Source organism: Suncus etruscus, chromosome X (assembly GCF_024139225.1).
Source record: "Suncus etruscus isolate mSunEtr1 chromosome X, mSunEtr1.pri.cur, whole genome shotgun sequence".
NCBI classification, from domain to species: Eukaryota; Metazoa; Chordata; class Mammalia; order Eulipotyphla; family Soricidae; genus Suncus; species Suncus etruscus.
Genome location: NC_064868.1, coordinates 94,713,806 through 94,781,040, shown reverse-complemented (window position 1 = coordinate 94,781,040; position 67,235 = coordinate 94,713,806). Strand labels below are relative to the sequence as shown.

General features: G+C 53.1%; 5 protein-coding genes across 6 annotated transcripts in view; all 5 read right to left on the bottom strand.

The window, feature by feature from the left end:
• Nucleotides 1-10,338, bottom strand: part of PLXNA3 (plexin A3) — an 11,138-nt gene extending 800 nt beyond the window's left edge. The window contains exons 1-32 of the mRNA XM_049767046.1: nt 10,252-10,338; nt 8,643-9,263; nt 7,955-8,494; nt 7,612-7,794; nt 7,134-7,262; nt 6,958-7,058; nt 6,697-6,820; nt 6,474-6,630; nt 6,298-6,397; nt 6,107-6,221; nt 5,817-6,017; nt 5,635-5,731; nt 5,352-5,542; nt 5,128-5,273; nt 4,933-5,053; nt 4,721-4,857; nt 4,465-4,635; nt 4,272-4,365; nt 3,950-4,189; nt 3,724-3,867; nt 3,416-3,650; nt 3,199-3,341; nt 2,868-3,124; nt 2,730-2,796; nt 2,505-2,651; nt 2,270-2,429; nt 2,086-2,189; nt 1,865-1,961; nt 1,564-1,754; nt 1,311-1,480; nt 531-743; nt 296-446 (exon numbers count right to left, since the gene is read on the bottom strand). Coding sequence (XP_049623003.1) covers nt 296-446; nt 531-743; nt 1,311-1,480; nt 1,564-1,754; nt 1,865-1,961; nt 2,086-2,189; nt 2,270-2,429; nt 2,505-2,651; nt 2,730-2,796; nt 2,868-3,124; nt 3,199-3,341; nt 3,416-3,650; nt 3,724-3,867; nt 3,950-4,189; nt 4,272-4,365; nt 4,465-4,635; nt 4,721-4,857; nt 4,933-5,053; nt 5,128-5,273; nt 5,352-5,542; nt 5,635-5,731; nt 5,817-6,017; nt 6,107-6,221; nt 6,298-6,397; nt 6,474-6,630; nt 6,697-6,820; nt 6,958-7,058; nt 7,134-7,262; nt 7,612-7,794; nt 7,955-8,494; nt 8,643-9,248 — 5,532 coding nt within the window. The 5' untranslated portion in view covers nt 9,249-9,263; nt 10,252-10,338. The remainder of the gene's footprint in view (nt 1-295; nt 447-530; nt 744-1,310; nt 1,481-1,563; nt 1,755-1,864; nt 1,962-2,085; nt 2,190-2,269; nt 2,430-2,504; nt 2,652-2,729; nt 2,797-2,867; nt 3,125-3,198; nt 3,342-3,415; nt 3,651-3,723; nt 3,868-3,949; nt 4,190-4,271; nt 4,366-4,464; nt 4,636-4,720; nt 4,858-4,932; nt 5,054-5,127; nt 5,274-5,351; nt 5,543-5,634; nt 5,732-5,816; nt 6,018-6,106; nt 6,222-6,297; nt 6,398-6,473; nt 6,631-6,696; nt 6,821-6,957; nt 7,059-7,133; nt 7,263-7,611; nt 7,795-7,954; nt 8,495-8,642; nt 9,264-10,251) is intronic.
• Nucleotides 10,339-26,798: 16,460 nt separating this feature from the next.
• On the bottom strand, nt 26,799-33,148 carry FAM50A (family with sequence similarity 50 member A). Its single transcript, XM_049767058.1, has 13 exons — nt 32,919-33,148; nt 32,348-32,432; nt 31,960-32,059; nt 31,722-31,867; nt 30,772-30,848; nt 30,572-30,638; nt 30,234-30,295; nt 30,070-30,146; nt 29,941-29,995; nt 29,805-29,853; nt 29,648-29,718; nt 27,184-27,294; nt 26,799-27,089 (listed from the first exon to the last, which is right to left on the bottom strand). Exons 1-13 carry the CDS (start codon nt 33,027-33,029, stop codon nt 27,081-27,083), a joined length of 1,020 nt encoding a protein of 339 aa, XP_049623015.1. The 5' UTR covers nt 33,030-33,148; the 3' UTR covers nt 26,799-27,080.
• Nucleotides 33,149-33,294: 146 nt separating this feature from the next.
• Nucleotides 33,295-37,512, bottom strand: GDI1 (GDP dissociation inhibitor 1). The gene is made up of 11 exons (XM_049767055.1): nt 37,370-37,512; nt 36,372-36,479; nt 36,188-36,287; nt 35,964-36,098; nt 35,583-35,781; nt 35,247-35,378; nt 34,943-35,042; nt 34,675-34,846; nt 34,438-34,582; nt 34,285-34,339; nt 33,295-34,194 (listed from the first exon to the last, which is right to left on the bottom strand). The coding sequence occupies exons 1-11, from the start codon at nt 37,412-37,414 to the stop codon at nt 34,042-34,044; spliced, it is 1,344 nt and encodes a 447-aa protein (XP_049623012.1). The 5' UTR covers nt 37,415-37,512; the 3' UTR covers nt 33,295-34,041.
• Nucleotides 37,513-37,849: 337 nt separating this feature from the next.
• On the bottom strand, nt 37,850-44,035 carry ATP6AP1 (ATPase H+ transporting accessory protein 1). The gene is made up of 10 exons (XM_049767054.1): nt 43,853-44,035; nt 43,481-43,607; nt 41,025-41,099; nt 40,665-40,858; nt 40,453-40,493; nt 39,960-40,045; nt 39,532-39,770; nt 39,092-39,142; nt 38,776-39,007; nt 37,850-38,646 (listed from the first exon to the last, which is right to left on the bottom strand). The coding sequence occupies exons 1-10, from the start codon at nt 43,996-43,998 to the stop codon at nt 38,437-38,439; spliced, it is 1,401 nt and encodes a 466-aa protein (XP_049623011.1). The 5' UTR covers nt 43,999-44,035; the 3' UTR covers nt 37,850-38,436.
• Nucleotides 44,036-53,678: 9,643 nt separating this feature from the next.
• Nucleotides 53,679-66,640, bottom strand: TAFAZZIN (tafazzin, phospholipid-lysophospholipid transacylase). Of its 2 annotated transcripts, XM_049767062.1 has the most exons (10): nt 66,381-66,640; nt 66,186-66,314; nt 65,763-65,808; nt 65,580-65,665; nt 54,761-54,841; nt 54,641-54,682; nt 54,490-54,552; nt 54,345-54,397; nt 54,124-54,201; nt 53,679-54,041 (listed from the first exon to the last, which is right to left on the bottom strand). In XM_049767062.1, the coding sequence occupies exons 1-10, from the start codon at nt 66,487-66,489 to the stop codon at nt 53,940-53,942; spliced, it is 789 nt and encodes a 262-aa protein (XP_049623019.1). In that variant the 5' UTR covers nt 66,490-66,640; the 3' UTR covers nt 53,679-53,939. The 2 variants fall into 2 exon arrangements, with proteins under 2 accessions (XP_049623019.1, XP_049623017.1); XM_049767060.1 differs by having other exon boundaries at nt 53,679-54,201.
• Between the last annotated feature and the right edge of the window lie 595 nt (nt 66,641-67,235).

The window sequence follows — 67,235 nt, the reverse complement described above, 5'->3', positions numbered from 1 at the left end:
GAGTTCAGCAGCACCCCAAGTTGACCAACCCCTGCATCCTTATCTGTCTCTAGGATCTGACACCACCCAGGGTTCTCCCTCTCTGCCATCCCCATGTGGACAGGGTCCCAAGCTCCATGCTCAGAGCTAACCCAGGCCACATCTGGAAGCCCACGTGGCTTACTGACAGCCTCAGCACTTGCAGTCAGAGGTTTTAGGCACTGTCCCCAGCTGCTCACAGGGGAGGAAGGGATGGTCAGTTCCCTGTCTGTCTCCCTGAGAAATAGCAAACCACCCCATCCAACCCCTCACATACCTCCTGGCGGTACTTGGTGACATAGAAGTAGAGTTCACTGAGTGCACTTAGGACGTTGAAGTCACCTGCATGCAGGCGCGACTGCTCCACCAGGTAGGCATCCATGTCCTGCTCGCTGATGGAGGCCATCTTGGCTATGTCTCGGTAGTACCTGTGGTATCCTGTGTAAGTCACATGGCCCGGGCCTAGGGAAGCCTTTGGGAGCCAGGGCCCAGGCTGGGCAGGTCATACCCACCTCTCCACCCAGCTCTTGTAGCTGGGGATGTCCTTAGCATAAAGCAGCTTGTTGGATGGTGAGTCCTTGCCCAGCCGGTGCTCGGATGTAGAGCAGGAGTCCATGAAGGTCTGTGCCACCACAGACAGGCAGGCATCCGTGATGCTACTTTTGTGGATGTCGAACACGAACTGTGGGTTCTTGATCACATTCACCCAGAAGCGCAGTGGCAGGCTGTGCAGAGACATGCCAGTGCCCAGTGAGCAGCTGCCCCCTGCCCAGAGCTGGCCAGAGAGGTAGGTGGCAGGTGTTCATAAGCTCGGAGGAGCTGGTCTTGTCTGGGCCGTGGCTCAGAGTTCAGTGAGGGCTCATATGGAAGAGACCCCATGAGGATCTAAAGTGACATGAATAGACTCAGCCTGTGCCCTCAGTTGCCACCCAGGCAAGGCTAGCAGCAGCTCAGCTGGGATGAGAATAGCCTAACACCTAGGGGCATAAGTAATAGCACAGTGGGGAGGGCATTTGCCTTGCATGCGGCTGACCTGAGTTCAATCCCAGCATTCCATATGGTCCCCCAAGCCTACCAGGAGTGATTCCTGACTATAGAGCCAGGAGTAAGCCCTGAGCACTGCTGGGCAAGGCCCCCTCTCCCCCCAAAAATACAGCCTAGCCCCAATTGTGGCCTGTCCACTAGAGCCCCACTCCAGCACCATGGCCCTACATGCTCAGGGCATCGTCTCTGCCAGACTTCACCCTTGGCTGCCACAACTCTTGCCCCTATGTGTGCCCAGAGGAGAGTACCAGTTGCTCTTCCAGGTATGGCGCACATCAGGGTCACTGATCTGTCGCTGGTCTGCCTGCTCGTCCAGAAAGTCAAACATGTACTTGATGGCCAGTGGGAGGGCTGAACCCCGATGTGCTGTGCTGAACACAGTCTCAAAGAGGTCATCCACGAACTTCTGCAGTGTGCCCTGCCAGTGAGCAGCAAAGGAACAGTGGGAAGGAGGTCCAAGACACCAGGCTGAGGCTAGGGTGGCACAGCACACATCCCCACCTTGGTGGCCAACAGGCGTGTCAGGTAGATCTCGGAGACCATCTTGCTGCCCCGGTCACCCTCCCGCTGGTCTGCATGGTCATGGTTCTTCACCAGGTGCCACAGCTTGGTGCCTGTCTCCTGATCGGGTGTGATCATGGGCGCTCTCGAGCGGAGGCTATCAGGGCTGCTGGCCGTGCGCAGCAAACTCTCTGAGATGGGGAATGGAGGGTGGTGGTACCCATTAGGCCTAGTGGCTGCCCCCACCTGACCCACATGGCCAGATCTCCAGGCAGCAGGGCCTTTGGGCCCAGACACCTACCATAGCGGCTGAGTGAGCGGGTGAAGGTGAATGAGCTGGCCATGTTATAGGCAGACACTTGTTTGGGCACCAGTGCCACCAAGGACCCATCTGTCACCTGTATGCCCAAGAGCAGAGAGGTCAGCACAGGAGGCCAAGAGGAAAAGGGCCCAAGTCCAGCCCTCCTCCAGCTGACAGGCTCACAGCAGGGCTCTGAGGTGACAGGCCCCCTCACCCCTTACCTGGTAGTGGGCCAACGAGTTGACTCGCTTCCAATCACAGTCAACCTTGGTGGTGACATCATCATCTTGCAACATGATGCGGGCCATGCGGCCCTGCCGCCACTCTGCAGGTTACACACGAGCACCCTTTCAGAGCCTGTACCCCATGTGTGGAGACAGAGCCTGAGCAGGAATGGGAACTCACCCAGGTCCATGTCCTCAGCTTTGGGGCGCTGGGAGTAGGGGATGCCCTTGTACACAGCATCCAGCAGCTTGTCTTTGGTCTGGGTGATGCTGTCACAGTTGAGAACCTTCACTGGGACCTGGGCGCTGCCCTCACCCTCGGGGCATATGCAGTGCAGGGTCTGAGAATATGTGCAGCAGAGTGGGTGTTGGGACCCCTTCTGACCCACCACCCACCCATCCCAGTGGCTCCTTACCAGTGTCTTGTAGTCGATCTGTTGCCGAATGAGCTTGTCCTCACTCAGCGAGTAGCGTGCCTCACCCGTGATGGCATCAATGGGGCCCTTCTCCATCTGCTGCTTGATGGCGCAGTAGAGCAGGAAGAGGGGTTCCCCCGCACATTCCTGCAGGCACACAGGCACACTGGCTGCCAGCCCACATGCCTGTCCCACCAGCCAGTGCCTGCACTATGCCCCACCTACCTTCAGGAACTTATGCAGCAGGAACGTGAACCAGTTGGTTAGCATCTTCTCTGCCACTGACTCGGTCCTAGGGAAACAAGCGTGTTGGGCTCACAGCACCATGCTGACCCAGGGCCCCAGCCCTAGGGATGGACATACCTGCGCAGAAGCAGCTTCGGGTGGTTCTTGCTCTCTAAGTTTTTCTCAATGAGGTCGGCCAGCAGCTGCTTGAGCAGCCCTGTGGCATAGTCCAGGCGGCTCTGCAGGGCCACCATGGTGAGCGAGGCCACAGTGCCACGGTCACGCATGGAGAAGCTGCTCTGGGCCTCCAGTGTGTGGATGAAGGTCAGCACAAAGGCACGGCTGTACAGCAGCTGCCCAAAGAGGCGCAGGGCCTTCTCGACATTGGGTGGAGTCTGGGGGGACAGCAAGGCTTGGAGGGCATAGCCCCTGGAGAGGGGACAGACTGGGCAGGTAAGCAGGGGCTGACCTCTAGCTCCTTGAGCACTGGATGGGCCTCAATGCCAGGGAAGAGCACCCGCACGGCGTAGGTTCGGTAGTCCAGGAAGGGGATCTGCACCCCATCCATATGGTTTGTGAGCTCATTGATGTCCGTCTGCAGCTCGGCAAATGCTGTGGAGGGGAAGCTGGTGTGAGCTGTGACCATGGACACCGCCACCCCCGCTCACCACCTCTGCTTTAGGCACCTTCCTTGCACTCCAGAGCCACCCGGGACTCCAGGTTGTCCATCTGTAGCTGAAGCCTCCTGAGTGTGCGGTCTGCATCCTGTGTCTTGCGCTTGTAGGCCACCAGCACAGCCGTGATGGCCAGTAGCAGCAGGGCACCACCCAGTGCCAGCCCCACCATGGCAGGTAGTGGCAACGCCCGCTCGGCCGAGATGTGTAGCGTGCCCAGCCAGAACTCCAGGCCCCCCACCAGCACCTGCAGGCACAGGCCACCATGAGGGACCCCCTTATCTACTTCTGCCTCATCTGGACCTCCCGCCCCCACTGACCATCACAGGCTGCCGGCCCGTCTGGCTGGGTGAGTCGCACAGGAGCTGTGTGTCAGACACAGTGAGTGCACAGGGCTGGCCACCGATGAGTACCGTGTAATTGAGGCGAGAGCTACCCGCAGCCTCAGGGATCAGGTTCTTGCCCTGGTGGGGGCAGATAAACATTCAGCCAGGGAAACCTGCCTCTCCCACCCCCATCCCGCCCCTGAGCTCTGGCTCTCCATACCTTCAACACCACGTGGGAGCCTGGCTTAACATCCAAGACGCCTGAAGGCCCAAGCGGCTCAAAGCTGGGATCAGGGTAGTAGGTGAAGGAGGAGCGGTTGAGGGAACGGGCCGTCTGCACGTGGTCCAGCACAAAGCCAAATTCGTCTGGATGCTCGCCCTGGGCCCGAGGCTGTGGCTGGCCCAGGAAGATGCCTGGAGCCTTACACAGCATGGCAGTGTCATTGATTACCTGGCATGTCTGTGGGGACAAGGACAGGCAACCTGACACAAGGAAAGCAGGGAAGCAGAAGTGGGGGAGGCGATGAGCAACTGGCACTCACATTGGTGGTCTCAATGCCTCGGTACTTGGCCCGAACTCGGGGTTCCTGGACAGTCAGCAGGTGGGTGCCACTCACAGTGATGGCGGTGCTGCCACTAGGGACAGGGTGAAGGGCTGCGGGCTCTCTCCCTCACCCCAGCTGGCTCCAGGGCCAGAACCTGGGGCCTCCTTCCCCACCCCTAGCCCACCCTTACTTGATGATGCTCCATGTAGGCTCAAGGCGTGTGACGGTGGGGTCCTGTGTGTATGTGTAAAGGATTTCAGGGCTGGAGATGTTGGCACGATCTATGGCCAGGGTGATGGAGGCCTGACTTGGGCCCAGGGTGGACACAGGTGAAATACACACGATGGCCTTGGAGTCTCTTCTGCCAATGAGTACAAGAGGACTCTTGACGCTGCTAGTCCCAGGCCAGCCCCTGCCCCTGCCAGCCCTCCCGTGGCCCAGCCCACCTCACAAACTGGCACTCGCCATCTCTCACAGCCACAGTCACCCTGCTGCCAGCGTCCAGTGAGCTCCCAGAGATAGTGAGCCGTGTGCCCCCTGAGGCTGGGCCCCGGCCTGGGCTCACCCGGTGGAAGGTTGGGGTCTATGGGAGAGGAAGGCATGATGGGAGAGTCGGGGCCTTGGAGGAAGCGAGGGTCAGGGCTGGGGCCACACGCACCACAAAGCTGTAGAGCTGTTTGGATTGTGTTCGGAAGTCGGCCGAGCAGTCACCCACACAGAGCTCCACGGGCCCAGGCGGTGGGCTGGGCACCAGTGACTCCTCCATCTCACACACGATCCTAGGGGGCAGAAGGTCAGGGCCAGCTTTCCAGCGGGTAGGAAAGTAGCTGGGCAAACAGAGGCCAGCACTCACCTCTCAGCGCTCACGTACTCGGCGGGCAGGGGGTTACAGCGCACGCCGGCGACCCGCACCCCCAGCTCTCTCGAGGTGAGGCCCAGATTCTCACCCATGATTGTGACCCGGGTGCCTCCCTCTTTGGGGCCCATGAGTGGGTGGACCTGCAGAGCAGAATGGAGGCAAGAGGGTGAGTCCCAACTCAGGTGGCTACAGGTGGCAGCTGTAGAGTGAAGACTGACCTGAGCAATGCGGGGGTGGCTACATCGTGCCCCTTTCTGGCTCAGGTGCATCCAGTTGGCCTTGGGCATGGGGCAATGTGCCTGCAGCTGGCACTTGTGTTCGGAGATGCACCAGCCACAGTTGAAGCGTGGGTCAGCCTTGAGGCAGAGGCCACAGCTGGGCCGCTGAGCCCAACACTTGTACAGGAAGGCTGTAGGCACAAAGGTCAGGGCTGGGAGGCTGACCCGGGCACATCAAGGGACCTGCCATACGGCTCCCCTGCTGCCTGCAGCCGGTGCTCACCTCGGAAGGTAGGAGGCTTGTCAATGGGGAAATCCCCATCCCAGACAACGGAGAAGTCTAGCTCAGTGTCCCCAAACTCCTCACCATCATAGGAGTACTGTGGGAGCAGAGGAGAGTGACAGGAGCCAGGGGACAGGGTTCCCTGGAACCTGAGGAGGCACGGGTGGCAGTGGGGGTCTCACCGAGGCATTCTGGCACTGCACACTGCTGCTGTTAAAGCGGACAGCGGGCACCCGCTGCCTCCGGCCCTGCACCCGCGCCACACACTCATAATTCTTCTGGCCCGACTGTGGCTGCGGCAAGTTCTTGGCACGCAGGGTGAGTGGTTGCATGACACCGACGGGAATCAGGAGGTCCCCACTGGGCAGGATCTCAGGGCAGCCCTGGAGGGTGAAGGCCTGTTAGCCAAGCAGCAGCACCTCTGCCTCCCCGACCCCACTTCCCTAACCCAGCCTGCGACATGATGCCTCACCTCGGGGCTGTGGACCCTGCCTTCCTGGAAAGAGCAATCGCGGGGGTGGCTGGTGCACACGTGGCGGTACTTACACCAATGGCAGGGGTAGGGGCTGCCCACACATGCCATGCACCTGTGGGAAAAGACTAGCTGCTGCCATCTGCTCTCAGGGCCCTGAGGGTGGCCCAGGATCCAGGGGAGGCACTCACGACTGAAGGACGCTACAGTTGTAGAAGACAAAGTCAGTGTCGGCAAACCTCATGCCTGTCTCCTTGGACAGTAGGCGCAGCTGCACCGTGCGGGTGGCTCCTGAAGCGGGACAGGGTGAGCTGGGAGGTGGGTGCCAGAGACGGTCCCCCAGCCCAGGCTGCCCCCCCCCACTCACCATGCCCTCTGGTGAGCATGCGCAGCTCCTGCAGGGATGGTGCTAGGCAGCGCAGCTCCCCTGACGGCAGCAGGACAGCATCGCTCTCTGTCACCTCCTCAAAGGCACAGCTCACACCCACGCTGAGGTCTGGGACGTTACGCACGGCGAGTGTCAGCTAAGGGAGGGCAATGGTTAAAGCCTGCTGAGTTTTCCAACATGCCTGCCCCCCAACACCACTCACCTGTACTCCTGGCGAGGTTACTGAGACGTTGTTGGGCCTCACCCGAACCTGGACACACTTGCTCAGCTCCTCGGCAAAGCCCTGTGGAGCGGCCGCACCAGGACAGGCCCCTTGGCGGCAGCATCTGTGGGGTCAGTCAGAGCAGGGGTGCAGTGAGGGCCTGGCAACATGGAGGCCTGATCCCTGGGGCCCTGGGCTGACCGTGACCCTCTGTGGAAGTTTCCCTCACTAGTGGAAGAGCAGTGTCCTGACATGCCTCACCTGTGCTGCAGCACACACCAGCCGCAGTGCGGGTCTCCTGAACCCAGGCAGGCTGCACAGCTCAAGTACTGCTCGCATGTCTCCACCGGCAACCGGCTCACCTGCACGTAAGGCTGTCAATGCCAGTCTGTGCCCGCCCAGCTACCCACCTGCACCCGCCCACCATGAGGCCCCACCTGCTTCTCACTCAGAAGGTAGATATGGCGGTGGTCGGGGCTGAAGAGCAGGTCCCGCAGGATGGGGCTGCCACCTACCACCGGCACTGTCTCGTACAGGTGGGCATCCTCGGAGCTGTCCACACGCACCTGATATCGAGCCAGGGAGGGTTGGCAGCAACCTGGCATCCCTGTGGCACCCCACAGGTTCCCAACATCCCTGAAGGGGCTGCTATCAGGGAGGGACACAGCATGGACAAGCATGTCGTTGGGTGCAGAAGGAAGGAGGCCTGGCAGGGGCAGTGGTGGTGACCCCATGACCTAGAGCAGAAGGTGGCCTAATGCATAAGAACATGGCATACATGCACCATTCCAGGAAGCCCCAAAACCCCATGAGGGCTGTGTCTGCCTTAGTTCCTCAGTCCAGCCCACATGGATGGAGTTGGGTTGGCTGGGAGCTTTCCCCAGGCCAGACCCTGTCCAGGGTGCCAGGGCCCACCTTCTTGAGGCTGCCGCTGCGTGTACCAATGAAGACCACAGAATGCTGGCGGTATGTATAGGCAGCCACGCTGGCCATGCCATCACTGCCATCAGCCAGCAGGGGCACACCCTCAATCACATGCAGGCCACCCAGGGGCTGGTTGAGCAGTAGCCCACAGAAGTTGCCGTTGATCTGCATGGGCTGGAGAAAGTGGGGAGGGAGTTAGTGGCAGAAAAGTAAGAGTCTAGAACTCACCACCCACCCACCAAGACCCACAGGTAATGGAGTGGAGGCCAAGGAGGGTCAAGGAGGGAAGGGGTAACACTAGTGAGAGGATGGCAGGGCTGCCAGCTAAGCTCACAGTGTTGATGCATGGCAGTTCCTTGTTGAGCAGCCAGGGCAGGGCCAGTGTGCCCTCACCACGGTAGCAGGACTGGATCCGGCGGCGGATATGGGCATTGATGTTGCTGAGGGTAAAGAGGCAGAGAATGGTCTGGCGCGGTGGGCTGGCCCGGTTCTTTTGGCCCTGAGAGAAGACGGTGAATAGGACGTCCTCATCAGCTGGCACGCCCAGGGCCTGAGCCAGCAGCACACCAGGCTTGGCCAGGTGGGCGCTCTGCACCAGGCGATACTCCACGCCATGCCAAGAGCAGCCAATGGGGAACTCTACATAAGAGTAAAACTCTGAGTCCTCTGCACACATGCGCACGATCTTGGATGTGAAGAATTTCTCGCCGGCTGTGTCCAGCAGCGTCTGCTGCGTGTCCAGCTGCAGAGTCAGGAAATACACGAAGGAGGCACTAACGAAGCTGTAGACGTAGTAGATGTCAAAAGCTGGGTACAAGCTCAGCGTGTCGGAGGGGATCTTGATTTGAGAGGAGACGAACTCATCCTGGTACACCTGAGGGGGCACAGAGCACCGGATGAGGGGAACCCCACCTCCCTCACAGCTCCCCAGAAGGATTTCCAGCCAGAAAGGCCCTACAGGGGAGCAGGGACCCAGCCTGTCCACATGGTCACGAGGCTTCCCCAGCGTGTAGGCCACACACCAGGCTAAACATGTCGGCGCTATCCTCGTCGTCAATAAGTTTGCGGGAGCTCAGGGTGGGGAAGTACTCAGACTTGCCATCCACGGCCGTGCCCACAAACAGCTTGCTGGGTCCCTGGCCCTGTTCCACGATCACGCCCGCCATGGAGTCAGGCTCCTGGGCCCCTGACAAATAGTGCTCCTTGCGGTGGTGGGGCTCGCCCAGCTTGAAGAGGTCATCAAGGCGAAGGAACTGGCAGATGCCCTGCCAAATGCTCCCGCAGGCCACCAGACGGCGGGCCGCATAGTCGATGAGCAGCAGCTTGTTCACATTGTCCACGGGTACCAGGTGGTGGGTGCACACGCGCATGCTCGGGGGCGGGTAGCAGCGAGCGTTGTCCGGTACAGGCCCCGTGACATGGGCCCGCAGCTCGGTCAGGTTGGGGGCCAGCTTGAAGACACGGTTCACAGCGCCCACAAACACCTCCCCTGTTACCCGGTGCACGGCCAGGTGAGTAAGTGTGGTGTCTGTTACTGAGAAGGCAGGGAAGGGACCGACGCTCCCCAGGGTCCCCTCCATGGTGAGGAGAATGAGGAAGAGTCGGGAGAGGACACAGCCCAGGAGCATGGCAGGAGGCTGCACCTGGGGATGGGGCAGAGAAAGGGCACAAATGAGCACTGCTTGGGAAGAAGGGAGTGACAGTGTGAGCAAGTGGCAGGGGGCCATCCATCACCCCACCCTTCAGCCCGCTGGAGAAGAGCCAGGCGGCCACACCCAAGGGGGCAGCGCAGCCACAGACAGGAGGGGATGCCCTGCACCAGAAGCCCCCACGCAGGCACCCCACCGCCCACGTGGGGGGAGGGGAGAGGTGGCTGGAGAACAATTGTAGTTGGGTGATGGAGGTGGAGGGCTGGAGGCTGGGGGGTGGGGAACTGAGTTAAGCTGGCCCCAGCCTCAAAAGCCCCCACTCCCGGCCCCAGCTGCCTCCTCTCCCTCAGGGCCGCCGCCACACAAAGCCCAGCCCCGAGGCGCCGGCCCTCACAGGCACGCGCCCAGACAGACGGCAGCAGTCAGAAGCCTTGGAGGGGGAGCCCTTCCCCAAACCCAGCACAGGCCCAGTAGGGGGATGGGGTGGTTAGGTGCAGCTAGGACCGCAGCTGGCCGGGGCTTCAGCCCCTGGCCACACCCAGCTCCCCAGCCCTTCCCTGGCAGCACCCCAGGCAGGGCACAGCGGGCGCCTGTCACTCCCCAAGTGACCAGCTCTTGACTGCGGGAAAGGAGAACGGGGAAGGGGGCGACGCCGCCCAAGAGGAGCTTGCTCCCGCGACGCCCAGACCCAGCAGGAAGCCCCGCATCTCGAACTCTTTTGTCAGACCCACCTCCTGCACCCCCACATCTGGAGCCCGACAAGAAAGGCCAGCGGCTAGCCCCACGCGTCCGGAGCTAGGCGGGACGGGACCCGCAAACGCCGGTTCTGGTCTCCGCTGCAGCTCCAAGCCAATCGCCACCGATGGGCTGAGTGCCCCCGCTGACAGTGCTCCAGACGCGCCACGCACCCCCTCCACCCATTCCCCCCGGGGGACTCGTCGGCGCCCGTCACAATAGGCTCCCCTGCTCTGTCTCGCCTTACCGGTCCGAGCGCCGCTGGCTCCGGGAGGCCCCCCGCCGGCCACGTGGACGCGCCCCCTGCCCCACACTTGCCGGGCGCGCGCGCCGCCGCCGCCCACACACTGGGCCAGCCCGCGGCCGCCAGGCCCTTTTAAACCCGGACCGTACCACCGCGCGGGGCGGGGGCGCTGGGCAGCCCGGCCGGGGGGCGCGCCTACGGGCCCCGCACCGCCCCGTGCCCCCGCCCCGCGCCCCGCCCCGAGCCCCCGCCCGTCGCCGCGCCCCCCTCCGGGCCCCCCGCGCCCCGCGCTCCTTGGCCGCATCCGCGCGCGTGCCCGCCCGCACCGCCCTCCGCGCGCCCGGCCCACCTGCTGCGGATGCCTGCGCCCCAAAATCCCAACCGAAACCCCCACCCTTGGCTCCATCAGCCTGGCCGCCAGTTTCCCAGGTGTCTGGTATCAGGGACCAGGGACCGGAGCCCCTAACTGAAAGCCCTGAACAAGGCCGGGGGAGGAGGAGGCAGTACAGCTCGGAGGGCACTTGCCTGGCACGTGAGTGACCCGGGTTTTATCCCTGGCATCACTGATGCCCCCCAGGGCCGCCAAGAGTGATTCTTGAGGATAGCACAAAGATAAAGTCCTGAGCATCGCTGGGTGTGATCCCCAAACAAACCTAAACCCTTATCTGGGTGCATCAAGTGGTGTCCTGTATACACCAAGGGATACTATGCAACTCAGATGACACCTGAAGAAGAATCAAGGCAAATTTCAGATGACGGCGTTTATTCGTAGTATTTAGAATAACAGGATGAGGGAATGCAAGGATGGGGCATACCTAAATAGGTTACCCTGGGCTCTAGAGTATAGAAATACATAAAGTAGCAAGGTGGGCATTTGTCTTGTACACAGCTGGCCAGAATTCGATCCCTGGCATACCATATGCTCCCCTGATCCTGACAGGAGTCATTTCTGAGCACAGAGCCAGGAGTAACCCCTGAGCACCACGGAGTGGACCAAAAACAAACAAACAAAAAAATAAGTTTGTAGAATATATAAATGGGGCCGGAGAGATAGCATAAAGGTAAAGCATTTGCTTTGCATGCAGAAGGACGGTGGTTTGAATCCCGGCATCCCATATGGTCTCCTGAGCCTGCCAGTAGTGATTTCTGAGCATGGGGCCAGGAGGAACCCCTGAGCACTGCCAGGTGTGACCCAAAAACCAAAAAAAAAGGAATATATAGAGAGTATAGAAGTGAGGACAGGGAAGGAAGGGAAGCAAGTAACTGCGCATATGTGTGTATATCTAAACCACAAGGCCAATGGCACTGCAAACAGGAGATCCCAAATACAAAAGCCAAACTGCAGAGATCAGTACAATGTGTAGGACATAGCTTGTAAGTAGGTAACTCAGGTTTAATCCCTGGCACCACATATGGTCTACCAACAGTGGAGAGCACAGAGCCAGGGGTAAACATGGGCACCAACAGGTGTGGCCCAAATTTAAATAAAGTGCCTGCCAAGGAGGCAGACTGGGGTGGGCAGGATAGAAACTGGGGAAATGATCTAGAGACATTCATGGAGGAAACTGGACACTGGTGCTAGAACTCTACTATGAATAACTTTGAAGCTCATGGTGCCTTAATAACAAATGTTATTGTTGTTGCTGGTTTTGGTTTTTGCACCACACCCAGCAGCATTCAGGGGTTATTCCTGGCTCTATGTTCAGAAATCACTCCTGACAGGCTTGGAATATCATATGGGATGCTGGAAATTAAACCCGGGTCAGCTGTGTGAAAGGAAAGCACCCTACTGGTTGTGCTATCACTCTGACCCAATAACAAATGTCTTTTTTTTTTTTTTTTGGTTTTTGGGTCACACTTCTGCTGCACTCAGGTGTTACTCCTGAGCCTAAGCTCAGAAATCGCTCCTGGCAGGCTCGGGGGACCATATGGGAACACAGGATTTGAACCACCATCTTTCTGCATGTAAGGCAAATGCCTTACCTCCATGCTATCTTTCCGGCCCCCCCCCCCCCCCGATAACAAATGTCTTTTTTTTTTTTTTTTTGGTTTTTGGGTCACACCCGGCATTGCTCTGAGCTGTCTGCTCAGAAATAGCTCCTGGCAGGCACGGGGGACCATATGGGACACCGGGATTCGAACCAATCACCTTTGGTCCTGGATCGGCCGTTTGCAAGGCAAACGCCGCTGTGCTATCTCTCCGGGCCCGATAACAAATGTCTTAAAGAGTTTCAGTGTCTAATATGATCTTTGTTCTGTTTTAAATTAGATTTTTAAGTTTTTATATATTAATTTCTCAAAACACACAACTTGCATATATTTTCCCTTATTCTGAGTACTGTCTCTTCACTTTACAGATGGTGTCCCTGGGTGCATAATATTTTTGTTGTTGTTTGGTTTGGTTTGATTTGGTTTTTGGGCCACACTCAGTGATGCTCAGGGGTTCCTCCTGGCTATGCACTCAGAAATCGCTTCTGGCTTGGGAGACCATATGGGACGCCAGGGATCAAACCGAGTTCCATCCTGGATCAGCCATGTGAAAGGTAAATGCCCTACTGCTGCACTACTGCTCTGGCCCTGGGTACACAATTTTTTTTTTGGTTTTTGGGTCATACCCGGCAGTGTTCAGGGGTTACTCCTGGCTCAATGCTCAGAAAATCGCCCCTGGCAGGCACGGGGGATCATATGGGATGCTGGGATTCAAACCACCGTTCTTCTGTATGAAAGGCAAGTGCCTTACCTCCATGATATCTCTCTGGCCCCCAGGTACACAATTTTTAAGGTGGCTATCTGTAGCTACTCTAGTGGGATCATGCAGTGCTGGAGATCAGACCTGGCCTCCTGCCCTCTGAGCAGTCTTGCCAGCTTGTGTGAGGGGTAAGACCAACAAGCTTGTACACACATTTTGAATGCAATGTCAAATTTGCCTTTTTTCATTCTCCATTGAGCATAGAGCCTGCAGTAAGCCTCATGAATCTCCTAGTATAGCCCCCATCCAAAAAAAAATAAAGAAGTACTAAGCCATTGCTAAATCTAGGGCTAGAATTTCTCACCACTGTATTTTGTTAGAAGAGCTTTATGGGGGCCACAACTATAGCACATTTGCCTTGCATGAAGTTGGCCCAGGTTTGATCCCCAGCATTCCATATGGTCCCCTAAACTTGCCATGAACGATTTCTGAGCACAGAGCCAGGAATAACCCCTGAGGACATCTGCGTGTGCCCCCCCAAGTAAAAGAACTTCATAGTTCTTCCATTTAAGTTTAGGTCTCTTATCATTTTGGGGTTAGTTAGTTTGGTTTGTTTGATTGGCACTCAGATCAACTGCAGGCTCTGTGTTCAGTGATCACTCTTAAGGATCATATGGGGCAGCCACGTGCAAGAGAAGTGTTCTGCCTGCCCCTGCACTCAGGTGAGTTCTTGTATAGGATCTAAGCTAGGAATCCAACTGCATTTGTTTTTCACCAAAGGAGCCACATCTCAGAGGCCTGGGGCCACTCCAGACAGAATATGGACAGGGATGCTTGGGGCCCATGTGAGGGTTGGCTGTGCTCTGCCCTAAGCCTGCTTACCAGCCCCCCAACTTTATTATTTTCCACATGATGACAGTAAAGTTGCCCCCCTCCATTTGTTGATATGATTCTTTACCCCATTGACACCCTCATCCAGAATCACTGAACAAGAACCTGGTTTGTTTCTACACTTGAAGCCAGTTCCATGGGTTTGTATGTGAAAATTCCATGTAGTGTCGCCGTCTCAATCACCAACACTGCTCTGTGGCTATCGGCTGGGGGCTATGCCTAATACTGCTGCTCCAGGGTGAAGCCAGGACCTCTGCTGCTGACCACAGTGTGGACACAGGGGAATAGCATAGCTGCCACGTTTCTTCTCCTGGCTCTAGGATAGTTGGATGGGTGGTTGGATTCTAGCTCTGATCTCTAGCCTGCCATGACTCAGGAATACAGGAGAATTGTAGGATGAAAAATAAATAGGGTTGGCGCCAAAATTCAGTAGGGTATTTTTAGAGGGCCTGGAGACATGTGTAGAACCATGTCAGGTTTCCTCTCACCAGGCATGACTGTGGGAAGCTGTGGCAATTCACTTAATGTTTTCTACATTTCAAGGCTAGAGTCCAATGGATCTGGTCAGAGTCTGGAAGAGGTGTTTCTGAAGGTTTGCTTCAGATGCCACCATTTCTAGGTGTGAGCTGCAATAGAGAAGGTGCTCCGGGATTGTGGTGGGGGGCTTGGGCACTTCATTGAAGTCTTTACACACAGAAATGAAAGTTTCCAGCCATGTAGAAAGTGTTCTTTTATTTCTGTTTTGTTTTGGGTTTATACCCGGTGGTGTTCAGGACTTACTCCTGGCTCTGCACTCAGGAATTTCTCCTGGCAGTGCTCGGGGGACCATATGGGATGCTGGAGATTGACCCAGATCAGCAGCCAACAAGGCAAGTGCCCTCCCCACTGTCCTACCTTGCCAGACCCCAAATAGAAATTCTTAAAAAATAGAACAGAGAAATCCTGCCTGTGTCTCCTGCCCTACAAAGTTGGACTTGCCAAACTGTCTACCCCCACAATCACATGAGCTAATTCCTGAAAATAACTCATGAGTGAGAGAGTGAGAAAGAGAGAGAGAGAGCCCTGTTAAGTTTTTCTCTGATGATTAAAATATGTCTTTCCATAGCAAATGATGGTTACAAAACTGAGCTTATTTAGATAGGGCTTAAAGCACTTGCCTGCAGGCAGCTGACCCAGGTTTGATTCCCCAGTACCTCATAGGTTCCCCCAGACACCATCAGAATTAATCCAGGTGTGCTACCCAAAAAAACTAAGGAGCCAGGGAGATAGTACAGTAGAGAAGGTACTTGCCTTTTGGGTGTAGTCCCCAAAAAAACTCTGAGATGACCAAGCAGTATGGGAGGAGGGAAGGTGTAGTCCCAGGGGACTGAAGAACAAGGTTCTGGAAAGAACGGTGACACAGGAAATAATCCGCACAGGTTGAGGAGATAAAAATAGGTTCAGGGGTCCGGAGAGGTGGTGCTAGAGGTAAGGTGTCTGCCTTGCAAGCGCTGGCCAAGGAAGGACCACGGTTCGATCCCCCGCATCCCATATGGTTCCCCCCAAGCCAGGAGCGATTTCTGAGCGCTTAGCCAGGAGTAACCCCTGAGTATCAAACAGGTGTGGCCAAAAAAGAAACAAAAAATATGTTCAGGAACTTCCACCACAAGCTCTGCAAGCAGGCAAAGGATACCAGCAGGCAGACAGGTTAGCTGTGGGACTGAAACCAGCAGAAGTCTCTCTGACCTGAGGTCTTTACTAGGAAGAGATAGAACTACTCCCATGGATGAAGAACACGTAGAGGTAGGGAGGCCAATCCAGAGGAGCTTTCTGCCCAAGAGAGACAAACACAAGCAAAGAAGAATTATCCTGAATAAAGTAAAAACCAGTTATTCCAACAACAAGGAAGAAAAAGACAAAATAGGGGTGGCAGAGGAACAGAGACGAAGACTCATGGTCCCCTGATCACCATCATGAGTAATTATCTTTCTTTTGGGTCACAACAGCCGAGGCTCAGGGGTTACTTCCTAGTTGTGTGCTCATTAATCACTCCTGGTGGGCTCAGGGGACCCTATGGGATGCCGAGGATTGAATCCAGGTTGGCTGCATGGAGGGCAAGCGCCCTACCAACTATGCTATCACTCTGGCACAACCGTGAGTAATTCTTGAGTTCAGAGCCAGGAGTAAGCCCCAAGCACCACGGGATGTGGCCACACACACATCCTATAAATGGCAACACTATTATAACCATATTACTGAAAGTGAAAGTGAAAAATTAGGGGCCGGGAAGGTGGCGCTAGAAGTAAGGTAGCCTCGCAAGCGCTAGCATAGGACGGACCGCGGTTCGATCCCCCGGTGTCCCATATGGTCCCCCCAAGCCAGGGGCAATTTCTGAGTGCATAGCCAGGAGTAACCCCTGAGCATCAAACGGGTGTGGCCCCCCCCAAAAAAAAAAGAAAAAGAAAAAGAAAGTGAAAAGTTAGTAAAGTTGGTCACAAAGAAGGCTGTATTTCTGGAAAGGGGCTGATTCAAGGGCTGAGCACAAAGGGATTGCCCCCCAGCACCTCCAGGTGTGGTCTCCCAAATACACTAAAAATTCTTTTTTATTTCTCTAGGGAATCTTTCATGCATTCCTTGGCTTGCTGGTTTGAGGGCTATATCCACAGTTCTCAAGAACTACTCCTGGCTCAGTGCTTGAGATTCTCCTGTGAATACATGTGAAGCCCGATGCCAGTACTTTGATCTGGGATGGGGATAGAGAAGAACTGGAGTCCTCTCCAGACCACTCAGTGGATGAAGATCTGGCTCTATCTCTGGTACCATATGGCCCCCCAAGCTCTGAACACAACTAATTGAGACACCAAAACCAAACAAAACTTTTAAAGGACATTTTAAGGACCAGAGAGATAGTTTAGGGGTTAAGATGTTTGGCTTGCACACGGAGATCCTTGGTTCAATGCCCACACTAAACATGGTCCCTCAAACACCACCAGTACTGATCCCTGAGCACAGTACCCAAAACAAACAAAAAACAAAAGAGAGAAAGAGAGAGTACGGGGATAAAGTACTCGACTTGCATGCAGCCATTGCCAGTATGAGTCCCTGAACACTGCGATAGGTCACTCCTGAGCAGAGAGCCAGGAGTGAATCCCAAGCACCTCAGGGTGTGGCCCAGAAACCAAAACCAAAATAAAAGTTGTTAGAAAGAAGAATCTAGGACCGGAGAGATAGCATGGAGGTAGAGCATTTGCCTTCCATTTGAATCCCATATGGCATCCCATATGGTCCCCTGAGCCTGCCAGGAGTGATTTCTGAACACAAAGCTAGGAGTAATCCCTGAGTGCCCTCGGGTGTGACCCCCCCCCCAAAAAAAAGAGTACTCATTTCTCAACAATTTTCAGAGACAAAAAAGAGGAGGGCTGGACGTTACAGCCCACTTCATGAACCTCATCACAAAGAGTGATGAGTCTAGTTAGAGAAATAACTACATTGCGCACTATCCTAACAATGAGAATATATGAGGGAAATAGAAAGCCTGTCTAGAGTACAGGTGGGGGCAGGGAGGAGAGGAAGGATATTTGGGACATTGGTGATGGGAATGTTGCACTGGTGATGGGGGGGGTGTCATCTTATATGACTGAAACCCAACCACAATAATGTTTGTAACCAAAGTGTTTAAATATTTTTATAAATAAAATAAAAATTTAATTTTTTAATATTAAATATTTAATTTAATAAAAATATTTAAAAAAAAAAGAGAGTGGGGCCGGAGAGATAGCATGGAGGTAAGGCGTTTGCTTTTCTTTTTTTTTTTTGGTTTTTGGGCCACACCCTGTGACGCTCAGGGGTTACTCCTGGCTACGCGCTCAGAAGTTGCTCCTGGCTTCTTGGGGGACCATATGGGACGCCGGGGGATCGAACCGCGGTCCGTCCTAGGCTAGCGCAGGCGAGGCAGGCACCTTACCTCCAGCGCCACCGCCCGGCCCCAGGCGTTTGCTTTTCATGCAGAAGGTCATTGGTTAGAATCCCGGAGTCCCATATGGTCCCCCGAGCCTGCCAGTAGCGATTTCTGAGTATGGAGCCAGGAGTAACCCCTGAGCACTGTAGGGTGTGACCCTCCCCCCAAAAAAAAGAGAGAGAGAGAGAGAGTACAGCTTGATTTGTTGCCAGCACAAAAGAATATTTTTTTTACTTTTCTGAGCAATACCCAGCTTTGGTATTGGGGTCACTCCTGGTAATGTGTAAACATAAAAATATAATTTCACGGTTAGGTGAGACCTCCCCAAGCACCATGTTTCTTAGGTGGATGGGTCTGATGAAGCAGGGTAGTAGCAGAAAAATAATACAAAGCCAGTCAGCACAAGATTTATCAGTCAGCTGCTTTTACTTCATGGCCTTTCTCTGTCATGTGCTTTTTCTCCCTGCCATGCACCTTCTCTGGGGCCCAAAGCCAGCCTTCTCTATTTATTCGACCCAATCTCCAATCCCAGGTAGGAGAAGGTCAAATCAAATACAAAAGGAAGGGGCCAGAGAGATAGGAAGGGGCCAGAGAGATAGCATGGAGGTAAGGCGTTTGCCTTTCATGCAGAAGGACAGCAGTTTGAATCCCGGCATCCAGCCTGTGCCTGCCGGGGCAATTTCTGAACATAGAGCCAGGAGTAACCCCTGAGCAGGAGTAACCCCTGAGCGCTGCCGGGTGTGACCCAAAAGCAAATATCCAGTGGGTTTTTACATTTCAAAGGAAGAGGTTAGGGTAAAAGAAAGTTAGTGGAACACTTTTGTTTGGGGTTGATACTAGCTATTACCTTATGGTAATGCTTTGTGGACCTTGCCTGGAAGAAGATGGAACCTGGGCCTCCTGCATACAAAGTTCGGGCTCAACCCTTTGAGATCTCTCTCTCCCTCTCTCTCTTTCTCTCACAAGCTCGCTCGCTCTCGCTCTCGCTCTCTGACTTCTTTTGAGGGGAAGGAGTGCAAGCATGATACTCAAGGCTTACTCATGTCTCTGAGCTCAGAGCTCACTTCTGGTGCTGCCAGGGATCAAACCATGATTAGCCTTGCACAAGGCAAGCCCCTCAACCTCTGTGCTAGCTGCAATTTATATTTCTTGTGTTGATTCTGTCCCTAAATTTGTCTCTTTTCTCTTGCAAAAATTATTTTTATTTGTTTACTTTGGGTCACACCCAGTGGTGCTCAGTCTTTACTCCTGGCTCTGCATTCAGGGATCACTCCTAGAGACCTTGAAGGACCATATGGGGTTCTGGGGACCATACTCAGGTCAATGCATGCAAAGCAAATACTCTACCCACTGTGCTATAGCTCCAGTCCCCAGAATTTCTTTTGTGAGGAGGTCTTCAGGTCTTCCTCCTTACTCTGCACACAGGGAAAATTCTGACAGGCTCAGAGAACCTTATAGAATGCTGGAGATCAAACCAAAGTCACTTGGATACAAGGCAAACTTCCTATCCCCTGAACTATCTCTCCAGCCCACAGAATAGTTTTCTATTTGACAGCTTCGAGCTATCAAAATACAACTGAACTTTGCGTGTTGCTCTCCACCTGTGTGCTGTGGAGATGCATAGCCCAGTGGGCTAAGGTGGTGGGTTACAACTGACAACCAATACAATGCCACCTATAGATGGGGATTGAAGGAGGTTGGGAGGGAAAGAGAAAGATTGCATTTCTTCAGGTCCCACCTAGAAGTCTTTTATTTCCTTTTTTGCTAATTTGTGCTGGTCAGTGTTAAAGGTGGCCAAAGCTGGCCTGGACTCATGTTGGGATTCGGGGTTGGAGATGCCCGAGCCAAGGGAGAGGTCCCAGGGATCGGGAATGCCCAGGGTCCAAGGAAATCCCACTGCTCAATTAAGGAGACACAAACCTTGGATGATGCAATCACATGTGGTTTATTCAATCATGGAGCTCTGTGATTGAATTCCTGACGCAGCAGGAATTTTGGTCTGTAGAGAGACCCCGAGCAATTCCCCACACAGGTTTTTAAGGAGTTTTACATGGTAATTAGCAAACAGGTCAAAGCATTTCATAGGTTGTACAAATCGTACGAGTTTGAATTTTACCAATGACAATCTCAGAAAATGGCACAAATCCTGTACTTTCATGACCTCACACGTGTTCCACCCTGAGCCTGATGTTTTTCCTGATAAAGGTAGTCCTCCCAGGTGGTCCCTAGGTGTGTACTGATTTGTCTTGGTGAATGTCCCTTGCTGGCAGGGTGGAGGTCCCCTGTGCCAGGGTGGAGTTGTCACTCTGGGTTGTAGACTTGACTGTGGGGGAGGTCGTGAAGTTATTTTGTTAAAGAAAAATCTTTTTGTTTTTTGGGCCACACCCGGCAGTGCTCAGGGGTTATTCCTGGCTGTCTGCTCATAAATAGCTCCTGGCAGGCACAGGGGAACATATGGGACACCGGGATTTGAACCAACCACCTTTGGTCCTGGATCGGCTGCTTGCAAGGCAAACACCGCTGTGCTATCTCTCCGGGCTCAAAGAAAAATCTTGTAGCAAGTTAGTGACAATAGCAAATCAGCATTAGTCTTAATTATTCTTATGTTTTCTATATCACCCCATATTTGTTATGCTGTATTTCATAGTGCCTTGATTTCCTTTTGAAACTATTTTATCTCTCTGAGCTGGCTAGCTGGGGAGTAACCCCTGCTAGCAGAGCAGTGATGTCATGTATTTAAAACTTTTTAGCCAGCAAGTGACAAAAGTAAAATTAGCATGTTCTTTTTTTTGGGGGGGGGGTTGGGTCACACCCAGCAGTGCTCAGGGGTTACTCCTGGCTCCATGCTCAGAAATTGCTCCTGGCAGCCACAGGGGACCATATGGGACTCGGGGATTCAAACTGATGACCTTCTGCATGAAAGGCAAATGCCTTACCTCCATGCTATCTCTCCGGCCCCATAAATTAGCATGTTCTTGACTCATAACTACTTTTGACCTGTTTTACTCTTAGTTATTAAGTTATGTTTTTTTTTCAAAGTGCTCAAATGTCTTTTTGATCACTTTTTTTTTTTTGGTTTTGGGGCCACACCGGCGGTGTTCAGGGGTTACTCCTGGCTATCTACTCAGAAATAGCTCCTGGCAGGCTCGGGGGACGGTATGGATTGCTGGGATTCGAACCAACCAACCACCTTAGGTCCTGGGTCGGGAGCTTGCAAGGTAAACGCTGCTGTGCTATTTCTCGGGCCCCTTTTGATCACTTTCTTAAAGATCCGGTTATTTTCTCAATAAGCATCAAGTGAGCAGGAGTAATTCTTATCTTCTTGAGCCAGTAGCCTGGGGGCCCCTAAGCAGTGAGGCTCTGCCTGCCTGTCAGGGGTTCTAAAATAACTTGCTGAGGAAAAAACAACTTTCAGATAAAACACAAGGACCCAGAATTAAACCCAAACTTAATTTCAAGATTCAAGGCCAAACTTTTTCAAAATCAAACATTTCCAAACTCAACAGTTAGACCTGTTCAATGCTGAACTGAGCGGGCAGAGTAGTAGTAGGTAGGGCATTTGCCTTGCAGGCTGCTGACCTGAGTTCAGTCCCTGGCTTTCCATATGTTCCTCCAGCACTTCCAGGAGTGATCCCTGAAAGCAGAGCCAGGACTAAGTCCTGAGCTCTGCTGGGCGTGGCTCCCCCAAAAAGAAAGAAACCTGCTGAATTGAACTCTCTGCTTCCTCTCTCTATCCTTTTTTACCCACTTAGGTCACACACTGATACTATTGTTGCTGAATCTCGCGCACACGCACAGACATCACTCTGATGGGCTCCGGGGACCACATGGAGTCCTGGATCAGCCATGTGCTATTCACTGTATTAATTATAGAGTCGATGTCACCCCACCCTAAGTAAAATGTTAATATTACCTGATGGTCAGACCTGCTCCCATCTGGGAGGGGTCTATAGAAGGTAACAAAAGGGGTTGCCTGAGGGGTGTAAGGGAAATTCGGCAAGAAGGCTAAGCAGAAGTAGGAAGCATGGAGAGATGGCAGATTCAGGATTAAATTCAGGGCAGTTTAAGGGGCTGCTTAAAAGCTTAGCCTAGAAGCCACACATGGTGGTTAAGGCCTTTTATTAATAAATCTTGGTGTCTCCTGAAACTTCATGACTGCTGTGGATCATTTCCTCTCTGCTACCCTGAACCTGCAGACCCACCGGCTGGAATGGGTTACAGGCAACTGGCCCGGGCAGACTGAGAAAGGCCTCACCATTCATCCACCACCATCCAGGACTCTATAATTAATATACATCAGCCAGGAACAGTAACTTGGGGCCCAGGAAATACTCTGGTGGTGGAATGTATGCATGTGACTTTGCACTCTGCTACTGTATGGCCCTGGAGCACCACGAGGCAGAGCATTATGCTGAGTGGTTCTGCTTCTCCTGATCAGAGACCACTTAGTGATTATGCTTCCGATGAGGCCTTGAAATGACCTGTGCTCCCAGAAAGTGCTGCTTGCCCGGGATCGGCACATTTGCCTCTTTCTGCACTTGGCTGGCACTCCTTGCTTGGTGCCATATATGACCTTGGGCACAAGTTGTGGAGCTACTACCCACAGCCTGGGTCCCTGGGTCACACCTTGGTTACTGAAGTCACTCTCTCAGGCTGGCTCCTGGTGCCACACTTATTCCTTTGCTCCCACACCTGACCTTGATTCTCCCCAGTATCCCACACTGTGCTCCTACACTTGGCCTTGATGCTCCCTGGAGCTACACACTTGAATGCTAACCTTGCACACAAAGCATCAGTGCTCCAGTGGCCCACACCCACATTTTCTTTGTTTTTTTGTGTCACACCTGGCAGCGCTCAGGGGTTACTCCTGGCTCTACGCTCAGAAATAGCTCCTGGCAGGCTCAGGGGACCATATGGGATGCTGGGATTCGAACCACCGTCCTTCTGCATGCAAGACAAGTGCCCTGCCTCCATGCTATCTCTCCAGTCCCTGACCCACATTTTCTTCTGTGCCCCAACTCTTGGCCCAATAAACTGTGGTGTTCTACATTTCATCGCCAGGTCCATCCATTCAGCATTGGGTATGCCAAGGCTCTCCTGTACACCAAGCCTGGGCACCCACAAGGCCCCATGCTGCACAGCTGTGCTTGCAGCTACAATCTTGGTGCTCCCAGGACCTCCTGTCTCCCGCTATGCTGCGCACCAACACTAGTGTTCCTGGGGCTGCAGTCAGCCTCCATGTTTTCAGCCTTACCTGGCCTTCGTCCTTATTCCTCATTCTCATTCCCACACACATGGGGCACACCACCCCAGATTCTACACCCTGGTTTTGTGCTAGGCAGCACAATCCTGGAAGCCTGCTCTACATGCTTGGGCGGCTAGACTTGCTGGACTCTCAGCAGGTACCGGAACACAGGTCACTGAGCCAAACCTGTGCGACACAGACACTGAATTTTTTTGGTTTATGTTGGTTTGGGGAGGGTGTCATACCTGGTGATGTTCAGGCCTTAGTACTGACTGTGTCTAGGGACTCCTGGAGGGCTCAAGGGATCACATGGGATGCTGGAGATTGAACCTGGGTCTGCTACTCGGGCTCTTTTTCTCTTTTCTCCCCTCGAGTTTTTGAGACACAGCCAGGAGTGCTCAAGGAGTACAGTGCTAGGGTTGGCACCAAGGTGCTCAGAGAACACTCTGTGCTCCATGTCCCTGAGGTGCCTCCACTGGCCTCACGGCCCAGGATGAATGACCGGATCTCTGGTCTAGCCAGATGCTGGGTGCTATGGGGCTCTTCTTTGCCTCCCTTTTCACCAGGGGAGGGTCCTCTGATGGCCCCTACACATTGAAGGAAGTGTCTGGAAGAGTTTGGCACTCAGGAAGCATCTGGATCCATGGCCTCCTCTCAACACTCTGTGACTGTGTAGCTACAGGGACCAGGACTTCCATCTGCTTAGTCTCTTTAGGAAATTGGGTTTGGGGGCTAATTTGTGGTGGTGATCAGAGGTTTGTGGGTGTCGCCTATGGTATCAGAGTCATGGAATGCAGTGCCTGGCTACCAGCACAGTGAGCTCAGCCAGTCCACTAAAAGGCTCTGTGAGCTTGGTCAGCACTGAATTGTTTTTGACTTGGGGGCCATACTCATAAGGCTCTGCAAAGTCTGGGGAGACCATATATGGTGGTAGAGATAGAATCTGGGTTGACTTCCCCTACAGCCATGGTATTGCTCTGCCTGTTTACTTATGATGTTCATTATGACTGTACCTAGGGTCCCTCTGTAGCTCCAAGGAGTCCTGCTCCACCTAGGGAGAGCAAGATTGACCACTACATGTCTGGGGATGATCAAGGGTGTATGCATGTATGTTGTATGACCTCATATGTGCACTTGTGGAAAAACAGCTGTCAATGCACACAATGTACTGCACAACTCCCTGGCACACAATGTACTGCACAACTCCCTGGCTCACAGTGGCAGGAGCACTGTCTGCCTCTTCTCCAGAAGAGGCAAATTGCCCAGTACAAGCTGGGATTGGCTGGTACTCTGATACTTGCTTCCCTCCCTCTCCTCCCTCCATCCTTCTTGTTCTTTCCCTCCCTTCTCTCCCTCTCCTTCCTCCATCCCTCCCTTCCTTTTCTCCCTTGCATCCCTCCTTTCACTCCTTCCTCCTTTCCTGCCTTTTCTTTCTTTTTGGTTTTTGGGCCACACCCAGCAGTGCTCAGGGGTCACTCCTGGCTGTCTGCTCAGAAATAACTCCTGGCTGCCTGCTCATAAATAGCTCCTGGCAGGCACAGGGGACCATATGGGACACCGGGATTCGAACCAACCACCTTTGGTCCTGGATCGGCTGCTTACAAGGCAAACGCCACTATGCTATCTCTCCGGGCCCTCCTGCCTTTTCTTCCTTCCCTTCCTCCTTTTCTTCCCACTACCCTTTCCCTCCCTCCCTCCCTCCCTCCCTCCCTCCCTTCCTTCCTTCCTTTTTCCAGACATGGAACTCACAGTTTCACAAATGCCCTTTTCCACATACACCCCTTTTCCTTTTCCTTCTAACTTAGTTATTCATATAAAATACAAAATACACTAATTTTTTTTGTGTGTGTGGTTTTTCAGTCACATCCGGCAGTGCTCAGGGATCATTCCTGGCTCCATGCTCAGAAATTGCTCCTGGCAGGCATGGGGGACCATACGGGACTCTGGGATTCGAACCAATGACCTTCTGCATGAAAGGCAAATGCCTTACCTCCATGCTATCTCTCTGGCCCCACTAATTTTTTTTTTTTACCAAATCCAGCTAACCCAGGTGTCAGGGATTAACCAGGTTCTCAGCAACATCCTCGTGCCTGACAAATGTCTTGCTGGAATCTCTCTCCAGCCCTGGCATACTTTTATTTTGGTTGATGGAGCTCAGGGTATCCTTTTGGCTTGGTGCTTGGTGACCATGAGGTGCCAGAAAGGTTGAGCCTTTCCAGCTCCATGACAGATGGACCTGGACTTGCCCTGGCCTTCTGCTGCTTTGATGCTCAGGTGCACCTGCACACCTGGCCATTGTGCTTACTCAGTCAAGTACCAGATACCTCCAAAGAAATTCAGTTTTAAAAACAGGCCGAGGGGGCCCCGAGAGATAGCACAGCGGCGTTTGCCTTGCAAGCAGCCAATCCAGGACCAAAGGTGGTTGGTTCGAATCCCGGTGTCCCATATGGTCCCCTGTGCCTGCCAGGAGCTATTTATGAGCAGACAGCCAGGATTACCCCTGAGCACCGCTGGGTGTGACCCAAAAACCAAAAAAACAGAACGAGGGCTGGAGTGATAGCATGGCAGTAGGGTGTTTGCAACCTGGGATGGACCCAGGTTCGATCCCCAGCATCCCATATGGTCCTTTGAGCCTGCCAGGAACAATTTCTGAGCTCAGAGCCAGGATTAACTCCTGAGTGCTCCCAGGTGTGACCCAAATACCAAAAAAAATAATAAAAAGATGCTGGGGGGTGGAGAGAGAAGAACAGGCAGGGTGTTTGTCTTGCACAGAGCTGACAATCCCCCAAGCCCAGCAGGTGTGATCTTTGATCTGGGTGTGCCCAACAACACACGAAATAAAAATATTTTGTGTGGTGATGGAGAAGTTGAAATGATTTTTTTCACCAAAAATATGAAAGGACGGGGCCGGGCGGTGGCGCTAGAGGTAAGGTGCCTGCCTTGCCTGCGCTAGCCTAGGATGGATCACGGTTTGATCCCCTGGTGCACCATATGGTGCCCCAAGCCAGGAGCGACTTCTGAGCACATAGCCAGGAGTAACCCCTGAGCATCACCGGGTGTGGCCCCAAAACAAAACAAAACAAAACCAAAACAAATATGAAAGGACCTTTAGGGTGGGCACACCAATTGGTGCGTGGAACTTATTCCTGATTCTGTGCTCAGGGATCACTGCAGGCAGGACTTGGGAGTCCCCTACCAGGGACTGAACCTGGGTCAAATGCAAGCACTAGGCTTTAGATCTGTCTCATGTCTCTGCAAGCATACCTTGAATGCTAACTTGGCTCTTTCACACCAACCAATCCTGCTGAACTCAAGAGCTGCTATTTTCCTGCATCCCATTGGAAGATGAGCCATAGCAAAGATGGCTGAAGGCTCTGCCCTTCTGTGGCTTCTCAGATGGGGAACTGATCCCAAAGGCCAGACCATCCCCTGCAGGGTTGCTAGAAAGCAACAAAAGGCCCATTCAGGACCTCCAGGGACCAGCATCAGGCCCAGCCCTGCCTCCCTGTTGGCCTCAGGGAGCTCTGGCCTCCCCCTTCCTGTGACCCCACATGACATAGGGCTAGGGAAACCCAGCACATAGCTGCTGGCTGCTAATCAGGTCTTGGCACACCGTAGCTGCTGGCACCACTGATTTGAACATGGTCAGGCATGGCCAGGGATCAGCAGGCGTCCCTAAGCCAGGGTGGGGGCAGAGTGGATATTCACTGCAACCAAGGCAGCCTTAGGAGCTACCCCTGTGGCAAGCAGTGGATACAGAGGGACAGCAAGCACTGAGACTGAAGACAGTCAGATTTTATTTATCAGCAATGACCAGCCAGGTTGGGTAGAGGGTGGCAGGGGTGAATAGGTCAGCTAACAGGGTGCAGCAGCCAGGAACCTCACACTTTTTCAAGCAGCTGAGAGCTGTGTCTGGAGTTGATTTCAATCACATCATATAAAAGTTTGGCTGCTGAAACGTGCCAGCTGCAAAGGGGTGCTGCATGTGGGCATGGGGCTGGGAGAGGCCTAGTCCATCAAACAGCATTCCAAATCCTGGAGTTGGTAGTGACATCGAGAGCAGTGCCTGCTCACCGGATCTGCCACAAGGAGAGAGGACAGACAAGGGCTGGTTCACTGTCTGTCTGCCACCAGGTGCACCAGCTCAGCCCAGCAACCCCCAGAGGTCCTCACCGTGTACTTATCCCACTTCTTCTCAGGATCATAGGGCTCCCAGCGGCTGGCAGGAAAGATGTGCTTGTTCTTCTCATACCAGCTCCTCAGCACCACCTTCCCAGCATGTGACTGCAAACAGAAGGAGTGTGAGGGCCCAGCCACATGCCAACCAGCTCCCAAAGTGAAAAGATAGATTCTCAGCATGAAAAGAAACCGACTCTCAACTACTATTGATTTGCTCTTGGCAGACCCTCTTCTTTCACCTCCCTTCACCGTGAACTTTTGCTTGCTATCAGATTCGGGGCCTGAGAAGTCCACTGCTTGAGGATATTTCCTGATATGTGACTGCTGGGAGCCATCTTCCCTAGACTCCACAAAACCAAATCACAGGCTGAAGCTGCGCTCTGGATCTTACCCCTTCCCCGCCTATTTCAAAAAATTTAAAAGAAAAAAACTTGGGCCCAGAGAGATAGCACAGCGGCGTTTGCCTTGCAAGCAGCTGATCCAGGACCAAAAGGTGGTTGGTTCGAATCCTGGTATCCCATATGGTCCCCCGTGCCTGCCAGGAGCTATTTCTGAGAAGACAGCCAGGAGTAACCCCTGAGCACTGTCGGGTGTGGCCCAAAAACCAAAAAAAAAAAGAGGACATACAAATTCCCTTTGAGTATCTCTTTAGATACATTCCTTTAATAGGCATAACCTATTATCAAATATCTTCTTATGTAGCGGCAATTTCCCCCATTCTCGGGATCTATTTAGTAGAGAATTATAGTAGACATGTCTTTGTTTAGAGGTCATGTAAGAAAAAGGTTATGGGATTGTTGGTCTTGATACTTTGGCCCACACATGCACCAGTAATATCTTGTGGCATTGTTTCTGTTTGCTTAGGCACATTAAAATGGGTAGTTTACATATACAAATAAGTCCTTATCTAATAGAGATAAGAACACAACATTTTATACTGTAGTGAGATCTTACATCCTGAATACTTGGCATAGTGTCTTGACTTCAGTTGATCAGACTTTGACCATTCACCACTGAACTATGGACAAACATGGTCTCCTACACCATCACCAGGAATAAAAACTTTACCAAGGAAGGCCCCACTACCACCATGGTACTGACTTGCTCCAAAAACGGTCTTTTTTTGGGGGGGGGGGTTTAGGTCATACCCGGCAGCGCTCAGGGGTTACTCCTGGCTCTATGCTCAGAAATCGCCCCTGGCAGGCACGGGGGGATCATATGGGATGCTGGGATTTGAACCACCGTCCTTCTGCATGAAAGGCAAATGCCTTACCTCCATGCTATCTCTCTGCCCCCCCCAAAAACGGTTCTTATGACACCCTGACAACCTAGGAACCGCAATAGTCTGCTTTCAGGGCAGAATTCTTTGCAATGCTACCTAATGGTGAGATAAAACCAGAAGATGCTACACACTACCCAGACATCGACATAGGACCTGTACAGAAACCAGGATCTGTAACTACAAAAACCTGACAGCAACAACTGTGATGGTGAAGAGCTGTTTCTGGGACCACTGAGAATGACTAAGGGGTTGGACAACATAGTATACCTAGAGCTTGGAGTTGGTCTTATGCCAAAATATTTCAGGGGTAAGGTCTCCCTGTTTTTAGGCCAAAGGTTTTTCCTCCCAATTTCTTCCATATTTTGCTGTGCCTATGCAAACAATTGCCACAAACACACATAATTTTTAGTGTATCTCCTATCTTTAAAAAAATAAAAAAGAGCGGGGCCGGGAAGGTGGCGCTAGAGGTAAGGTGTCTGCCTTGCAAGCGCTAGTGTAGGATGGACCGCAGTTCGATCCCCCAGCGTCCCATATGGTCCCCCCAAGCCAGGAGTGATTTCTGAGCACATAGCCAGGAGTAACCCCTGAGCATCAAACAGGTGTGGCCCAAAAACCAAATAAATAAATAAATAAATGAATGAATGAATAAATAAATGAATGAATAAATAAATAAATATAAAAAATAATGGGCCCGGAGAGATAGCACAGCGGCGTTTGCCTTGCAAGCAGCCGATCCAGGACCAAAGGTCGTTGGTTCGAATCCCGGTGTCCCATATGGTTCCCCGTGCTTGCCAGGAGCTATTTCTGAACAGACAGCCAGGAGTAACCCCTGAGCACCGCCGGGTGTGGCCCAAAAACCAAAAAAAAATATATATATAAAAATAATAAAAGAGTGTTCTAAACCTTTAGCTATTGTATTAACTACTTTATTGGTGACACAACAATTTTCATGAATATTGCTAATGAACTCTCTTCTTTTTCCAATTTTTTTATTTTCTAATTTCTTTCTATTTTTTAATGACTTTGCTTTCTGTCACCCTGAAACAAATGTATTATGATCAGTTAGATCAACTATGTGATACATTTTCTTTAAATAAACTTATAAAAAAGAAGGGGGTGAGGGGCTCAGAGCTTGCACCCCTGCCCACACCCCTGCCCATGCCTGGTGCCCCGCACCTCATCCTTCTCCACAGTGGCGTCGCTCAGCAGCCGGACATCGTCATGAACGTCGAAATTAAAGAGTGGCCCTGTGGGCAGACACAGGCCTCTGGTCACCCATAGGGCCCTGGGAACACTAGGGATATGTGTGGGGGAGGGCCGGGTGGGCACTTACCGCTCTTCCCACGTGCTTTGGTGACAATGAAGTCATAGAAGCTGTGGTGCTAGGGGCCAGGCAGAAAGCAACAGGCTTTTCCATTTGCCAGTGCCCCAGCCCTCCCTGTGCCCCTAGGCCCAAGGGCAGCACTCACATGGGGGATGATGAGGTCCTCCTTGATGTACATGAGCTGCTCCACCCCTGCTGACCTGGGGAACACACAGGAAGGGGTTTACTCCTGCAGAGGTTCTGGCCCACAGCCCTCTGTGGCCCATGGCCGCACCTGAGCTCACTGAAGTCCTTACGCAGGATTTCCAGTGCTTTCTGCAGGAACTGCTGCATCGTGTTCCCCTTCTTCATCTATATACAAGGGCACAAGGGCAGCTAGGGCAAGGCTGTCTGAGGCAGTGGCCCTCCCTTCTCTCCCCCCAGGTCTCCAGCACAGACCTTCACAGTGCGCCGGTGCCCCGAGCCATCCCAGTAACTGAAGGTAATTTCAATCTCCTCGCCTGCAAGTCACAAATGCCTCTGGCTCCAGTCTGAGCACAGCCCCAAGCCTGATACTGCCCAGCACCCAGTAGCCCACCAGGACTCACTCTTTTTCTGTTTTTGTTTTTAGGCCACACCCAGTAGTGCTCAGAGGTTACTCCTGACTCTGTGCTCAGAAATCACACCTGGCAGACTCAGGGGAACATATGGGATGCTGGGAATCGAACCCAGGTTGGCTGCATGCAAGGCAAACAACCTACCCGCTATGTTATCTCATTCCAGTCCCAAGGACTCACTCTTGATCTTCTCCTGTTTGGCTTCCCACTCCTGCCGCAGTTCTTCCCGGAGCCGGTTCTCCTCCTCCTGGGAGACGGAGGGGTATCATGGGCACGCAGGGGGATGCTCTGAGCCCTATTCTCTGTTGGGGTGTAGCCATGGCCAGGACAGGCTGCAGTGAAGGGGCACAGAAGGCCAGGGCAGGGTTGGCTGCCTTTACCTCACGGTCTCTGTCAGGCAAGAAGCTTGTATCCACATCTGGGTTCTTCCCCAGTTTCCTCTTCTTGGTAGCCATTTCTGAAAGGTCAGCCTGCCATCAGCTTCACATCATCCAGCAGGAAGGGCATTTACCTGGCATGCAGTCAACCCAGTTCCATCCCTAGCAGCCTAGAGTATCCCTAGACACTGCCAGGGCTGATCCCTAAGCACTGCTGGTATGGCTGCAAAAGAAACCTAAAAAGCCCCAGAAGGTCCCAAGTGGGGGCCTACCACATTAAACCTTCCAAGCTCCAAGACTGAGGAGAGCTGGCCAGAGCTCTTAGGATCCAAACCAAGTACTCAAAAGTTGACACTCACAAAGAATCAAGTTGCACTGCCTTCCTCGGGAGCCTGAAGTGTGGCCCAGACTTTATCCCTATGGGTGGGGGGACTCAGCCAGATTCTGCACCTCCATTTCTTGCAATTCAGGCTGGTCCCTGGCTATCCCACTATTTCCAATTCCTCGAGCCCTCAATCAGGTCTTCTCTGGTCCTCCCAGCTACAATTGTGCACCCCCAAACCCCACTTCTCCAGCTGCTCATGAAAGCCTCCTCTCCTAAAGGACCAATGCAATTACTACCCTGGGACACAGCCAATTCAAGCTGACATGGATCAAATAGGACCTGGGGACCTGGGAATGTGTGGTGGGGCAGAAGTCCATGTCTCAAGGAGCATTTGACTGGGGCTGATTTTGACATGTTTTCAGCAGTCAGGGTCTAGTCCATGTCCCTCTCTGAGCCTCATCCTTGAAGACTCCGACAGAAGGCAGGGCTGCTTCTAAAGCCTGCGTGAGCACCAGCCTGCCTCCAACAGCAGGCCCACTGAGGGACACCCTTCTGTGCAGGGTACAGGCTCAGCTGGGCATGAACAAAGCAGAAGGAACTGCCACAGGGTACCCAAGCTCGCCCTCACCTCTCTCCAGTTCCTCATCATCTAGAGCCACCACCTCCACTTCCTCCTCGCCAGCTTCTTCCTCATCCTCCAGGGTGAAGGAGAGGCTGGAAATCTTCCTTTTGGCCTCCTTCTTCCGCTCCTTTTCTCGAAGCTTCTCCAGTTTCCTGCCAAGATACAGGTCATCAAAGGCTGCAACCCTGAGACCCCAGTACTTAGCCTGGAGAATCCCCCAGTGAGGGGCCTAAGTTGTACTCACAGCTGCAACTCCTTTGACTGCTCCTTCTTGGCCAGCTGCTTCTCTCGCTCCTTCACCAGCGCCTCCTGCTTAGCCTTCATGTCATTGAGGGTGACGAGGCCTGCGAGGCGGGGGGGGGGGGGGGGAGCACAGTTAAGAGTGATCTGGCGGGCCCGGAGAGATAGCACAGCGGCATTTGTCTTGCAAGTAGCCGATCCAGGACCTAAGGTAGTTGGTTCGAATCCCGGTGTCCCATATGGTTCCCCGTGCCTGCCAGGAGCTATTTCTGAGCAGACAGCCAGGAGTATTCCCTGAGCATCGCCGGGTGTGGCTCAAAAACCAAAAACAAAAAAAAAGAGTGATCTGGCAGCAGGTGCCACATCTGGGAGGGGATGGGATCTCCACTCACCCACAGTGCTGGACTTGAGCTCAGCCTCCACGGCATCGTAGTGTGCTGAGAATTTCTTGTCTATGTTGGCCTTCATGATGTTCTCCTGGGGGCGGGGCAGCAGTGTGGGCAGGGGTCTCCCCAGGACGCACCCCACTAAGGCTTCCCCTGACATCTGAGCTCTCTGGTTCCTGGGGGGAGGTACTGTCACTGCATCTGGCCAAGTTATGGGCCATTAGTCTGAATGGCTCGGGCACAAGGGCCAGGTGAGGGGGTGTCGCTTGGGGTGCACTGCTTCCTGGAGCCCCATAACCGGTTACACGCGCTTCGGCAGGGACCTTGCTCTCTGCCAGGCACCTCAAGTACGTGCTCGAGACCCAAGTGGCACGGAGACCCAGGCTGGGCACTTTCCTGACATTCTCAGGGGTTCTTTGTGGCCGCCAGGGGGCTCCCGTGTCACCAGCGAGCACAGACTGAGAGCCTACAGCCCGGGAGGGGGGCATGCACCCCAGGGCGGCGCGATGCCTCGCGATGGCCTGGGCGGTGCAAGGGGGCTCGGGGCGTGCCTGTTTGGCGGGCGCCCGGGTCGCACCTCAGCGATCCGCTGCTTCATCTGCTCCATCTGCTCGCGCTGTTTCTCCCTCTTCTTCATGAGGTGCATGGCGCGGCCTGCCTCACTCGCGGCTCCCTTGTACTGAGCCATGGTGGCGGCGACAGCAACAGCGGCAACAAGCAGGACAAACGCCGAAGGTGCGGCAGCAAAGGCGGCCTCGGCCTCTTAGTCAGCTGACGCACGCGCGGTGACGCCGGCCGCCCAGGCCCCGCCCCCGCCACGTGACTCACCGGCCCCGCCCGTTTCCCGGACGAACCTTGGCGCCCCGCCCCTGGACCCTCCCATTTCCTCCACAACTAAACCAGCTCCCACCCCCAAGTCCAGGTAGGGCGGGCAAAGAAGTGGGCATCTGGGCACAGGTTTGAAGACTTTATTGGGCGATGTTTTCCGTGAAATACACTAGAGGTTGGGGAAGGGACACATTCTCTTTGCAAGTTAAGGGGTTCCCACAACTAAAGGAAAGGGAGGGCTGGCTGGGGCCACAGGGTGGATCCATGTTTCCACCTCCTTCCGTTTTGCTCCTGTCTCTTGTCTCTTCACTCAGCAAGGACCGGAGGACACAAAACACCAAGACAAAAACAAAAAACGGCAAGAGCAAGCTCTAGGGGGGCCAACCCCCAACCCTCTGCCCCTCAGGCTCACCAGCACCAGACAGGCCCACCTAGGTGAGGGGGTTCCCACTCAGTCTGGGGCAGGCCAAAGTTAATAAATTAGAATAAATTATGGGGAAGGGGATGCAACTTTGTGCTGGGTGGGACCCTTCTCTCCAACACAGGAGGGAGCTGGTGGGGGTGGAAGCAGGAGCATCTCCAAAGGCCACTCGAGTTGGGGGAGTCACAGCGGCAGAGGGAGCAGTCAGCTTCTCCTCCACATTCTTCCCAGACAGCAGAAGAATCCAAAGTGGAGGGAAGAGACATGCACAAGGGAAACCAAGGGCCAAGAAAGATGTTACCCACCCCCAATCACCCAAATCATTGCTAAGGTTAAGGATTTGGTCAGTGGGTCAATGAGGTGGGCAACAGGAATGCAGTTGGGGAAGCAGAGGATGCTGGAAACAGGGGTGCCCTAGAGGACAGACTGGGGTGGTGGGGGTTGTCTGCCATCACTGGTCAGCTTCTCCAAAGACATCATTCTGTTTGCGCTTCATGTTCTCGAAGTCAAAGGCAGAACCTGCCATGCGCTTGTAGATGTCTTTGATGTCATTGCAGGTGGTCTCAAAGTGTGTGGTGGCATCGTATGAGCAGGAACAGAACACCTGCAAACAGCCATAGCCCGGGGCCCGGGATGAATTGGGCAGGGGCTCTGGACAGGTGACCAGAAGCCACAGCCGGGACAGGCTGCTTACCTGACTCTCAGAACCATCATCGATGGGCTCATATAAGTCGCTGATGGCCACGAACCTGAAGGACAGAGGGCCACAAAGGCCCCAGCCTCACTGTCAAGGTCACTGCTCATCCACCTGCCCGCCCGCCCGCCCACCCGAAAGCCAGCGCCTCACTTCTGGTCAATTGGTTCCAACAGCTCCAGGGCTGGCTCCACCTCCTTCTCTGGTTCTGAGGTCTCCACAGTGGTGCTGGTGATGGCGATGTATTTGCCCTGCGCGGCCACGTTGTGTGCATAGGAAATCATGCACACGTAGATATCTGCTAAGAAAAGGGACCTTACCAGCCATCTGACCCCTAGGGCTCCACGGTGCTACAATGAGACTGGGGGAAGTGAAGGTAGGCACGCCCACCTGACTTCCGATTGAGCTGGTTCTGAGGGATGATGATCTGGCAGGAATTGGCGTCATTGGTGTTCTTGATGGGGTGGCTGAGGATGCAGATGATGCGGATGACCTGGCCGGCCTTCCGCACACGGTCCGGGATGTAGCTGGGGTCACAGATCAGCTGCTTGCAGCGTGCCACCTATAGAAGCCCCAACGGCCGCAGCCTGTGTGGTCACTCCCAACGGTTGGGATTGACCACCTACCCGCCGACAGAAAAGCCGTGGTAAAGGCTCACCTCTCCCTCAGACTTCACTCCTACCACCTTGCCATTCTCCATGATGATATCATCCACTGGCTTGTTCAGCATGTATGTGCCCCCATAGATGGCACTCAATCTGGGGAGAGATCACGCACAGATAAGGAGGCTTCTCAGGATCATCCCAGCATAGCTCCTATGTGCCCTTGCAAGCCCTGATGGGACGTTCCCAGGTTCTGGGTGCTGGCCAGGCACAGCCTGACTAAAGAGTCGAACTGCCCATCACATAGGCTGGCAGCAGCCCGCTTCCCTGAACATGTGCTCATTGAGGCCATCTTCTCACCTGGCAAAGCCCTGAGGCAGCTCGCCAAGCCCATAGAGTGGGTACAAATATGGGCTCTTGCCATACCGGGCCAGGGACTCGCTGTAGAGTTTGATGCGATTGATAGTCTCAAGACAGGGCTGGTCCAGGTACCTGGGGGAACACCACCCCCAACTCACGACCAGACTATGCAGGTGCCCAACCATCCTTCCCGCCACCCACATGGCCCCAGGAAGGACTGGGTTGGCATTGGGACAGAAGGCTGGCTCAGTACAGGAGAGATGCAGGGCAGGTCAGGGTGGGAAGGACAGGATGCCCGCTGGGCAAGGGACCATCTGCACGGATGCTTCCCCTAACTCATCCGTGCGGTAGAGCGCCAGGGCGTGGCCAGTGAAGTCAATGACGTCCTGGCCCAGGTCAAACTTCCGGTAGACGTCACGCATACTGGTGTTTTGGGGGTCGACACCCTCAAAGGTCTTGGGGTCATTCTCATCAAAGTTAGCCACGAACACCAGGAACTTGCGGAAGCGCCTTTTCTCGAACATGCCCATCAGATCTGCAGAGGCACGTGTGGGGAGCTCTGTGCCACTGCTACCTCTCCTCCTTATCCTTGCAGGATTCAATTCCCCCTGTCTGAAAAGGCTGGACAGGCACAGAGCCCCCCTCAAACAGCTCCCTCTCTTCACCTGGGTACCCCTCCCAGCCAGCAGCAGGGACACAGCTGGCTCCCACACTCACTGGACGCCAAGGCTTCAGTTTCAGTGGATGGCACTTTGTATATCTTGCCCCCCTTGTAGACGAAGCTGCCCTCCACCACCTTGAAATCCAGGTAGCGGGTCACCTCTGTGTATAGGAGCATCTTCACCAGCTGCCCTGCAGGGGTGTGGGCCCAGGCAGCCATGTTAGGCCACTCCCTCTGCTATTGCCTACCCCCGCACCCCCACCTTCTTCATCTCCCTCACCATTGGCCATAAGGAACTTGGGGATCAGGTCCACATTCCAGTCCCGGCCCCGGCCCATGGCCTCAGGGGGGCCCTCCACCAACTGAAAACGCTTATACAGCTGCAAGCGGGAGGGAAAGAAAGAGGCCCCTGGAGTCGCGGCCATTCTTGAGCACCCGAGTACAAGCGGTTAGGGGGGCCTCACCTCCTCTAGGGGTGTGATGGAGGAGCTCTCGCCCCCATAGTATGGGTTCCGGTCCATGTGCAGCACCTTCTTGCCGTTCACAGACATGATCCCCGACAGGATGCATTCCTGGGGGGGGGTGGCGACAGATTGCACTGTCACCCATCCAGGGGTCCTAGGAGCCCCACCCCAACCTGACCAGGTGAGCTGTGTACAGTTTCTGGGTGACAAGGATGGAGGGATGAGGGAATCTGTTCAGCAGACGCAGGGACAGCCATCTGGTGACTGACAGCACCGATCTACGCAGTGCTGCAGGCAAAACATGGCCCTGGCACCTCCAAAGGCAGAAGCCCCCCCCCCACGTTTTCCGATAAGCAGGAGGGGCTTCTGGATGCCTAAGGGAGCTGAGCCTCCAGGGAGCACTCTAGGAGGGGGGCAGGGAAGATAAACAGGCTCCAGAGGGCCCATCAACAGCCAAGGACAAAGGCTGCAGATATTCCCTGGGCAACCAGGGTGGGGTAGAGGGAACGCGGTCACTGCACCCACTGCGGCACCTTCTAGAACATTCCAGGGTGCCCCTTGTCCCCACCCAAAGGCCAAGATAAGGGCCCTGGTAGTGCATCCTCGCTGGAATTAGCGCAAGATGGTTGGGAGACTGGGCGGGCGTGGGGTGTGGGCGCGGGGATGGGGGGGGGGCGGACAGGCACGGGATACGGGGGGCGGGGTCGGCCACGGCGGGAGGGCATAGGAGCGGGTTCGATTTCCAGCCGTGCAGGTGGAAATCGGGAAAGGGAAAGAGGGCTAGGTGTCGAGGGATCTGAGAATCGAGGGATCTGAGAATCGAGGCTCGGGCACCAGCCACGGGATAGAGATGGGGATGGGGATAGGGATGGGAATAGAGGTGGCGATGGGCAGCGAGCAGCGACGGCCGGGTGGACACCGCTTAGTCCCCAGGGATTGAAGGCGGCACAGCGGGCAGCGGTGGAGGCGGCGGCCAGGGAGGACCCAGCTGCACTTACGGTGAGGCCGGTGCCCAGCACGATCACGTCGTACTCCTCGTCCATGGTCCGGCCGGCTGCAGCGCGGCTCCTCCTCCTGCTTCCCCCGCCGCCGCCGCACTGGCCAAAGATGGCGGCGCGCTGCCCGCCCCCTCCGCCGCGTCAAAGAGTCCCGGCCCCGCCCCGTCGTCCGCCTGCGCTCCCTGCCGCCGCGCGGCTCCGGGCGCCGCTCTCCAGGGCCAACGGCCGCGGGGCGGAAGGCGCGGGCGGTGCTGCGGCTTGTTGGATCCGTGCGCGGGAGCCGCGGACGCCCCGCCACCTAGGTTGGGTTCGGTGGGGCTTAATTCGGCTCGCGCGGTCCCGCGGGTCGGGGGCGCGCCGCTGCGGCAGTCGGGGGCGGCCCCGCGGGCAGGGGGGCGGCCATTGTCGTCGCCACAGCGTTCAGGGACCCCCTTGCCCGCTGCAGGAGGAATGGAGAGACCAGATGCTCACGCGTGGCGACCCATCTTGATTTTATTAGGAAAGGACACCAACGAGCACTCCAGGCTGGCGGAACATGGCAGAAGCCCAGTGATCACCCCCAGCCCACCTGCCTTGGAGGGCCCTTCCTTCCCTGTCCACAGAAAGTATCCCCAGTATTGCTTCTTGTTTGCACGACGTCACAAAGCAACAATGCACATTCACCGCCATCCCCCAGGCAGACTCAGCACAGAGCCCTAGTGAACTAGCCTGAGTGAACTAGCCAGGGCCACAGGAAAGCACTAAACACAGCAAGGGGCCAAGATGTCGCCAGGTGAATAAATAAGGAGGGGGCGGGAGGGGCTCTATACTCAGGTTGGCCTCACAGGAACCAAACCGAGTGGGAAATCAAGCCTACTCTACGTGGGATATGTACATCTCAGTTTGTGCAGGGGCTGCGGGCCTCAGGGACACCCCTCAGTGGCTAGACCAGGGGATGAGGGGCTGAGGGGCACTCAAAGTTCATGCTATGATGGGAAGAGGGGAACAGTGTGGTGTGGTACAGTAAGAGAGAAAGGGTGGGAAACGATGAGGGACTCCAGCAGGCCCTCTGACACCAGGGCGTGGGTTCACACAATCTGGGTCAAGCAGATGGCTGGGCCCTTGTGGTCATCAAAGCGGTCCATGGTCTTGAGGCTGAGGATCATGTGCAGGCCATAGGTGAAGATGAAGAGCATGAACAGGGAGGTGAGCAGCCCCATCCAGATGCCCGGGGAAAAGAAGCTGGCACAGTCACTGGCATACGAGAACTGCCCGTTGGTCACATTGAAGGCCTGCATCTGAACACGAGCACACGTCAGAGAGGCTCCACTATGGCCCAGGCATAACCTTCCCAGGTCTTGCATAGCCCCAAGCCAAGTGAGGTAATATCCCTGCACCTCCCTCTCACCTGCTTCCCACCTTCATACCTGGAAATCCCAGAGATGGATGTGCCAGTGAGAAGGCTGAACTCTGGGCACCAGGATTTCGCCGTTCCCACTCAGCGTGCTGACATACTCGCAGTGGAATGAGTAGATGCTGGGTGCTGTGGCCTGAGACATGTTGAAGTAGACCACAGAACCATTGCTGTGCACCTCCAGGCGCTCCATGGTAAACCAGTGCCGGGCCGACACAGGGTAGAAGCGGTTAGTCATCACGAACCTGTGGGATCCCCAGAGCAGGGGATGTCACACAGCTGAAAAAGCAGGAGCCCCACAGACCACTGCCACACCCGCCCTGACTCACGTAAATGTCACCGTAGGAGCCGAGAACAGTTGTTCATAGGTCAGCGAAAGCCTGCAAGGCAGAGAACCAAGGGACCTGGTATCAGGCTTGAGGAACCAGTAGCAACTTCCAGCCAGGATTTGAGGAGGACCCCACGTGCAGTGCCCCTTATCGCCACACCCACCTGACAAGGGCAGTACTGAGCCCAAGCATATGCCAAGTCAGAAACCAGCAAGTATGTCCCCCATAATTAGCCAATGGCACTTTCTAGTTCCCCTGTGGGGGTTCCCAGGAGATAGAGTTGGGCTTGGAGGGAGAGGAAGGGCACCAAAGCCCCATAACTGGAGCTGCCCTGGAGTGGCTCAAGGGGAAGACATTGGTCCCCAGGACTGTGAAGCATCAGTCATCCTACGCTCCCACCCACCCCATCCATCAGAGCCTTCCCGAACACAGCCCCCAACCTGGCATCCGTGTCGTTCCAAAAGGATCCTGTCATGTTAAGGTCCTGGATCCCAAAGGTGCTCTTGGTCAGGTCTTCCCATTTGCCCATGTATGACACTGAGAAGTTTTGGGCCCAAAACAGGATCTTGGGGTCGGTGTCATTATAAATCACAGGTGGGTGCGTGGTGACTGGCATTGAGTTTTTCTGCAACAGCTGGCGTCCCAAGCCCCCAGACACAAGGGTGATATCACGGGCCACCTGCAGACACAGCCACCAAGCCCCTCAGTGCTCCAGACAAGGCCAGAGCTGCAGTTCTGCCCATCACACTCAGCAACTCGCCCAGCTGGCCACTCAGCCCCCCAACTTAGAGCCCAAGACACCCACCCTGGCTGGCCCACCCACACCTTGTGCCCACAGCTCCCAGAGCCCTGGCCAAAGGGCACATACCCTGGAAGGGCGGACCGCTGTGAGGGCTGCAGTATAGGGTACATCCTCAGCCTGCAGCGTGCTCAGAACCTGTCCGATTACCTCATCTGAGGGAAGCGGGGAGCAAAAAGCAGGTCAGACAGAGGGAAGGAGGTAGCTCGCCTTCAACCATGGTTGAGGGACCAGGTGGTGGCAGGCATCCTACCCGAAGCCCTGACACATGAAGCCTGCCCGAGCCCTTCAATCCACCCATGCCCTCTTGATGTTGCTACAGAGTGCTCTCGTAAAGTGGGGACACAGTGGGAGATCTCAGAGCTTCTCACACCTCCCCAGCAGTACCCAAACCCTAGCTCAGTGTTGCAAAAGCAGATGGAGAAGTTGATGTACAACAGAGCAAGGCGAGCCCAGAGAGCACCACTCAGTACTGCAGGAGGGGTCCAAGCAGCACCAATGTGCTGGCCAGGAATGGGAGCCGCCTTGGGGAACAGGGCTCAAGGCCAGCTCCTGCACTTACCATTACCAGTGAGCACTTCCCGAGGTGCCATCAGTCCTGAGCTGCAGAAGAGCCAGCATGTCAGTGCCCTCAGTTACCCCAGTGCCAAGCAGCTTTGCTCTCCCCTCTGCTCCTCCACACTCCTCATTACCCTGCTTGGAAGCCCCCACCCAGTCTCCCAGCAACACAACCCAGACTTCCTTCTTCTTTGGAGCCCCAGGCCTCCACCCTACCTCTCTGTGTAAGGCAGGCGGAAGAGCAGCAGGGCCGGGAGGCTGGAGTTGAGCTTCAGCTCCCGCAGGGTAGCTAGGTCCACGTGTAGAGGGCTGGCCCCAAGCTTCTCCTGTAGATAGGTGGTCAGAGTGCTTGCCGCATACCAATCGACAGCAGGAAGTACCAGTGACGATGGAGCCAAGTTCAGGGCATTCTAGGCCAAGGGGAAAGAAGGGAGGCTAAGGCGGCCAGAGCCTGGTGGGACAGGACTAGTCTCACACACCCATACCGAACCTCTTTCCCGAAGCAGAGGAGAGCAGCCCAGACCCTCGCCTTTGTAGCACTCTCAGCCTTTTCTGGCATAGGACAGCAGCTCTCACCTCCAGATTCGAAAAGGCACTGTCCTGCTTGTTTCCAAACACACCACCGTAGGCCGTGAAGTCCTCAATGCTTAGCTAGAGGGACAGGAAGCAGGAAACGGCCTCAGAGCCCAGGACACACATACTGCCATGCAGTTTTTCTTTTGTTCACCTTTTGAGGTTTTTTTTTGGAGGGGGCAGGCACACCAGGTAGTGCTTAGGGCTTACTCCAGGCTCGGCTTGGGGCACCCTGCATAGACCAACTGTGTGCATGACTAGCGCCATACTTGCAGTATTGTCACTCTGATCCCCTCCCCACATATATTTTCAGGGTCAAACAGGCTTATGCTGCTTAAATATGAATGGTCCAAATCTGGGGAGGTGGATGACCCAGCAGCATCTGGGGGACAGAATGAGCAAGCAGGAAGCTAGTGCAAACCTCGAGACTAAGAGTCAACCCAGTAAGCTACAGAAAAATGGAACTGGGCAGGGAAGAGGGAAGTGGGGGTGACTGGGGCCACAGCAAGAGCAAAGGAGAACTGTCTGCTGACAGCAACAGCCCTGTGTGTATCCTGGGTCTGGCAACCTTGAACCTTGGGTTCAGCTGCCCTTGAACCCCTGCTCCCACTGGCTTATCCCAGCTGGGCTCAGATGCTTATCAGAGCACAGCCTCCCCATGTTTAGGGTACAGTGGATTCAGTCCTGCCTCCTCATCTTGAACTCAATAGCTTTCAACCACAGTTCCAACTGCAATTATGGGCTAGACTATAGCAATAGTGGGGGGAGGGGGCAAGCTCCCTTGCACATGACTGAGCCAGCACCTCATGCCTTCCAGGAGTGATCCCTTAGCACAGACACAGAAGCCCTGACTACCAGCTGATGTGACCCAAAGATAGCCAAGAAGTGCAAGCAGCAGGCAACCTTTTTTCCTAGCCAGGCCTCCTGGCCCCACCCCTTGCTCTCCTTCCTTGAGTGCCCTCTGCCTAGAGCTATATGGCTCCCTCCATTGCCCTCAACAAGACCCAACCTTGCCTACTTTGTGAGAGAAACCCAGCACTTCCTTCCTTTTGAAGACTGAACTTTCTTCGCCTACCAATGGCCCAGTCACCTCCTTTGCTTCCTTCAGATGAAGCTGGTAACCACTTACTCCTATGTGCTCAGCACTTACCAAGAGACATGTAGTAGACACCCCATAGTAGACAAATGAAGGAACAGATGAAGGCAATGGAGGCCATTCCCCAGATGTGTTAGGTGGCTTCTATGAATTGTTCTTTGGGGCCAGGGAGATAACTCAGAGGGCTGAAAGATGCATGGGTATTCAATCCCAGGTACTACAAAGTTGTACCACTTTTGAAAACATATTAAAAATAAAAAGAATTGCTCAATAGAGCCTGACATGTGGGGCAGTGTCTTTATAAGAGAGAGGGAGGGAGGGAGAGTGGGATGAGGATGACATCTAGGGATAGATCCATCTGCAAAGATTAAGCAGTCAGACTAGAACCAAATTCCAGTCTAACAGCCTTCTGTGCCGCCTCCTGAGGCCCACGGCCCGTGGGCAGCACAGCTCCCAGCCCTGCAGAGCATACACAAGAAGCCCAGAGTCGCCACACAGACCCTTGAGGGGCTAAAGATGCCCACTCACACCCGACACCTTTGTATGGGGCCTTTACTTGCACAGAGAGCAGAGTGGGATGGAGGGAAGCAGCTTGCTGCTGACTGTGCTCTGGGTACACTTGGAAGTCGGGTGGGGCAGGGCCAATGACTTCAGGCAGGAAGCAGTTGTGCAGTGTAAAACCATGAAGTTTGGGGGCTGGAGAAATAGTACAGCAGGCAGGGCACTTGATTGCATGTAGCTGAGCCCAATTCAATCCCTCACACCCCATATGCTTCCCCAAGCCCTGCCAGGAGATATCCCTGAGCACAAAGCCAGGAAGGAGTAACACCTGACCATTGTTGAGTGTGGCCCCAAAACACAAAAAATAAACCATGAATTTTTTTTCTAACTTTGCCGTTTTACAAGCCCCATTTCCCTTGGAAAGCAAAGAAAATAAGGACATTGACTTAGCAGAGTGTGATAAAAGTCAGTGATTGATTTCTAACAACTCTACTATGGTCATCACACTCAGAAGCCTAGGACGATCCCTCATTCATTCACTCTGTGACCTTGGGCAAGTCACTTCTCCATTTCGGTCTTCTCTTCCATCAGTAGCATAGACAATCCCCTTCGTGTAGAGTCAGTCAGGCAGCGCTTCGGATGTCTTAGGCTACTGGCTATTCCCACCCCACGGGGCCCATTTTAGGGCCCTCACCACTCCCACTGACCCTTCCACGCGCCCTCCCAACAGAGAAGGCACACCTCCCTAACCTGAGAGAAGGTCACTAAAACTCGCCTTGGGAATGGGCCCCCAGCATTCTGACTGCCCGGCAGGCCTGCCTGCTCTCCAGGAGCAAGGAAATGGCTGGGGGCGGATATATACCTTGTCCTGCAGGAAGAGCACCACGTTGCGAGGGCCCACCGTCAGGGCAGGCTCCAAGTAGTTACAGAGCTGCATGTCGCTGGTGATGTGGCCCTCGTGAGCATCGGCCACAGGAGCCCACAAATGCCTGGCAGAGGGCAGAAGTGCTGTTGTTAAGCAAGAGGGCAGGGCTTGAGATCGAAGACCCGGGTCCCCCAGATGAATGATGGGAGCCCAGAGCTCCAATCGGGCGACTGACTAGGAGCTACCAGACCCGAAACTTGTCCTCCCTTGGGCCTGGTTTCGCCGAGGACCGCCCGGGAATGGAGCGAGAGCACCTCAGCCCCGGAGGCGCACAGCGCTGCCCGCCCCAGCCCGGGCCGCCTTGCTCACCGGTCACTCGACCACAGCACCAGGGGCACCTGCTGCTCTGCTGCCGCCACAGCCACCAACACCAGCAGCAGCCACGGCGTCTGCCAGGGCGCCAGGGCCCACCTGGTCCCAGCCCGACCCCATCCAGCCGCAGTAGCCGCCATCATCGCCGAGATCTCAGCTGCCCGTCTGCCGCCGCTGTGGATCAGGTGACCGTCGCCCACACGAGCCCCGCCCCGCGTCGCCATTGGTCCGGGTATACGCCAGTTTGCCTAGATCACAGGTTATTGGGCTAAGCTAATGTCACTCAGGGCGACCCTGTGACTGGTTGGTCCTTTGTATGTCCAATTGCGCACGCTCCAAGTGAAAGGGGCGGGGCGACCTGGGCCAGTTTCCCAGCCCGCCTGTGCCGGCTTCTGCTGGTTGCTTCCCTGGATCCCACCTGGCGAGCTAGGTGGGGCGAGATCGGCCCAGTGTTGCACTGGTCTGTACTTGCAAGGCTCAGCTCTAGCCCCGTGTCAAGTTCCTTGCATTTTACAAGGGAAAGTGACTTCAGGTGAGGACAGAGGGCCCAGGAAGGTACCAGGAGTCATAGCACTTCCAATGGAAAGGCGGAGAGACAGGCCCAGGAAGGTACCAGGAGTCATAGCACTTCCAATGGAAGGGAGGAGAGACAGAGAGACACAGAGACAGACAGACCGACTGACACAGACAGACAGACAGACAGACTGACAGACAGACAGACAGACAGACAGACAGACAGACAGACAGACAGACAGAGGGAGGTCCTGGAGTCATTGTTAACTTACTGCAGGCAGGTAAAGTGAGTTTGGGAAAACGTTTCTTGGACTTAGCAGGACTGTAGCAGAAGACTTGGGCAACAATAGTGTCAGCATTTGCTAGTACAGAAGCAGAAGATTCGATCTAAGAAGACTGGATTTAAGAATCTAAAAAGATGAGGCCGGAGAGATAGCACAGCGGTGTTTGCCTTGCAAGCAGCAGATCCAGGACCTAAGGTAGTTGGTTCGAATCCCGGTATCCCATATGGTCCCCTGTGCCTGCCAGGAGCTATTTCTGAGCAGACAGCCAGGAGTAAACCCTGAACACCGCCGGGTGTGGCCCAAAAACCAAAAAAAAAAAAAAGAATCTAAAAAGAGGGGCCGAAGAGATAGGATGGAGGCAGGGCATTTGCCTTGCATACAGAAGTACGATGGTTCGAATCCCGGCATCCCATATGGTCCCCGAGCCTGCCAGGACCGATTTCTGAGCTTAGAGCCAGGAGGAACCCCTGAGTGCTGCCGGGTGTGACCCAAAAAAACAAAAACAAAACAAAACAAAACAAAAAGAATCTAAAAAGAGGCCGGAGTAGGGCATTTGCTTGCACGCGCTAACGTAGGATGGACCATGGTTTGATCCCCCGACGTCCCCAAGCCAGGAGCGATTTCTGAGTGCATAGCCAGGAGTAACCCCTGAGTGTCACTGGGTGTGGCTCAAAAAAAACACAAAAAACACCATTATCTTTTTTTCCATCACTTTTGATCATTACAAACATGAAAAATGAAAGGGGGCGAAAAATCAAGGATATTCTTTTTTTTTTCTTTCATTTATTTATTTATTTTGTTTTTTTGGGTCACACCTGGCAGCGCTCAGGGATTACTCCTTGCTCTATGCTCAGAAATCGCCCCTGGCAGGCACGGGGGATCATATGGGATGCCGGGATTCGAACCACTGTCCTGCATGAAAGGCAAATGATTACCTCCATGCTATCTCTCCGGCCCTGTCAAGGATATTCTTGTACGCTCATTTATTTAGGAGGAAATGGAGTGATCTGCAACTTAATTTAAAAGTCAAAAGTAAAATAAAGGTCTGAAGAGATGTCTCCAGGGTCTGAAAGGCTTGCTTTGCATGCAGGAGCCCCAGGTTGGATCCCACATCACTGCCTGTTGTAACCCCCCAAATTAATAACACAATGGACACCGATAGATACCTTTGGGAGTCACTCCTGTCAGTTCTAAGGGGATCATGTGCTATCAGGGATTGAACCCATGCTACCAGCTTTTTCGTTCTCCCATTGACCTCTCTGGACTGAGAGCACTTTATTTAGTATTTATTTAGGTATCAGTTTAGGGCTCATGCCCAGCAGTGCTCAGGGACTACTCACCATACATTATTCTCAGGTCATTGCTGGTGATTTAGGGATTATGATGTGCAGGTAATGGAACCTGGGGCTCCTACATGCAAAGCTTGTATTCCAGCCCTTGAAGTCATCTCCCTGACACTTTTTTAGGAGGGGGCACACCTGGAGTTGCTCAGGGGTTACTCCTGGCTCTGCATGCATGAATCAGTCTTAGTGGTACTCAGGGGAACACATGAGATGCCAGGAATTGAACCCAGGGCGACTGTGCAAGTCAAGTGCCTTACCTGCTATACTACCAGCCCCAACCTCTCGTTTTCTAATTAGAATTATTTTGGTACTGGGGTTGGAGCGATAGCACATCAGGAAGGCATTTGCCCTGCATGGGGCCAACAAAGGACAGACCCTGGTTCTAATTCCAGCATCCCATGCGGTCTCCCGAGCCTGCTAGGAGTGACTTCTGAGCACAGAGCCAGGAGAAACCCCTGAGTATCGACAGGTGTAACACACACAGAGACATACACAAATAATTATTTTGGTACCAGGGACAGACTCAAGGCTTCAGGCATGAGAAACAAGTATTCTACAGGCACACACATATGTGTGTGTGTGTTTTGCACTTTGGGCCATACCCAGCAGTGCTCAGGGTTTACTCCTTCCTGGCTTTGCACTCAGGGATAACTCCTGGTGGTGCTTAAGGGACTACATGGGATGCCTGGGATCGAACCCAGGTCAGCCACATGCAAAGTAATTGCCTTAACTGCTGTCCTATCACTCCAGCCCCAAAACACAAGTGTGCTACTGCCTAGGTCCATACGGGCTCCCTCTGTACTATATACAGTTTTCCACCTTATCCTCAGGGAATTGGCTCAGGGACTCTCCTGCCCTGCTCCTTCTGATGCCAAAGCCCATGGATGGACCAGAGAGTCCCTTTGCAAGGCAGCATGTTCTTTTTTTTTTTTTTTTTTGGTTTTTGGGCCACACCCGGCGGTGCTCAGGGATTACTCCTGGCTGTCTGCTCAGAAATAGCTCCTGGCAGGCACGAGGGACCGTATGGGACACCGGGATTCAAACCAACCACCTTTGGTCCTGGATCGGCTGCTTGCAAGGCAAACACCACTGTGCTATCTCTCCAGGCCCGGCAGCATGTTCTTGAGATCATCTCCAGATGACATATAATTCCCATTCTCAGTGTAACAGATAGGCAGAGGGTGTTATGTATTAATGTTTAGGGAGTGCTAACGCAAGCAGAAGCCGTACGTGTTATGCACTTAACATCCTTAGTTGAACTTGCAGGTTTCTGAACCTGCGATTCAGAAGGGGTTAACTATGCAATTCTGCTGTTACCCTAAAAGTCCTGATTTCTTTTTAGCTACATCTAGTGCTCAAGTAATACTCCTGGCTCTGTGATCAGGGGTACTCCTAGAAATGCTTGAAGGTCTGGAGGATGTAAAGCAAGGGTCTCAAACTCAATTTACCTGGGGGCTGCAGGAGGCAAAGTCGGGGTGAGGCAGATCCGCATAAGGGATTTCGCTTACTGAATATTTGCAATAAAAAATCGCATTAGTAAGAAAAAACATTGCAAAAAATTGCATTAAGGGGCCGGAGAGATAGCATGGAGGTAAGGCGTTTGCCTTTCATGCAGAAGGTCATCGGTTCGAATCCCGGCGTCCCATATGGTCCCCCGTGCCTTCCAGGAGCAATTTCTGAGCATGAAGCCAGGAGTAACCCCTGAGCACTGCTGGGTGTGACCCAAAAAACACAAAAAAAAATCGCATTAAATATTTGCATACCCCGAACAGAACTGCTCGAGGTATGCAAATGTTTAATGCGATTCTTTTCTTACTAATGCAATTTTTATTGCGATTATTTGGCAAGCGAATAATCGCAAATACTGCAATATTTGAAGGCTGGCCGCGGGCCACAAAATGTTGTACGGAGGGCTGCAAATGGCCCACAGGCCGAGAGTTTGAGACCCGTGATATAAAGTGATATGTGTGATACCTACCAGTAATCCTATTGCAAAGCCAAGGTGCCTAAAGGGGAAACAGGCAGAAAAGTGACTGCCAGAGAGACTGGTTGAGGCCAGGATGGAAACTGGGAACACTGGGTAAAGAGATGGATAACCCTGGAACTAAATCATGAATAGTTTTGTAAACTTTGTGATTTACAGTAATACAATAAGTTCTAAAAAACTGTTAAGGGGAACATGTGGTGTTGGGGTTTGAATTGGAGTCTGCCCACACAAGGCAAGTGCCTTAAGCTCTCTGCACCTCTAGCCCTGGACTTAAAAATCCCATATATTGGGGCCAGAGCTGTGGCACAGCAGTAGGATGTTTCCCTTGCACACGCTGACCTAGGACAGACCGCAGTTCAATGCCCCTGACATCCCATATGCTCCCCATTGCCTGCCAGGAGCGATTTCTGACTGCATAGCCAGGAGTAACCCCTGAGCATCGTCGGGTGTGGCCCCCAAACCAAAAAAAAAACCTTTTTTAAAAAATCAGAGCCAGAGCGATAGTACAGCAGGTATGGCACTTGCCTTGCATGCGCCCAACCTGTATTTGATCCCCTGCATCCCATATGGTCCCCTGAGCTTGTCAACAGTGATTTCTGAGTGCAGAGCCAGGAGTAACCCAAGTGCCGCTGGGTGAGGCCCAAAAAACAAATTCTGTATATTTCAATAGGATTGTCAAAAAATTGGGGTGACTGGTGGTTGTCAGAAACTACTCCTGGCTCTATGCTCAGAAGCCATTCCTTACATTGCTTGGGGAACCATATGTATTTCTGTGGATTGAGCTGGGTTAACTACAAGTATAGCAAATGCCTTTATTGCCAGTCTCTCTGGCACACCAAGATGGTTTTTGTTTGTTTTTGGGCCACACACGGTAATGCTTCTGACTATGTGTTTCGAAATTGCTCCTGGCTTGGGGGACCATATGGAATGCCAGGGGAACCCAGATCCGTCCTGGGTCAGCCACATGCAAGGCAAATGCCCTACCACCATGCCACCGCTCCAGCCCCACCAAAATGTTTTTAAGATGAGAGCTGGGACATAACAGCTAATGCGTTTTAAGAAAATTAAAAGACGGGGCTGGAGAGATAGCATGGAGGTAAAGCGTTTGCCTTTCATGCAAGAGGTCATCGGTTCGAATCCCAGCATCCCATATGGTCCCCTGTGCCTGCCAGGAGCAATTTCTGAGCATGGAGCCAGGAGTAACCCCTGAGCACTGCCGGGTGTGACCCAAAAACCACAAAAAAAAAAAAAAAAAAAGAAAATTAAAAGACATTATTGAAATTATTCCCAGAGATGAGGACCAGAAGGACCTGCTCACGACATGAAGCTCACCACAAAGAGTGTCTGTCTCGAATACAGGTGGTGGGGGGGAGAGGAGAGAGATGAGGAGCATTGGTGATAGGAATGTGGCACTGGTGAAGGGGGTGTTCTTCTTATGACTGAAACCCAACTACAATCATGTTTGTAATCAAAGTGTTTAAATAAAGATATTATAAAAAATAAAACAGTTAGGGCCTGCCTAGCAGGTGTTTGATTCAGATCTGACCCCTGGTACTCATGGTCTTTCAAACATTGCCAGGTGCTACCCTGGTGGTGCACCACAAGGGCTAGGGTGCTTGTACTGCCTTGCCTGATCCAGTAGCCTGAGACTCACTGGTGGGGTCCACAGATTCCTGGAGCATTACTTGGAGCCCCCAATCATATTTATGAAGAGTATGTAATAGAAACACAGTGGGGAACACAGCATTCTTTTCCTGGATATAAGAATTGAACTCCAGGAAACAGTTCTTGGTGGATCACATGGATCTAAAAGAAATCCAGCAGATACTTATGCAGGGCACCTTCCAGTATCTGGTACTCAATAAGCTATTTGACAGTTCATTTCCTTGGCTTGGATTCTTGCTATTTGTGGGCCTCAGACAGCAGTGCTTAGGTTTATTCCTACTCTACACTCCAGGATCACTCCTGGTGGGGCTTGGGGATCTTATAGGGTACCTATAAGATCGAAACTGAGTTTGAATCCAGATTGCCTGTGTACAAGGCAAGTGGCCTGCCTACTGCGCTATTACTTCAGCTGTGGATTAAGTTGCATTACTTTTTTGGCCACACCCAGCAGTGCTCTGGGTTTACTCCTGGCTCTGTGCTCAGAAATTGCTCCTGGCAGGCAAAAGGGACCATGTGGGATGCCGGGATTCAAACCACCGTCCATCCAGAATCAGCTGCATGCAAAGCAAACACCCTACCACTGTGCTATCTCTGGACCTAAATTGAATTTTTTTTTTGCTTTTTTTGGAGGCCACACCTGGTGACGCTCAGGGTTACTCCTGGCTATGTACTGAGAAATCACTCCTGGCTTGGGGGACTGTATGGGATGCTGGGGGATCGAACCGCGTTCTGTCCTAGGTTAGTGTGTGCAAGGCAAATGCCCTACCTCTAGCACCATCCCCCTTCGCCGATTGAATTGTTTTTTTGGCTTTTCGGCCATACCTGGTGATGCTCAGGGGTTATTCCTGGTTTGGGGGACCATAAGAGACACTGGGGGGATCGAACCAAGGTCCTTTCTGGATCGACCACGTGCAAGGTAAATGCCCTACCGCTATGCTATCACTCTGGCCCCTGGATTGAATTCTTTTAATATAAATATTTATGCACCATAATTACAATTATGTTCATAGTTGGGTCAGTCATAAACAGAATACCTTGGATTGAATTCTTTTTTTTTTTTTTTTGGTTTTTGGGCCACACCCATTTGACGCTCAGGGGTTACTCCTGGCTATGCGCCCAGAAATCACACATGGCTTGGGGGAACCATATGGGATGCCGGGGGATCAAACCACGGTCCGTCTTACACTAACGCTTGCAAGGCAGACACCTTACCTCTAGCACCACCTCTCCGGCCCCTTGGATTGAATTCTTTTTTTTTTTTTTTTGGTTTTTGGGCAACACCCGGCAGTGCTCAGGGGTTACTCCTGACTATCTACTCAGAAATAGCTTCTGGCAGGCACGGGGGACCATATGGGATGCCAGGATTCGAACCAACCACCTTAGGTCCTGGATTGGCTGTTTGCAAGGCAAACGCCACTGTGCTATCTCTCCGGCCCCAGAATGAATTCTTCTTCTTTTTTTTTTTTTTTGGTTTTTGGGTCACACCCGGCATTGCTCAGGGGTTACTCCTGGCTGTCTGCTCAGAAATAGCTCCTGGCAGGCACAGGGGACCATATGGGACACCGGGATTTGAACCAACCACTTTTGGTCCTGGATTGGCCGCTTGCAAGGCAAACGCCGCTGTGCTATCTCTCCGGGCCCCCAGATTGAATTCTTGATGTGGGAATTGTTGAGGGGAAAAGAATCCTACTCAGAGACAGTGCAGTGGTTAGGGTGCTTACCTTGAATATAGCCATCTAGAATCTGATCCCTGGTAGGGCAAATGCCCCCCCTCACACCACCAGTAGTGATTCCTGAGCAGAGACAGGAGTAAGCAAACCGTGAGCATCCCCAGGTGTAATCTAAGTTCCCTAAATAAGATTTTAAAGTTATGTAAACCGGGACTGGAGCAATAGCACAGTGGTAGGGCATTTGTCTTGCATGCGGCAGACCCAGATGGACCCGGTTCAATCCCCAATATCCTATATGGTATTTTGAGCCTGCCAGAAGTGATTTCTGAGCAGAGCCAGGAGTAATTCCTGAGCACCACCAGGTGTGGCAAAATACAAAACAAAAATAAAGACATGAAAACCATATTCCGTACTGCCCCAAGTTGTCACTACTGTGTTGTCAAGGGTGAGCATAAGTGAAGGCTATGACCACTATGGCCTGCTGTTGGGTTTCCGGTTGCCTCAACACGAAAAGCTTTGCACATTCATTTCCTAGTGCTTTGCCTTGCCCCATGGTCATATTGTCAAGCCTTTTCCTGATTAAAAATAATTATAGCTTTTGGGCCAAAGCAATAGCACAGCAAGAAATTTGACCCTGGTTGACCCAAATTCAATCCCTGGCACACCATCTGGTCTTCTGAGCACTGCCAGGAGTGATCCCAGAGTGCAGAGTCAGGAAGAAGTCTGAGCATGGCTACGTGTCTCCAAAACCAAAATACTGGTATTCTAATAATTATGTTCTTATAGGGATGGACTGATAGCACAGCGGTAGGGCGTTTGCCTTGCACATGGCCAGCTCAGGACAGACCCTGGTTCGAATCCCGGCATCCCATATGGTCCCCCGAGCCTGTCAGGAGAGATTTCTGAGTGCAGAGCCAGAAGTAACCCGAGTGCCGCTGGTGTGACCCAAAAACCAAAAAAAAAAAATAAAATTAAAATAAAAAAATACAGGTTCATGGGCCCGGAGAGATAGCACAGCGGTGTTTGCCTTGCAATCAGCCGATCCAGGACCTAAGGTGGTTGGTTCAAATCCCGGTGTCCCATATGGTCCCCCGTGCCTGCCAGGAGTTATTTCTGAGCAGACAGCCAGGAGTAACCCCTGAGCAATGTCAGGTGTGGCCCAAAAACCAAAAAAAAAAATACAGGTTCATAGTCACCGAGCCGTCACTGCAGTGGGGAGTTGACTCAACAGTAATGCGGGCCACAGAGCACCATCCCTGTCTGTCCCCATGGGCCATCCAGCATCGTCACAATCCTGGCCCCTGATAGTTGCTGCCAGATTGGGGGAGCACAGCAGGGAGCACTCCTGGCTTTGCATAGTGGCCCTGTGGCAGGTGCTTGGGGCCTGGGTACAGTGGTTGGTGCTCAGCAAATGCCTTATCCCATGGTTTCTCAACCCCTATCCCCACCATTAAGTTTAAATCCAGTTTAGTTGCTGGCTTTTTTCTGTGGTTCCAGTTTTCCCTCCCACCTCAATTATAACAGTGCTTTCTTGTTTGGGGGGGGCTACACTGGCAGTGGTCAGGGCTTACTCCCAGGGGCCCCAGGAAGCAGCTATGGTGCTGGGTATCACACAGATCAGAAGCGCATATTGCAAAGGCCTTTTTTGCTGGACTTCTCTCCAGCCCCTTGCTTGAGTCTTTTTTTTTCTTTTTGGGCCACACCCAGTGACACTCAGGGGTTACTCCTGGCTATGCGCTCAGAAATTGCTCCTGGCTTGGGGGACCATATGGAATGCCGGGAGATCGAACCACTTTCCATCCTAGGTTAGCATGTGCAAGGCAAACAACCAACACTTGCGCCACCACTTTGGCCCCTGCTTGAGACTTATTTAAAAGTTTTCCCTGTTTTGGCAGGGATTTCAGCTCTTCTTGTTTATGCTAATTAGTGTTTCATTTCCTTCCATGCTCGGGTATCCTTAGAATTCTTTTTGGGTGGACCATAAACTATGTAAAAACTGGAGGCTCTGTCCAGAATGATAGCTGAGCACAGAGCCTGGAGTAAGCCCTGAGCATCAGTGGATGTCACCCCCAAACAAACCCAGCAAAAGACAACTTTAACCTCGATTCCTCCAAAGAGATCTGCCCCACATCACAGGCTCCCACCCCCATGACCAGTTCTAAGTCTCAAGGCTTTCGGTGAGCTGGGCCCAATCAATACTGCTTGCTCTGAAGCCAGGAGGGAGCATGGAAATGATAGTGGCTTCTCCCAACTCTGCTGTCAGTTCCATAGCCTTGGGCTGCCTCTAGGATATAGCCAGATGGAAGTGCTTGCCTGGTGTCTGCCATCCTCTCCACCCTCACCTGTGTGACAGGCCAGGGATAAAACAGCACAAGATGCTTTATTGTGTACAAATCCTAAAAGCCCAACCACGGACTCAAGTGACTGAGGGAGGTGCTGGGCCCATCCAGGGGCAACAGCCGAGGTGAACAGCCAGCTCTGAGCAACCACTTGCTTCCAGTGTTCCTTCAGATGCCCTTGTGAAGCAAAGAGGAAGGAGGCCTTCCTGGGAGCAGCCGGGACCACCAAGGCCAGGTCGGCTGCCTGACAAGGTGAGTGAACATGGGTGGGGACAGGCGCGCCCTATCTCCCTGGCTGTAGATGGTGGTGCAACTGTTCAGCCTGGACCTTCAGGCGCTGGAACTCCTCCTGGATGAAGTCAGTGAGGGCCTTGCGCATCTCCACCTGTGCGCAAGGACAAACCAGGATGGAGCTGGCCAGTGGCCTCGGCAGGCCCAGACTCTCCCAAGGATTGAGGAGCACTCACCGTGGACCGGTTTTCTGCCCGGAGCCGCTCGAGCACGGGCAGAGGGCTGAAGGGCTTCCCGATGAGCACGGTGATTCTCTGTGGGCCACACCAGGGCTCGGAGCCAAAGCTCCCAGTCCTGGGGCTTGGCTCCCCACCACGGCCCCCACCCTCAACCCGCCTCCCCTCTGCCACTGCCTGGAGCCTCCCACTCAGCCACCTCCCACGTCTGCCCCACGCACCTGTCCGAAGCGGGGGAAGTAGGGTGGGCTGTTGGGGAGCACGTCGTTCATTCCTGCAGTGGCAGTGGGCACCAGGTTAGGGTGAGGATGGGCACTAGGCAACCCTTGCCAGCCCTCACTGCCCCGGTCCCCACAGGAGGCTCACCCACATGCCACAGTGGCAGGATGACAGGATTGAGACGACACTCAGCAATCAGGCGGCCGATCCCTGCCCAGAGAAAAGCCACCCAAGGTGGGTTCGCTTGCTCCCCTGCCTAGCCACCATCCCATGCCTCACCGTACCCATTGGCCCTTACCCCACTTGAATCGCAGAAACTCAGAGCTCATGTTCACCTTCCCTGTGGGTGCAGGGTGGGGTGAGGGGGCAGCAGCGGGTCACCTGCTGCACCCGAGGCTGGAAGGGGGTCCCCGCTGACCTTCGGGGAAGATATGCACCCAATCCCCATGGTTGAGCTTGTCCAGAATGAAATCCATCCCCTTCTGGTAGACGCCATCACCTGCGGGCAAAGGCATTTCAGGCACATCCCATGGGGGTCACCCCAAGGAGCAGCCTCAACTCCAGATGGCTCACCCTGAAATTTTGAACTGGCCCCTCATCTGTCTGCCCACTCTGCTCCCTCAGTATGCCAACCTAGGGGCTCTTCCTGCCAGCCTGAATCAAGTCTATTCCTGGGGTCTCAGTCAGGCCTGCAGCCTGGCCTACTGACCCAGTTCTCTGAGATGGCAGAATGTTTTCAGAGATATGCAGGATAAAGCATGAAGGAAACTCAGATTTGCCATGGGCCAGAGTGAGTTATCCCAAGTGCCCAATGGGGAGGGCACTTGCCTTGCACACAGCTGACCCATGTTCTCCCCAATACCCTCAGAGAGTTCCCTGAGCCCTCCAGGATTGATCCTTGAGCACAGAGCCAGGAGTAAGCCCTGAGCACTTCCAGGTCTGGACCCCAAACCAAACACAACCTGTCACACCTTCCAAACTAAAACAAGTGGGGCTGAGCTGGTCCTGAGACCATGGTACAGGAACCAAGTGGACTGAGGTCAGCAGTGACAAAGGCACCCAAAGCTGAACTGGATTTCACCTGAAGTTGTGAGTCACCTCACCTGCAGGACCCATGGAGGGGACAGAGGCAGCCAGCTAGGTGCTGTAGCCTGCCCGCTGCACACCTGGCTCTGCCCAATAGCACTGGAATAAACCCAACAGTTTGCTCTTACCCTGCCTCATGGTTCATTCTTAGGATCCAGGGGCCAACCACAGAGGAAGCTGAGCACCTCACTCAGGAGACTGGGGTCACCTGACCATCTTCCTGACTGCACTGCACTCACTCTTGCTCTCTGTGGATTTGGGCTACACTTGAAAGAGCTCAGAGGCTACTCTCCACTCAGTGCTCAGTTTGCTCTTGCTGGTGCTGGGAAAGCTTGTGTTCCAGGCCACTGGACTCCCTTTCTGTTCCTGCAGTTTCAAGAGGACACAGAGGTACCAGTTATTCATATTCATATGGCTTGTGCAATCTCACTATCTAGGGGTAGAGTATTGAAGTGGCTCAGGATTTTGGTACATGGCAGTCATTTGGCACACCTGGTACCACCAGACTACCTGCTCTTATTTCAAGTGTTTCAGACTCACAGCTCACTTCTTCCTTTTCTTTTTGGTTTTTGGGACATACCCATTAATGCTCAGGGAATATTGCTGGTTCTGTGCTCAAGAATTACTTCTGGCAGTGCTTAGTAGACCATAGGGGATACTGAGGATCAAACCCTGGTCAGCTGCATACAAAGCACCCTACCCATTGCACTATCTCTCTGGCCCAACAGACACCTTCTTGGGTTTTTTTGGTTTGTTCTTGTGCCACACCCGGCAGCACTCAGGGGTTACTCCTGGCTCTGTGCTCAGAAATCACTCCTGGCAGGCTCGGGAGACCATATGGGATGCTGGGAATTGAACCCAGGTCCGTCCTGGGTCGGCCACGTGCAAGGCAAACTCCCTACCATTGTACTATCTCTCTGGACCCTCAACAGACACTTTCTGTTCAAAAGCCCCAACTTGGATGTGAGGGAGATCTGGCTATGACATCTGTCACCTCATTGATTACCAAGGTTGGCTAGGTAGTGTCCCCTTTCTCCCTCACGGCTCCTGTGTCCCTCCTGAAGCTATGTGCTAGGTTGAAGAGGATGGCCTTCCTTGAACAAAGGAAGAATTCTTCAGTGGAGGCTATACAAGTAGCTGCACTTCCCTGCTAGAACCTCCAAACAAGCTCTCAAGGTCCATTTGTAGGAGAAAGTAGAGTAGTTGGCTTCCAAGATTCCAGACACATTCAGATGAGGCACTGCACATGGCAGTCTGCCTTTGAAAATGAAAACCCCCATCTCGATCTCCAGTACCCATGATCTCCAGTGACTGAGTCTGGAATAGCTCCTGAGCACTGCTAGTTGAGGACCAGAAACCAAACAAATAAGAGAAAGATTTGGTTTCTGGTTGTGCAAAGATGTGCTAAGATGCAGGGTCAAAAGAAGTGAGAGAGGAAGTGCACTATGCATGCCTTGGTCTTGGAATGCAGTGGTCATCAGAAATGAACCTCCTGCATACAGGGCTAGAGCACAGGCTTTGCACAGGGGAGGCCTGTCTTCAGTCCCCCACCAGCACTGCTTCACAAATCAGAGAGAAACCACAATAAAATTGCTACAGAAATCCCAAGGAAAACAAAGAAGAATGGAGCATGAGGCTGGGGAAATAGCTTACTAAGCTCAGGGCACGCTTGGCACTACAAGTTCAATTCCTGGCACTGCACAGTGCACCAAATACCATCAAGAGCAATCCCCAGTTAAGCACAGACCCTGAGTACCACTAGGTACTCAAATGGAGGCATTATGTCATGGCACAGGGATAAAAATGGGCACATGTGGGGGCAGAGCAATAGCACACCACTTATCTGGGTTTGATCCCTGAGCACCACCAGGAATGACTCTTGAGCAGAGCCAGAAGTAATCGCTGAGCACCATGGGGTATGGCCCCAAAACAACAACAAACGGGCACATGTGCCATGGCTGCACAGGTAGGGAGCTGACTCTAGCCCCAAATACCACAGGGCAGCAGTCCTGAACATAGCTGGGACTGACCGTTGAGCATAGAGTGGCTTCAACAGCACTTGGAAGGCCCCAAATAGCCAAAAGTAGAAAGAGAGTGAAAGGTGGAAAAATGACATTTCAAAAGTTAGGGGCTGGAGAGGTGGTACAAGCAGTAAGGCATTTGCCTTGCATGCGCTAACCTAGGATGGACCGGTTTTGATTCTCATATGATTCCCCCAAGCCAGGAACAATTTCTGAGAGTGCATAGCCAGGAGTAACTCCAGAAGGTCACTGGAGGTGGCCCAAAAACCAAAAAAAAGTGAATCAAGGGCTGGAGCAATAGTACAGTGGGGAAGGCATTTGCCTTGCATGTGGCTGACCCGGGTTGAATCCAGCACCCCATAGTGTCCCCTGACCATGCCAGGAGTGATTCCTGAGTGCTGCCTGGTAAGGCTTAAAAAACAAAAGTGAGGGGCTGGAGAGATAGCACAGTAGTAGGGCATTGCACACAGCTGACCCAGATGGTGGACAAATGGTGGTTCGAATCCCGGCACCCCATATGGTCCCCCAAGCCTACCAGGAGCGATTTCTGAGTGCAGAGCCAAGAGTAAACACTGAGCACTGCTGGGTATGGTCCAAAAACCAAAAAAAAGTGAATCTTAGACAATTTAGTATGCCTGGAGCCTGTAGTTGATCTTATGCCAGGATGCTTCATGAGTAAGTTCTCCCTGTTTTTAGGCCAAAGGTTTTTCCTTTCTATTTTCCCTATATTTGCTGTGCATGCACACATCTTTTTAAAAATTATTTATTGTATTTTTTATCTCTTATCTTTTAAATTGGGGCTCTTGCCTTTTTCATAGAGCCTTGGGACACAGATTATTTTACCACATATTCCTGCATTTTTCTATAAAACTAAGAGGTAATGAATAAAGAAAGGCTGGGGGCCAGGAGTCAAGTGGTCTCAGATGCATTGGCAGGGAAATAAATAAGGATAAACTAAATATCCCAGCCGAAGTCAACAATAACAGAATCAAGGGACCTAAAGTTTAACAATCTAAACTCAAAGGGGCCTGTTACACTGGCAGGCCAGGGGGCAAAGGGTAGTGGGATAGGATGCACTCTGGGTCCATTGATTGACACTGTTGGTGGGAAAGGCCCTGACTCATTGTAAATCTGAAATTCAATATGAAGGACTCTGTAGATCACAATTGTTTCAAAAAACTGAAAAAGAAGTGAATCCAATTGGACAACCCTCTAGTCTCCATCCATACCCAACAGATTTTACATGGAATAGGGTCTGGGTAGGTATGACAGAGTTCCACCCAGGCGAAGGATGCTGTAGCAACGGGGGACACAGAGTGATTCTTTTTTGAGAAGAGGTATGCCGATCAGTTGGGGCTCTGACAGAGACATCATAGAGCTGAGTGGCACAGAAGTGAGTCATTAGGGGCTGGAGAGATAGCATGGAGATAGTTTGCCTTGCATGCAGAAGGACGGTGGTTCGAATCCCAGAGTCCCATATGGTCCCCCATGCTTGCCAGAGGCTATTCCTGAGCGTAGAGCCAGGAGTAACCCCAAGCGCCACCAGGTGTGATCCATTAAAATAATTTTAAAAAAGGAGTGACTATTATGGACCAGCAGCAAACCACAGCTTTCAGAGTGCTCTGGGCACAGCTGTGGCCAGGCTGCACTCACGAGCAATGATACCAGACCCAATGGGCAGCTAGCAAGGACTTGATGCTTGGCCGGTGGGAAAGACACGGCCATGGACAATTTGAAACTCTTCCTGGGGCTCCCTAAAACAGCCGGACAGGGGCCAGGAGAGAGTAGCATAGGGAAAGATCACTTGCCTTGCACGTGTAAGGTCCTGGGTTCAATTCTTGACACCAAAAAAAAAATAAATGAACCAGGTAAGGAGTACAAAGATTACAGCAGGTAGGACAGTGGCTGTGCATGCAGCTGACCAGCACCCCATAGGGTTCCCTGGGCCCACAAAGAGTAATCCCTGAGCAGAGAACCAGGAGTAAAAACTCTGAGCATCACCGGGTGTGGTCCAGAAATAAAAATTTTTCCAAAAGGGCTGGAGCGATAACACTGCACTAGGGCAATTACCTTGCACGCAGCAAGCTGTATTTGACCCCTGGCATCCTATATGGTTTCCTGAACACTGCCGGGAGTGACTTCTGAGTACAGAGCCAGGAGTAGCCCCTGAACATCACAAGATGTAGCCCAAAATATACACAAACACTAAAACAAACAAGGGGCTAGAGCGATACCATAGAGGATAAGTCGTTTGCTTTGTACAGAGTTGATCTGGGTTCAATCCTCAACATCCAAACCATCCCCCAAGCCTGCCAGAAGTAATTTCTGAACATTGCTGGGTGTGTCACAAAAATAAAAAAAAAACAGAAAAAAAATATTTTTTCGGTTTTTAGGTCACATCCGGCAGCAATCAGGGGTTATTCCTGGCTCTACACTCAGAAATCGCTCCCAGCAGGCTCAGGGGACCATATGGGATGCTGGGATTCGAACCACTGTCCTTCTGCATGCAAGGTAAATGCCCTACCTCCATGCTATCTCTCCAGCCCCATTAAAAATATTTTTTAATGAAAGAAAAGAAAGTTGGGCCGGAGAGATAGCATGGAGGTAAGGTGTTTGCCTTTCATGCAGGAGGTCATCGGTTCAAATCCCGGCGTCCCATATGGTCCCCCGTGCCTGCCAGGAGCAATTTCTGAGCATGGAGCCAGGAGTAACCCCTGAGCACTGCTGGATGTGACCCAAAAACCACAAAAAAAAAAAAAAAAAAAAAAAAAAAAAGAAAAGAAAGTTGGGCCCGGAGAGATAGCACATCGGCGAGATAGCACATCGGCGTTTGCCTTGCAAGCAGCCGATCCAGGACCAAAGGTGGTTAGTTCGAATCCTGGTGTCCCATATGGTCCCCCGTGCCTGCCAGGAGCTATTTCTGAGCAGACAGCCAGGAGTAACCCCTGAGCACCGCCGGGTGTGGCCCAAAAACCAAAAAGAAAAGAAAAGAAAAGAAAAGAAAGTTAAGATAGGGACCAGAGAGATAGCATGGAGGTAAGGCGTTTGCCTTTCATGCAGAAGGTCATCGGTTCAAATCCCAGCATCCCATATGGTCTCCCGAGCCTGCCAAGAGCGATTTCTGAGCATGGAGCCAAGAGTAACCCCTGAGTACTGCCAGGTGTGGCCCCCCCCCCCCCAAAAAAAAAAAAGAAAGCTAAGACAGACATGAGGGGTGCAATTCAAATAATAGTATTATTGCCTTGCATGTGCAAGGCCCTGGGTCAACTCCCCAAAACATTCCCCCCAAGCGCTGCCTGGTATACCACCCATGAGAATTAAAAAGAGAGGCCAGATAACAGAGAGTAAAACACTTGCCTTGCATGACACTGACCAAGTTCAATCCCTGATATCCACGTGCACCAACAGGAGTGATTCCTGTGTGCACAGCCTGGAGTAGACCCTGAGCACTGCCAGGTGTAGCCCCAAATGCCTAAAAATAATCTTGAAATAATATAAAAACTTGGTCTATTTTTGGGTCACACCCAGTGGTGCTCAGGGGTCACTTCTTGTTATGTGCTCAGAAATCGCTCCTGGCAAGCTTCAGGGACCATATGGGATGCTGGGGATTGAACCTGGGTGGGTCCTGGGTCGGCCTCATGCAAGACAAACACCATCCTCACTGTGCTATCATCCCCACTGTGCTATTGTTCTGGCTCCAGACAATAAAAAAAATTTTTTTTGGTTTTGGGCCACACCCGATGACGCTCAGGTGTTACTCCTGGTTAGGCACTCAGAAATCGCTCCTGGCTTGGGGGACCATATGGGACGTAGGGGGATCAAACCTCGGTCCATCCTAGGCTAGCGCGGGCAAGGCAGACACATTACTGTTTGTGCCACCACTTGAAACGTGGAAACATGAAAAGGAAAAGCTGCCAGCCCAGCAGACCTGCAGCTACAAAGTAATATGGGAAGCCAGGAATTGAGCCATCTTCTGTCCTGGGTTGGCCTTGTGCAATGCTACCACTGATCTCTCCGGTCTAGCCCAACATTAAAGCTTGGGGTTGGGGGCTGGAGCAATGGAGCAAGCGGTAGAGCGTTTGCCTTGCATGCACTAACCTGAGCATCACCAGGTGTAGCCCAGAACAAAACAAAACAAAAAAGCTTGGGGTTGGTGATAGTACATTGGCGAAGGTGCTTGCCTTGCACATGGCCAATCTGGGTTCAACCTACAGCACCAAATAGGATGCCCCAAGTCCCATCAGAAGTACACTGAGCAGAGTTGGGTGTGACCAAAACAGAAACAAAAATAACAGAAAAAATAAATCAAAATTTAGGGGTTGAATCAAAAGCACAGCAGGTGGGGCATTTGCCTTGCATGCAGCCGACCAGGGTTCCGATTCCCAGAACCCCCTATGGTTCCCATGAGCCTGCCAGGAGTTAGTGCAGGTCAGAAGTAACTCCTGAGTGCTGACAGGTGTGGCCCAAAAACAAAAAAAGGGCGAAGCTAAAGAAAGAACTACCTGGGCCCGGAGAGATAGCACAGCGGTGTTTGCCTTGCAAGCAGCCGATCCAGGACCAAAGGTGGTTGGTTCGAATCCTGGTGTCCCATATGGTCCCCCGTGCCTGCCAGGAGCTATTTCTGAGCAGATAGCCAGGAGTAACCCCTGAGCACCGCCGGGTGTGGCCCAAAAAAAAAAAAAGAAAGAAAGAAAAGAAAGAAAGGAAAGAAAAGAAAGGAAAGAAAGGAAAGAAAGGAACGGACAGACAGGAAAGGAAAGGAAAGGAAAGGAAAGGAAAGGAAAGGAAAGGAAAGGAAAGGAAAGGAAAGGAAAGGAAAGGAAAGGAAAGGAAAGGAAAGGAAAGGAAAGGAAAGGAAAGGAAAGGAAAGGAAAGGAAAGGAAAGGAAAGGAAAGGAAAGGAAAGAAAGAAAGAAAGAAAGAAAGAAAGAAAGAACTACCTTAGGGTCCAGGAATCTCATTGTGCAAATCATGTTGCCTAAATAAAATGTGTTTGTTTTTCTTTTGGTGTCCTTGGGTCGCACCCTGCAGTGCTCTGAGGTTACTTACTTTTAATTGCCTGAGGGGTAATTCCTGGATCTGTGCTCAGAAATTACTCCTGGCAGGCCCGAGAGATAGCATGGAAGTAGGGCACTTGCCCTGCATGAAGAAGGACGTTGGTTCGAATCGCAGAATCCCAATTGGTCCCCCGAGCCTGTCAGGAGCGAATTCTGACTGTAGAGCCAGGAGTAACCCCTGGGCAATGCCGGGTGTGACCCCAAAACCAAAAAAAAAATTTACTCCTGGCAGGCTCAGGGGACCATATGGAATGCTGAGGACCCCTGAATCGGCCACATGCAAGGCAATCAACCTCTGTGCTGTGCTATTGATCCAGCCCTCAATAAAACTTTTGTTTTTGGTTTTGTTTTGTTTTTGCCACACTCAACAGCACTCAGGGGATACTTCTGATAGTTTCCAGGGACCCAGGGATTGAACCTGGGTCGGTCCTGAGTGGGTCCTGGGTTGGCCTTGTGCAAGACAAATGCCCTACCCCAGTGGTTGGCAACCTGTGGCTCAAGAGCCACATGTGGCTCTTTACACTTTTAATTTGGCTCTTCTGTGTGCTTGGTGGCCGCTCCAGGAGTCAGGACTCTGCTCCTAGCCTCTGTCAGTGCGTGTGCCCTGTGTGGTTCTCAAAATAAATCTCAATCGTGGTTTTGGTGAGATTTGGCTCAGTTGAAAAAAAAAGGTTGCCAACCACTGCCCTACCCACTGTGCTATCACTGTGGCCCCAGATAATAAAAAAATTTTTTTTAGTCTTTTGGGTCACACTCAGCAGCACTTAGGGCTTACTCCCAGCTCTATGCTCAGAAAACGCTCCTGGGGCCGGGCGGTGGCGCTAGAGGTAAGGTGCCTGCCTTGCCTGCGCTAGCCTTGGACGGACCGCGGTTCGATCCCCCCGCGTCCCATATGGTCCCCCAAGCCAGGAGCGACTTCTGAGCGCATAGCCAGGAGTAACCCCTGAGCGTCACCGGGTGTGGCCCAAAAAAAAAAGAAAAAAAAAAAGAAAACGCTCCTGGCACACTCAGGGACCATATGGGATGCCAGGATTCGAACCACCGTCCTTCTGCATGCAAGACAAATGCCTTAACTCCAAGGTATTTCTCCAACCCTTAAAAAAAATTTTTTTTTTGCTTTTTTTTTTAATTTGGGCCACATCCGGTGACACTCAGGGGTTACTCCTGGCTATGCACTCAGAAATCGTTCCTGGCTTGGGGGACCATATGAGATGGGATGCTGGAGAATTGGTCTGTGGTCTTAGGTTAGTGCATGCAAGGCAAATGCATTACCACTTGTGCCACCACTCCAGCCCCAATAAAACTTGTTTAAATGTGGAAACATGAAAAGCAAAAGCTGTATCCAGTTCAGCAGACCTGCAGCTAAAGTAACATAGAGTGGACTCAAGTTGCACCAACAGGGCTGGCTAAGGAATGGGCTCATTCATACTGCAAGGCATGGCTATAAAAAGGGATAAAATGTGCTGTTCACTTAGCAGAATGGAAGAAACTGGAAATTATGTGAAATCTCAGAGTGGGTCAATCTGTTGGTAGAGAAAATAAAAAAGGCACACCAGGGGATACTGAGCAGAAAACCAAGGTTATCATACTGAGCAGAAAACCAAGGTTATCTAAGGAGGAGGGGAGTGGGAGATAAGGAGACTAAAAAATTAAGGGGCCAGGAGACGGAAAGATAGCATGGAGGTAAGGCGTTTGCCTTTCATGCAGAAGGTCATTGGTTCGAATTCTGACATTCTATATGGTCCCCTGAGCCTGCCAGGAGCGACTTCTGAGCATGGAGCCAGGAGTAACCTCTGATCACTGCCGGGTGTGACCAAAAAAATTAAAAGTCTAAAATTAAAATTTAAAGTTCCCCTCCACAACTGAGAGCCTCTGCTTACCATTCTAGAGAAATGAGAGTTTCCAGGAGTTCCTAAAAACCACCTCAAACCATTCCAGGCTCCAGTCTTTGGGGACAGATCTGAGGGTTATTTTGTTGTTTTGGGCCATAACTCAGGTTCATGGCCACCATGCAAACTTGTGCTAATAATCCAGTCCCAGTTTGGGACTATTTTTGTTTTTTAGGGGGTCACATTCAGAGATGTTCAGGGTTAACCCTGGGCCTGTACTCAAGAATCACTCCTGCTGCACTCAGGGTGTTTTTTAGGGGGCCACATTCAGAGATGTTCAGAATTAACCCTGGGTCTGTACTAAAGAATCACTCCTGCTGCACTCAGGGAATCCTACTGGATACTGGGGATGAAATGAGTCAGCCACATGCAAGACAAGCATAATACCTGCTATACTAGGGCTCTGGTTTCACTGTTTGGTGTTATTTTATGAAATTTGCCAACTTTTGCTGTGAATCTCAAGAAACTGAATGCTAGGCCCAAGAGTTAGCTTGCCTTAATGTAGCTGACCTAGGTTCGATTCCTGGTACTCTACATGGTCCCCAAGCCCTGCCAAGAGTCATTTCTGAATGCAGAAGTAATTTTTAGGAGCAGAAAGCGTGGCCCCAAAACCAAAAAGAGGAAACCCAGAATGCTTAGTGCCTTGGTTACCTCCCCACCCCACCCTCCAGCTCAACAGGTGTCACCCTGTGGCCCCTGGTACTCCCCTCCCCCAGCCTGTCACTGTCAACTCAGCAACAAGAGGTGGCCAGGGCTCCAAGGTGACCCTCTGCCAACAGCCCTGCTCTCTGCCTCTCCATACAGGCACCTCAGGGGCCCAAACCTGTGTCTTGCCTATAGAACCTTTGGGGTCAGGAAGGGCTTGGTGGCACTGAGGTCCATTCCCAGCACCCTCGAGTCTGGAGGAGACAGGAGGCACCATTAGGTGTGCCATACAAAACGCACAGCATCAAGGAAAGCACCTCCTGTGTCCCAGAACCCCTTATGCAAAAGGGAGAAATCCACACGTGCACCATCACCATACAAGCATGTCTGCAGCCTCCAGACAGGTCCTCACCAGCTGGGACCTATCACAGCATGTTGCCGAGGTGGGGCTGGGTGTACCAGATGCCAGCACCCAGCGACACCCCACTCTAGCCCCTGATCCTGCCCAGTCACACCCCATCTGTTTGGCAAGGCACTCACCTCGGCACACGGGCACGCACTTGCCCAGGCTGAAGAAGTGCGAATAAAGCTCCCTGGTGAAGCAAATGTCTGCGGCCGCAGGAGTCCTGGCAAGGAGGTACAGTGCATCAGGCTCCGTGCAGAGCACCTAGTGCCTTAGCACTGCCTAGCCTCCAGGGTAGATAGAGCAGAGTCCAGGCTCACCAACGCATCAGCTTCAGGTTCCAGATGTGGCGGAGTTTAAGGATCCCTGTGGATCAAGAGGACTCTCAGCCTTGTCCAGGCTGGGCTGGAGCCCCCAGGATCCCCCACATTTCCCTGAGTCTGGCTCTACCTTCCTGCCCCCAACCTTACTCCAGGGAGTGGACCCTGGTCCTGGTCTATGGCAGTGCTTGGCCAGGGCCACCTCGGGGGCTGCCCCACCCAGCACATTCGGGTGAAGTCAACTGGGCAAGAACTCTGTAAGCACTGAGCACCCCCAAGGCGGCTGGCCAGGTTCAAACCCCACTGGGAACTGGAGAATCCGGTGGGGGGGGGGTTCCCAAACCAGCTCGACCCCAGTTCCAACCACCCAGGTGTGAAGGAAGTGGGTTGACGGTGTTTGGGGGGGCACGCGAATCTGGGTACCCCAGAGGTGAGGGTCGTCCATGCACGACTGGTGATTGGAGACGGTGATGAGCGGGGTGGCGGGGCCACGGTTCTCAATGAGCTCGTACAGCACCTCCTTGTTGTGCACCGTGAGGCGGTTCATGTACTCTAGGGCAAGAGACGAGTGAGGGGCGCCCGCTGCGGCCCCGCCCGCGGCGCCCCGCGCCTACTCACTGGTCCAGAAGCAGCTGTAGGTGCCCACCAGCCCCATGACGACGCTGCTGGCCAGGGTCCAGGCGAGAGGCGTCCCGGCGGGGAAGGGCCACTTCACCTGCAGGGGCATCTCCCGCCGCCGCGCGCCCCGCGTCAAGGTCACCTCGAGTGCCACGAGCCGGGGCACCAGCTGGGACAAGAAGCGCGGAGCAAGAGGGGGTGGCGGCGACAGCCGCGCACCCCGCGCCCCCGCCGGAAAGCGAGCCGGCTCCCCGCGCCAACCACCCGCCGCTGTCGCAAAGCGAATTCCGGACGCCTGACGGCAGCGACCGGGCCGTGTGGCCCCGCCCCTCCTCTCGCCCCGCCCACCCGCCGGCGGGCTCAGGCGACGGCACCTGCCCTCTTTGTCTCCTTCATTCATCCCCCGAAAGCCTCAGTCAGCCAGCACCGCTCCAGGCCGGCGGACGGGCCCCTCTCGGGTCTTTTCACTCTTGTATTTTCTTTTCCTGCCTTTTCTTTTTGTTTTGTTTTGTTTTGGGGCCACACCCGGTAACGCTCAGGGGTTAGTCAGGACTCTGCACTTAGAATTGCTCCTGGCAGACTCGGGGGACCATAGGGGACCCCGAGTATCGAACCCAGGACGGACCTGGGTCAGCCGCGTGCAAGGCAAACGCCCTACCAAACGCCCTACAAACGCTGTGCTATTGCTCCGGCCCCTTAACTTGTATTTTCTGAAACAAGTCTAAGGAACAAAATCAAACCTTGCTCCTTTACAGCCTTGGTGGTAAAGGGGTATCTTCTATTGGTTGCACGTTCTGTCGCTGGTAAATGCCTACATTTGTACATAATGACTGCTGCATTATGGCACCTGGATCC

Coding starts and splice junctions, on each gene's coding strand:
- GDI1 (XM_049767055.1), bottom strand. CDS start 37,414: ATGGACGAGGAGTACGACGTGATCGTGCTGGGCACCGGCCTCACC. Junction 35,782..35,963: donor AACTGAAGCCTTGGCGTCCA/GTGAGTGTGGGA, acceptor GTGCCTCTGCAG/ATCTGATGGGCATGTTCGAG. Junction 34,195..34,284: donor ATGATGGTTCTGAGAGTCAG/GTAAGCAGCCTG, acceptor GGCTGTTTGCAG/GTGTTCTGTTCCTGCTCATA.
- ATP6AP1 (XM_049767054.1), bottom strand. CDS start 43,998: ATGATGGCGGCTACTGCGGCTGGATGGGGTCGGGCTGGGACCAGGTGG. Junction 43,608..43,852: donor GTGCTGTGGTCGAGTGACCG/GTGAGCAAGGCG, acceptor GCCCTCTGCCAG/GCATTTGTGGGCTCCTGTGG. Junction 40,494..40,664: donor CGCCTGCCTTACACAGAGAG/GTAGGGTGGAGG, acceptor GCTCTTCTGCAG/CTCAGGACTGATGGCACCTC.
- TAFAZZIN (XM_049767060.1), bottom strand. CDS start 66,489: ATGCCCCTGCAGGTGAAGTGGCCCTTCCCCGCCGGGACGCCTCTCGCC. Junction 54,398..54,489: donor CCTGCCACTGTGGCATGTGG/GTGAGCCTCCTG, acceptor CTGCCACTGCAG/GAATGAACGACGTGCTCCCC. Junction 54,202..54,344: donor ACTTCCCCCGCTTCGGACAG/GTGCGTGGGGCA, acceptor TGTGGCCCACAG/AGAATCACCGTGCTCATCGG.
- FAM50A (XM_049767058.1), bottom strand. CDS start 33,029: ATGGCTCAGTACAAGGGAGCCGCGAGTGAGGCAGGCCGCGCCATGCAC. Junction 30,639..30,771: donor TGCCTGACAGAGACCGTGAG/GTAAAGGCAGCC, acceptor TCCGTCTCCCAG/GAGGAGGAGAACCGGCTCCG. Junction 29,719..29,804: donor CAAAGCACGTGGGAAGAGCG/GTAAGTGCCCAC, acceptor GTCTGCCCACAG/GGCCACTCTTTAATTTCGAC.